The sequence below is a fragment of the Syngnathus leptorhynchus genome, chromosome 2 (assembly GCF_054491065.1).
Source record: "Syngnathus leptorhynchus isolate UIUO chromosome 2, UIUO_Slep, whole genome shotgun sequence".
In the NCBI taxonomy this organism is placed as follows: Eukaryota; Metazoa; Chordata; class Actinopteri; order Syngnathiformes; family Syngnathidae; genus Syngnathus; species Syngnathus leptorhynchus.
The window spans coordinates 23675702-23747790 of NC_141196.1; the positions used below are offsets into that span (position 1 = coordinate 23675702).

The 72089-nt window shown below is 42.5% G+C and overlaps 1 protein-coding gene across 5 annotated transcripts; it reads left to right on the forward strand.

Annotated features, from left to right (window-relative positions):
* Positions 1-986: 986 nt before the first annotated feature.
* On the forward strand, positions 987-20360 carry LOC147061319 (protocadherin-10-like). Of its 5 annotated transcripts, none has more exons than XM_085902574.1 (6): positions 987-3829; positions 4498-4556; positions 5953-6059; positions 17631-17762; positions 17846-17966; positions 18162-20360. In XM_085902574.1, the coding sequence occupies exons 1-5, from the start codon at positions 1316-1318 to the stop codon at positions 17938-17940; spliced, it is 2907 nt and encodes a 968-aa protein (XP_085758700.1). In that variant the 5' UTR covers positions 987-1315; the 3' UTR covers positions 17941-17966; positions 18162-20360. The 5 variants fall into 5 exon arrangements, with proteins under 5 accessions (XP_085758700.1, XP_085758692.1, XP_085758707.1 ...); XM_085902566.1 differs by having other exon boundaries at positions 20175-20360; XM_085902581.1 differs by having other exon boundaries at positions 20209-20360.
* Positions 20361-72089: the final 51729 nt, after the last annotated feature.

The window sequence follows — 72089 nt, forward strand, 5'->3', positions numbered from 1 at the left end:
ACACACACACACACACACACACACACACACACATACATACACGCTTAATATACGTTGCTTAAACTCATTCCATTTTGTCTTCTGCTGCTGCTAGGTTATTATTATTATTAGCCATCTATTCATTATCCGACCTGCTTATTCTCATGAAAGTCACGGCCATGCTGAAGCCGATCTCAGCTGATGTTATTATCCATCCATCCACTATCCATTTTCCGAACCGCTTTTCCTCACAAGGGTTGTGGGCGTGCTGGAGCCTATCCCTGTTGACTCTGGGAAATCGCCGGGGGACACCCTGAACTGGTCACCAGCCAATCACAGGTTATATATAGACAAAAAAAACATCCACGCGCACAATCACACCAACAGACAATTTGGAGTAGTCAATCGGCCTACCATGCATGCCTTTGTAATGTAGTGAAACCGGAGTAATCAGAGAAAACATACGCAGGCAAACTCCACATAGGAAGGCTGGAGCCAGAATCGAACCCACAAACTCTACACTGCTAACTATGCAGTCAACCACTGTGCTGTCACTAATATTATTATTATTATTATTAGTTATTTACAAACATTAATGTCCAAGGATTTTTAACAATATAAATAATTTGAAGTCGTACTGGAGATATATTCGTAATTTTGAAGGAATTATTTGTGTTCCTCTGATACTTGAAAGCGTTCCACAGTTGGATCAAGCGAGATGGGGGATAAATAAGTGGGCGGAATCATTATGGTCGATCAATACAAGCCAACAAATCGGGAGAATTCTCCGGGTGATTTACAACCGCAGTGGCCAGGGGGAGGCGCGACTGATGCGTGAGTGTTTGCTAGTGCATTAAGTGGGGGGGGGGGGGGATAGTTTAGTAAACGGCATCCGTAGCCTACAGAGCTGGCTGTAAAAGAACGCATTGAGGGAGCAGAATGCCAAGAAGAGACATGGAGCCAGAATACTAAAAGGACAAGTGAGCGACACACCACGCACGCATTGCGCCATTGTAGGAAATAACTCACTTTTTTTCTCGAGTGGATTCTTGATGTATGTATTTTTAACCCAGCCAATTTCCTGCCATCGCTCATCAGCCCCTGCGTTTTACTGGAATGCGCATTGTTTTTTCCGTTAAGATGCCTCAATTTTAAGAGAAACTCTTGGGATTTGCAAACATTTATCCGGCCGGCCCTATACATTTTTAGAAAGTGTGGTGCACCTTTTCCTCTGGGATGAAACGGGACATGGAAATGAACATTTTATCAACCTAAAGGTGGTAATAAGGTTTGCTATATTTTCCTGAAGTGCATTTTATTCTAACTCCTCCCGGCGATGATTGTGCTTTTTATTGCCCTGTGCATCGCCGATGGAGTGCTCGCCCAAATACGCTACTCTTTGCCCGAGGAGGCAGATCACGGCACCTTGGTGGGAAATATCGCCGAGGACTTGGGACTGGACCTTACCAAACTAACAACACGCCGTTTCCAAGTTGTGCCCAGCTCTCGAACACCTTACTTGGAAGTAAACGTAGAGAATGGCGTCCTGTTTGTTAACAAGAAAATAGACAGGGAGCAAATATGCAAGCAGAGCGCAAGCTGTCAGCTCAACATGGAGGTGTTCCTGGAGAACCCTTTGGAGCTTTTCCGAGTTGAGATAGAGGTGGTGGACATTAACGACCACCCACCCAGCTTCCCTGAAACGGACATAACGGTGGAAATCTCCGAAAGCGCTACTCCGGGTACGCGCTTCCCGTTGGAGAGCGCGTTCGACCAGGATGTGGGCACCAATTCTTTACGCACGTATGATATCACCACTAACAACTACTTTTACCTGGATGTGCAGACCCAAACAGATGGCAACAAATTCGCCGAGCTTGTGCTGGAGAAGCCGCTGGACAGAGAGCAGCAGGCGGCTCACAGGTACGTGCTGACAGCAGTGGACGGTGGCCAGCCACCCCGGACAGGCACCGCGCTGCTGGTGGTTAAAGTTCTGGACTCAAACGATAACGTGCCTGTATTTGAGCAGCCCGTTTACACCGTAACACTTTCAGAGAACGCGCCCTCGGGTACGCTAGTCATCCAACTGAATGCCACTGACATGGACGAGGGACTTAATGGCGAGATTGCCTATTCTTTTAGTAACCACAACTCCAACCACATAAAAGAACTTTTCAGCATCGACCAGCGTGCAGGGCGCATTGAGGTGCGCGGCGAGGTGGATTTTGAGGAAAGCAGTCTATATCAGATTTTTGTCCAAGCCAAGGATATGGGGCCAAACGCCGTGCCTGCGCATTGCAAGGTCCTCGTCACAGTCACAGACGTGAACGACAATGCACCAGAGATCACCTTCAGTACAGTCACGGAGTCTGTCAGCGAGAACGCAGCCCCCGGCACCGTCATTGCTTTGCTGAGCGTGACAGACTTGGACGCTGGGGAGAACGGACAAATTAACGTGGAAATCCTAGGCGAGGTGCCCTTCAACTTGAAATCATCATTTAGGAATTATTACACCATTGTGACTGATGGTTTGTTGAACAGGGAGCTTGCAGATTTCTATTCAGTGACTGTGGTTGCACGGGATAAAGGCTCGCCTTCTCTTGCCACCAGCAAACCCATTAAAGTCCAAGTGGCAGATGAGAATGATAATGCCCCCACATTCAAACAAGCCATATATGATGTATATGTGACAGAAAATAACGTGCCAGGAGCGTATATACACGCAGTGACTGCTTTGGATCCTGACATCGGGCAGAATGCACTCATCAGTTATTCCATATTAGAGTGTGAGATTCAGGGCATGTCAGTCAAAACCTATGTGTCAATAAATGAGGAGACAGGGTACTTATACGCGCTGAGGTCCTTTGATTACGAGCAACTAAACGATTTTACATTTGTGGTACAGGCAAAAGATGCAGGCACCCCAGAGCTTGTCACTAATGCCACTGTCAACGTTATCATTGTGGATCAGAATGACAATGCCCCCCTATGGTTAGCTCCTATGGGGAAGAACGGCACAGCAAAGGAGCCTCTACCTCGCTCGGCCGAGCCTGGTTACTTGGTGACACGCATCGTGGCAATGGATGCGGACGATGGGGAGAATGCCAGGCTTTCCTACAGCATCCAGAGGGGGAATGAGAACGGAATTTTCCGAATGGATTGGAGGACAGGTGAACTCCGGACAGCGCGGCGGGTGTCAGCTAAACGACACCATCATCAGTTATACGACCTGGTGATTGAGGTGAGAGACCATGGTCAGCCTCCGCTGTCCTGCAGTGCCAGCATATTTGTGATGCTGGTGGACAGTGTGGCTGAGGGTCGCGGCACCGGAGACGGAAGAGGCACCTCTAGAGCCAAAGAGAGCAGTCTGGACCTCAGGCGCATCCTCATCATCGCCTTGGTCTCTGTCTCCTTTATATTCCTTCTCGTCATGATTGTGCTGGCTGTGCGTTGCCAAAAGGAAAAAAAGCTCACCATTTACACCTGCCTGACCAGCAACTGCTGCCTGGGCTGCAGCTTCTGTTGCGCACGGCAAGGCCGTGTCCATAAAAAAAAGCTCAGCAAATCTGATATCATGCTGGTTCAAAGTGCTGTGAATATCACTAGGACAGGTATAGCTCAAGTCCCTGTGGAGGAGTCAGGCAGCTTTGGCTCACACCATCAAAATCAGAATTATTGTTACCAGGTATGTCTGCCTCCTGAGTCTGCCAAAACCGACCTCATGTTCCTAAAGCTGTGTAGTCCGTCGAGGAGCACGGAGAGCAACCAATACCCATGTGGAGCCATAGTCACAGGGTACACAGACCAGCAGCCTGACATCATCTCAAATGGCAGTATATTATCAAATGAGGTAAGAAACCCTCACACCCTTGTTGTGAGATCCCCGACCCATTAATAGAATGCCACCCTCTATGTCTCTGTTTGACATCATCTTAACTGATCATCATCTTATGCACCATAAGCTAACTACTTTCCTTCAACTCAGCGTTATGACAGTGTGTCAACAGGGCCTCATATACAGCTGCTCTTGTGTTAATACATACTACACTGTAATGTGTACAAATTCAAATTAATTTTCTGTAAACCGTTATTCATTTTGTGCTCATGCTGTGCTCGCTATTGTGAAAATTCCACAAGAACATACCATTAATGACTGTGCACACCGAGGCTATTGTGAAAATTTCATGAACAAAGCATTAATGACTGGCACACCAATGTACAACATAACTTACACTCTTGTTCCATATTCCAGTCACAATGTTATTGACTTATTCTGGCCCAATTTTTGTCTCGCCGTGTTTGTATGATACTTTATACTGGCAAAAATGAAAAACATTAATTACAACAAAAAAGTACACTCGCTTTTTGAGTCACAAATATCTTGGCTGCATGTAGTTCATTTCATAGCATAAGCTCAACATGGAGCTATTATGTCAGTTGAAGGTGTCACGTTCTACCCATTGTTTGTCATTTGATGCAATTTTACAATGCTACATGCAACATTTACCTTTGTTTCAGACCAAACAGCAACGAGCAGAGCTAAGCTACATGGTGGACAGACCAAGACACGTCAACAGGTAAATATAGAGAAAGACCTCCTGTACAGTATGTAGCTTTTCTTTTGTTCACTCTATGACATCCACCTGTAATGAAGTGCTCATGTACCGTAATTTTCGGACTATAAGTCGCCTTTTTTTTTTCATAGTTGACTTATACTCAGGAGCGACTTATATGTGATTTTTTTTCACAAATTTTCAAAATTCCAAAATCTGCGATGTAGTGAAACCGCGATAAACGAACTGCGATGTAGCAAGGGATTACTGTCATTTGAACTGCAAGTGACGTCACCGGTGCCGCGCGGCGGTTGTTTTCATAAAGGACAAAGGATTTGATCACAGGATGATGAAGATGACGAAGGGCCCCACGTTTGAAGGATTTAATGATTTGGAGTGACACAAGGTTTGAAAAACTTATTTATGTTATAGTTATTTGATATATTTTATTTCGTGTAGCAACTTGTATATGTTTTTATCGTTACAGTTCAGTAGTTGTTAGCTCGTTGAACTCTTGTTTTGTTAAATAAAGAGCCGTTTACCATACCCACGTCTTTCCTGGTACTTTGTTAACTCTACAATATAGTTATATCCTAGATCTGTGCGGTGCGCGCGCGGCGTTGTTGACATAAAGGACGAGGAATTTGATTGATGGATTTAATGATTAGGAATGACAGATGGTTTGATAATATTGTTGTTATATGATAGTTATTTGAAATAAACTTTATATATTGTTACATGGGTCTGTGGAATAATTAGAAATGCAACTTACAACGAGTCCGATGTCAGCGGCGCGGCGCATACGCGCCGCATACGCGCCGCATACGCGCCGCATACGCGCCGCATACGCGCCGCATACGCGCCGCATACGCGCCGCATACGCGCCGCATACGCGCCGCATACGCGCCGCATACGCGCCGCATACGCGCCGCATACATGGCATTGTTTACATAAAGGACGATCGATGGATTTAATGAATTGGAGTGACACAGATGGTTTGATAAACGTGTTATTTATGTAATACTTATTTGAATAACTCTGAATGTTACGTCAGGCCCATTCTCAGCTTCTCGTTTGTGTATATGTCACGTTACCATACCATATCGTTTAGCCTGTTGTTGCTGGTTCATGTCTGTTCTTGGTGTTGGATTTTGACAAATAAATTTGCCCCAAAAGTGCAATTTATACTCCGGTGCGACTTATATATGTTTTTTTTCACTTTATTGTGCGTTTTATGGCTGGTGCGACTTATACTCCGGAGCTTATAGTTCGAAAATTACGGTACTTGCCTTCAATTGCTGATAACTCTCATTACTACAATGGCACTCTGGATGATGAGATGGGATCAGATAGATTGCTGTTTAGAAACATTATGTTAATGGGACACCACAAAGTGAATTAACCTTCAGTCTGCCTACAGCTCGGCATTCCAGGAGGTGGATCTGGTCAGCTCCAAAGACAGCGGCCATGGAGACAGTGAGCAGGGAGACAGCGACCACGATGCCATGAATAGAGGCCTTTCCTCTGGTAGGAAAATATTTCTTCCTCCCTAATTTGATGTGTCACAAAAATTCACTGCTGTCATTTGCAAAATAGAGATTTTGCTAGCTTGGTGTAGACCGCACTTGATATTTTGCTGAGAAGCACGTGGCTTCTATTCATAGCGGGTCTAGCGACATATTGTGTTCGGAGCTGGTTAGAAAGGCAGTAATCAGGGCCAACAGCATCTCAGTTTAACCAACAATATTTTTTTAGTTCCTCACATGTAGACATTTGCAATTGCGATCGTGGCTAATGATTTTTGTCTAATTTGTCTCCTGTAAAAAGCAAGAAGTAACAGTGTCGCTCGAATGTGACTTTGCATATACACTAAAATGGGGAAATGGATTGTATTGTTCAGCGGTTATGTTTTGTTCTTATTTTTTTAACACCTTGCAAATAAATGTTTATGGGGAGGTGAGTCATGGGGCAGAGGAGAAAGACAATCTTGGTGCATATTAAAATAATGAAGCACATGACGCTGCAGTGCTTTTCCCAATTCAGTTTAGGACTATATAACCTTTGGTGTAAGCTACCTTTTTTCTGAAGGCATGTTGATTTAGGTTACAAACTGGTTGTTTGTAAATACGCAGCAAAGTTAATGATGCGCCTGCTCCCTGTGAGCTGGTGACTACTCGACTGAATGTGACGTGCCTTTTAATGAGGCTGCGTCAAATGCACACAGTAGTGAGCCTTCGCAAACAAAACAGTTGCTTCATTTGTTCATGAAGTTAATAATGCGGTCACCCTCCAAATGCTCTCAGTGGATACTTTCTACCAATTCTTTCTGACTCAATGGCCAGCTTTTTCATGTTTAAGAAGGAACCATTGGAGCCTCCTTTTTTTATTGGAATATTGCTGCTGTGACAATTTAATTTTCATCATGAGATGAATAAAGTCCAACCATAATTTCTCTCAGGATCAATAATGTATCTGTTGTAAAAGACAGAGATAAAACGTGAAATTAGGGAGAAATAAGAATAAGTTGGAGAGTTAGACAATGGGTGATGAAAGCAGAGCAGAAGAGGTGTGCTTTAAAACATGATTTAAATCAGAATCAGCTTTATTGGCCAAGTTTGTGTTGTGGAATTTGACTCCTGTTGATCTCAGCCTCTGTACATTTAAGTGACTTACAACATTCAGGTGACTAACAACATTTATTTGGCATGAACAGGATATTGTTGCCCAGTGATGTCTCTGAGACTCTATGAGTGGTGTGAGTTCATCAGAGCGACAGCCTGCGGAAATAAGCTATGTCTGTGTCTGCTAGTTTTGGCGTGCAGCGCTCTGTAACGCAGTCCAGAGAGGAGTAGTTCGAACAGACTGTGACCTGGGTGAGAAGGGTCTGTAGCGATGTTACTTGCACGTTTCCTAGTCCTGGACAGGTTCAAGTCTTGGTTAGATGGGAGGTTGGTAAATGATGATCTCTGTCTGTCTGCAAAAAAGCCCCTTAGTTATGTATGCTGATTTCCGATGTCTTCATTCAGCGGTAGGCTTTCTTTGGTTGTGACCCCCTTGCAGATAGAGCATATCACCATGTCTGGACCACACCATGTCATTGGGGTGCCAAAGTGCAGCTTTCTTGCTTTTCTCTCTCTCTCTCTCTCTCTCTCTCTCTCTCTCTCTCTCTCTCTCTCTCTCTCTCTCTCGCACACACAACACCATGCTATTTATGTTTTATTTAAGCAGCTTGTCGTCCTGTTTCCTGAGAATTAGCATTTTGAATGCCAGCCCATTCTGTTTAACAAAAGAGGAGCTCGCCACTCCATGTTTGTAAACTTGTACATCGAAACAGGACCCTGTTTCAAAAGACTAAATTTAGCAGTTTATTACAAATCAGTAACTCTTTGATCAAACATTATGACCCCAGACAATCCCTTCACACTAACCATTTTTAATTTGGTGTTCTATTGGTTATAAAGCATGACTGTCTAATAAGAAATGATTAATCATTTAAGCACTGCTGGTCATTATTGCAAAAAAAGTACCTATCATCACACAAAAGCCCCATACTGTATACAACATCCTCATCCTCATCATTACTTTCATTGAGCAAATACATTTCACAATAGTCAGACTATACAACTGAAAACTTTTATACTAATAAGAATGTTCAAAAAGAGTTGGCTGAATCGTAAAGTTTGTAAACGCCCGTGCGTGCGTATGTATACATCAAGAAAGTTGTATGAACAAAAAATTGTAGTGAAACACAATTTTGTTGACTTTTTGTCTTCTCTTTTAACATATTGCTTTAACTATACATTTATAGGAGAAGTGGGCAGCTCAGTGGCGCACTGGTTAGCACGTCCACCTCACAGTTAGGAGGGTGCGGGTTCGATTCCACCTCCGGCCCTCCCTGTGTGGAGTTTGCATGGTCTCCCCGAGCCCGTGTGGGTTTCCTCCGAGCACTCCGGTTTCCTCCCACATCCCAAAAACATGCATGGTAGGCCGATTGAAAACTCTAAATTGTCCCTAGTGCGAGTGCGGGTGGTTGTTCGTCTCTGTGTGCCCTGCGATTGGCTGGCAACCGGTTCAGGGTGTCCCACTGCCCGATGACCGCTGGGATAGGCTCCAGCATGTGCGCGACCCCCGTGGGGACAAAGCGGTACGGAAAATGGATGGATGGATTTATAGTGAATTGCAAATCAGTTTAAACAGCAACATTGTGCACTACACTTTCCCTGTGCACACTTAATTTAGTTTTTTTTTTTACATCATTGACACAATAAAGGAATCACATATTTTATGTGCAAATAACATTTGTTTTCATCTGGTGTACATGAAAAAGAAACATTTATTTGTATATGCATCGAAATAATTTATGACAAGATACGTCTGTGTTTTACTTGATACTGGAAACAAATACAAAGATCAATTGCCAGTGTTGGAGAGAGGCCAAAAACAATTACATTATGTTCATGCATAATGAAAACATAATGCAGAGATTTAGAAGGATGCAGAGATGGTTACTGAGTTCTAAGTCCATGCTTAACAAATGTATTAACCCAGCACTCAGGTTAAAGCAATGTTATTGAAGCAATATTTGAAACGATACAGAATTGGAGTTGTGAGTATTCATAATTTGAAGATGATTGAATCTCCTGCATACAGTATATTGTTGTAAATACTGAAATTGATCTTCTGAGTGAAAGGGCAAAGGTCTGCTGCAATTATTTGCCAACTTCCATTCTTGCATTACGGATAGGTATATCAATGTAGCCAATGTGAATTTCAGAAAAGCGCTTATCTACATTTTACAACCACTGACACGACCCCTCTTAACTTCATCGCCATCTCTCCTTGCTGCTAATACAAATTCTTCTCTCACGCTGCAGCCCACCTTATCACTGGGGTAGCAGCTCACTAATCAGTAATTCATTTTTCCAACCTCTGCATACCAATTACCAAATGAAGGTTATTATCAGGCCTTTGCTTTTCCGCCACAATGGGTACCATGTGGCATACTAAGATACTGTATTTGGAAAAATGAGGGTCAGCATGTCTCTTTTTTGCAGTCTTTGAATTGGACTCTGCTTGTACTGTGTGGGGAAACATGTTGACAATTCATACTCATTCCCTCACATAATAAATTCTTTTGTTGGCAACCAGTGCTTCCTAGCTTCTTCTGCCCTGAGAAAATAGTTGCAAAACTATTTAATTCTGAGATAAGGGCATCACCCTAAAGTTATATTCATCTTTCAAGTGCTGCAGCAATAATGGTTTCATCTTCCTGATTCGTTTCAAACTGCCTTTTCCATTTCTACCAAAATGTCAAGAAATATCAGCAAGGCTTTATCTAGCTAAGTGTCTGTGTGTGTGTGTGTGTGGGGGGGGGCATGCGCTTGCGTGTGTGTTTGTGTGACTACGTGTCATTCTTTGAGTATAAATGAAACAGAGCCAGCTCCCTACGCAGTGATCTATAAATCTATCGAATTCTATCTACCCAATTCTCTCTCTGTATGCATTCCATACACATATACATATACTATATACCTACACACACACACACACACACACACGCACACACACACACACGCAAACACACACACACATACACACACATACACTTATTGAGCAACATAGTTTCCTCCATTTGTCTCTGCCATATTAAACTGTAATGTGATGTTGTGATGGTAAGAGATTAATATTTAATAAGAAACCCTTCTTATTAGGAGCCTGGGCACTTTTCCAAGCTGTTACTGACGGCAAGCCAAATTAATCTGCTTTGTAACAAAGCAAATTCCCCCTTTGCTCACGACTCCTAACACACATACGACAACACTCACACATACACATGCACACTTACTGGGATGGCAGCGGTTTTAGTCTAATCAGACTGTATTTGAGGGGGATTAGCTGCAAATAGCTTGAACTGTACAGTTCAGATTTTTGCCACAAACAGGGACTCAGACACAAATACAAGCCAAGCGGATTTAGACTCAGAAAATAAAATGCATACACGGCCTGAAAACATATGGAGCAATGAAAACAATTCTGTATATACCGTATCGGCCCGAATATAAGACGACCCTGATTATATGACGACCCCCTCTTTTTCAAGACTCAAATTTGAAAAAAATACTTTTTGAACACATTTAAATTTTATACAGAAAATAATTACAGTACATCTGAAACAAATGATTATAACAATATATTTGAGAGAAAAAGTATGTTATTTTGACAAATTGTTACAAATGATCAGTGTATCTTGAAAATTAAATATGAATGGGGAACAATGATCGGCCGTCATTTATGCAGCGTCATTTAGGCACGGTAGACACCAAAAAATGATCAGCGTTCACTTCACAAAATATATAGCAGAATTGTGCGCAGTTCAAATGCTGTCAACTCACCCAAAAATTCGTCCGTGCAACTCGGGTGAAATGATTTATTTTGTTGTATGTTCGTTACAGATATAAAATATGTCACACTTGACACACAGTTTTAAAAAGTGTTTTAAAACATGTTGACTTTGTTTTTTGCAGCAATCAAATTGAACTTATTTACATTCGACTTGAGCAAAGTACCCTCTCCCCAACAGTCTCAGAGCGGACCTCACAGTGACTACCAAGTCACAGAAAAATGTAAAATATATTGTTCTTTTATTTGGAAAGTTTTGCTTTTTATGTGCACGTGCTGACAATACTACAAGCAAGGGCTTCCACTTGTGCCTGAAGAATTGCTATTAGTTATATATTCAGCTATATTTAATGACCCTCTCGCAACAAAAAAGAGAATAGCAATATTCACATTTTGTGTACGGTTATCAGGTCTGATTTGGCCTGATAATATTGAATAGAAATCTACCGTTTCATATTCTGTAGTATCTATTGGGTGTATGAAAGTTAGGGTTAGTCTTCACTGCATCATTTTACATCACTGTCAATGTTATACTTCCCACTTATATTTCTGGGAATTCTAACCAGTCATGGCTAAAATGAGCTCCCAGTGGGTACACAAAATAAATTTTACCTTCACAGCAATTAATCAAAATAGGACAATATGCTTTCTTTGATTTCATTACATATACGATGGTCAATGTTGAGGTTACCATGTTGGCTTGCCCCTCTGCAAGTGTTCCCATTTTTCATGTGGCTCATTTGCAAAATTAATACCCCACCCCTAGTACCGTATTTTTCGGACTGAGTCGCGTTTTTTTCATAGTTTGGGGTGGGGGGGGGCAACTTATATGTGAAATTATTCACACATTTTTACTTGATCATTAACACATTACTTACTAGTGTAGTTGATCACTTCACATGTTATTTTCACATTAAACCGTGAGGGCGCACTATGTCTGTGGAAACTCCTGGGGGTTTAAGATCAGGGGATGTTTGGTGGTTCTCATTATCAAAATCCATAATATTTGTATATATATATCTCCATATACACTGCTCAAAAAAATTAAAGGAACACTTTGAAAACACATCAGATTTCAATGGTGAAAAAAAAGTTGGATATCTATACTGATATGGACAGTTTAATGTCTCAGGAACAAAAGGATGCCACATCTTTTGATGGAAATAAAAGTTTTCAGCCTACAGAGGGCTCAGTATATAGACACCCCAAAAATCAAAGTGAAAAAATGATGTGGCAGGCTCGTCCATTTTGCCTAAATTCAATTTCTGCAATTCAAAACTCTTTTCAATATCTTGTGTAGCTCCCACATGCTTGTATGCATGCTTGACAACTTCGCGGCATGCTCCTAATGAGACGACGGATGGTGTCTTGTGGGATGTCCTCCCAGATCTAAGGGCATCGGTGAGCTCCTGCAAAGTCTAACGAGCAACCTGGCGGCGTCTGATGGACCGAAACATGATGTCCCAAAGGTGTTCTATCAGGTTTAGATCAGCTGATCGTGAGGGCCCTTCAATTGTGTCAATTCCTTCATGCTCCAGATACTGTCTGCATACTCTTGCCACATGAGGCCAGGAATGACGTGGATCAGGAGGAACCCAGGACCTACTGCACCAGCGTAGGGTCTGACCATGGGTGCAAGGATTTCATCCCAATACCTTATGGCAGTCAAACTGCCGTTCTCTAGCCTGTAGAGGTCTGTTCGTCCCTCCATGGAAATGCCTCTCCAGACCATCACTGACCCACCACCGAACCGGTCATGCTGAATGATGTTGCAGGCAGCATAGCGCTCTCCTTGGCTTCTCCAGACCCTTTCACGTCTATCACAGGTGCTCAGGGTAAACCTGCTCTCATCTGTGAAAAGCACAGGGCGCCAGTGGCGGACTTGCCAATTCTGGTGTTCTATGGCAAATGCCAATCGAGCTCCACGGTGCTGAGTAGTGAGCACAGGGCACACTACAGGACGTCGTGCCGAGGCCACCCTCGTGAAGTCTGTTTCGGACTGTTTGGGCAAAAGCATTCACACCAGTAGCCTGCTGAAGGTCATTCTGTAGGGCTCGGGCAGTGCTCAACCTGTTCCTCCTTGCACAAAGCAGCGGATATCGGTCCTGCTGATGGGATGAGGACCGTCTACGGCCCTGTGCAGCTCTCCTAGAGTAACTGCCTGTCTCCTGGAATCTCCTCCATGCTCTGGAGATTGTACTGGGAGACACATCAAATGTTCTTGCAACAGCACGCATGGATGTGTCATTCTGGAGGAGTTGGACAATCTGCGCAACTTCAGGAGGGTTAAGAAATCGCCTCATGCTTCCAGTCGTGATAATGACTCTTGCAAAAGCCAACACTTGTGGAAAAACTGTTAAAAAAAAGATCAAGAGGGAGGAGCTTGAAATGGCCTCCACCTGCAAAACCAGTCCTGTTTTGGGGACCATCTCGTTGTTGGCCCTTTAGTGTACCTGTTGTTCATTCCATCAACACCAATGCAGCTGAAAGTGATTAACAACCCCCTTCTGCCACGTGACTGACCAGAACCTTATCAGAAAAGTGTAATTGAATTCATGCCATACCCTGATAAAAAAATGGTTCCTTTATTTTTTTTTAGCGGTGTAGTTTATATCTTGTTATATGGGGCTGCGGAATAATTTGAACTGCAACTCACGATGAGTCAGACGTCAGCGGCGCGCCGCACACACGGCGTTGTTTACAGAAAGGATGAAGAATTCGATCGACAGGCCCGTTCTCAGCTCCTCGTTTGTGTTTATGTCACATTAGCATACCGTATCGTTTAGCCTGTTGTTGCTGGTTCATGTCTGTTCTTGGTGTTGGATACATTTCTCCCAAAATGCGACTAAAACTCCGGTGCCACTTATATACGTTTTTCTTCCTCTTTATTGTGCATTTTATAGCTGCTGCGACTTGTACTCCGGAGCGACTTTTAGTCCGAAAAATATGGTACATGCGAAATGTGTGCGTCTGTGTGTGATAATACACATGCAAGTGTGATGTGTGTGTGTGTGTGTGTGTGTGTGTGTGTGTGTGTGTGTGTGTGTGTGTGTGAGTCTGTGTGTGCATGAATTTGTGTGTGGGAAGGGGGGTGTTGAACTACATTCTATTTTTATGGACAAAAGTTAAACATGTGGCATAGAGAATTTAAGTTACTTTTGTAAATCCTTCATGTGAATATGAATACACTGATTTGAGACAATTTTGTGAATCCTCAATTTTGTAATTTTTGTAGTACATTTGGTCTTTCATCGTAAGTCAAAATATATATATGTTTTTTAAACAAAAATGGTACTTTCCACGGGTTTTAATTATATTTGAACATTAAAACATGTTTTTTTTTTTTTAAATGCATATTTGAACGAACAAAGGTTTCCAAGCCTGGCTCCACCATGCTGCGAATACAAGTGTTGAAACTGTCTGATTGCTGTCACCTCCCCCTGCTTGCTTGCTTGCCAGGGTTTTATGTTATCATAACAATCTATGAAAGAAAAGGAAATACTCAGTTGAACCTGATTATTTGAGCTACTATCAAGTACATCTAACGTGCACACAGTTCTTTTTCAGATTAATGTGCGGGTGTAGTCTCTGAAGGTCTCAAATTTCTTCTGCGGGTGGGTTTGACCACAATAATGGAGAAATAGAAAGCTCTAATGTGAGGAATCAAAGAGCATGATGTATCAGCACACCTTGTGAAACCCTTGTGGAAAACTACCATTTCTGATACGTTTAATTCTTTGTTAACACTCCTTATAACCCACACTCCTTAGGGGTGTCCAAACGTTTTTTAGTGAGTTTTTTCTAGTTTTTTTTCTCAGCCACTGTCACCGACCTGGGTGTGATACTGGACTCTCAACTCAACCTAGAGTCACACATAAAACACATCTGCAAAACCTCCTTCTTCCACCTCAGGAACATTTCCAAACTCCGCCCCACACTTACCCTGACAGATGCTGAGAAACTTGTCCACGCCTTTGTCTCCTCCAGGCTAGACTACTGTAACGCACTCCTCATCGGGATCCCTAGCAAGAGCCTCCAGAGGCTCCAGTACATCCAAAACTGCGCTGCTAGGATCCTGATGAGTGTGCAGAAAAGCGACCACATCACACCCATCCTCCGTTCTCTGCGCTGGCTCCCCATCAAATTTCGAATAAATTATAAGATCGCCCTCCTCACTACCAGTGCATCCTCGGACATGCTCCCCCATACTTCAAAGAACTCCTTGCCCCCAAATCTGCCACCCGAAACCTCTGCTCATCCAATTCTCACCTTCTCCATGTCCCCAACACCAAGCTGCGCACCATGGGCGACCGGGCCTTCTGCCATGCAGCCCCCACACTGTGGAACTCCCTCCCCGACCACCTAAGAGCACCTCTTTCAAAACCGGACTTAAAACTCACCTCTTTACTTTGGCATTTCTGTAATTCCTGTTTTTATATCCTGGTTGTCGTCCAGTTGTTTTATACTTGTCCTTGCTTTTTATTCTTGTTTTTACTTGCCATGTAGCACTTTGAGATTCCTCCGAATATAAAGTGCGTTATAAATATAATTTATTATTATTATTAGTGAGGGCCAAATAAAGAAAAATAAGCAAAGGGCACTTGAGATGACATACTGACACATGAATACTGTGTATTTCTAACTCACATATAATGTAGAATATAATGTAAGAACATGCTGTCCATTGGATTGAAGGATGGCTGACATGTCAGGAGAAAATTTGGTGGTTGAGTCACAAAGGACTTCACAGAGATGGCTATCAGTCATTCTGGTTCTCAGTCTGCTTTTGTTCTGATTTAACAGAGAAAATGTTTGTTCACATATGTATGTCGAGCCAAAAAGGCTCATCATTCTTTTTGCGTGGCGTCTCATCAGAGGAAGCTTGGCATTGTCCAAACTCTGATAGAATTCGGGGAGGGGGAGAAGCTGATGCGGACTCTTCAGAGAATCATCACATTGAATTTCAATCAGCTCTACCTGCAGACTCTCTTCCACTTCTTCTGCATTCACCAGGAAGGGGGTTGAGAACAGCTTGATTTGATTTTCAATGGCAGAAAATTCTTGGAAACGCTGGTTGAATGAGAGAGGCAATCACAGACACATATTTCTCCTTTTTAGCAGAAAGGTCGGCGTTTTGAAAAGCAGACTTGATTTCAGACAGCGCAGGGAAGTGTACAGCATTAAAGCCTCGTAGTTGTGTCTCAAACAGGTGGAGCTTTACGCAGAAGGCTTTCATGTGCGCATGCAGGTGTGGCGCCAGCTCTTCTTTGCCTTGTAGGTTCTTGTTCAGTGTATTCAGATGATGCGTAAGATCAACTAAAAATGCCAGGTCGGCCAGCCACAGAGGGTCACTTACCTCATGAAGAGGTCGGCCCTTCTCTTTTAAAAACTGGTCGATTTCTGATCTCAGCGAAAAAAAAACCCGCTGCAGCACAGAGCCGCGGCTGAGCCAGCGCACATCAGAGTGGTAGAGTACATCCCTGTATTCAGCATCCACATCAGATAAGAAAGCCTGAAATTCTCTGTGGTACAGTCATCACATCGCCCAGCTGGACAGTCTTGGCACACAGTGCCTCTTGGTGGATTATACAGTGCATCCTAACAGCCTCACCTCCGCTCTCTTTTACCTTGGCGCAGACCAACGATGCCATTCCTTCGCGCTCGCCAGTCATGGCCGGAGCTCCGTCCATTGTTACTTCACAGAGCTTGTCCCATTTAAGCCCCATCTTTTCATTTGCCTCTGACACAGCTTCAAAAATATCTTTTCCCGTCATTGTGCCTTTTAGGCTCATCATATCAAGTAGCTCCTCCGTAAACCAAAAATTATCATCTACTCCCCGCAAAAACATTAACGGTTGCTGTGGCATCTGTGCTCTCATTGCATGCTATTGACTAAAAATCGAAAGCACAAGCCTTGTCTCTCAGCTGAAGTTTCACGTTAGCTGACAAGTCCTCGATACTCCGCACCACTGTGTTTCTGGATAAGCTCACATTGTTGAAATCCGGCACTTTTTCAGGGCACATTTCTTCTGTGACTTTGATGAGGCACTGCTTTATGAAATCACCGTCTGAAAACGGTTTGCCGTGCTGAGCAATAAGTTTAGCGACTTCATAACTTGCTCTTGTTGAGTTTTCCTGTGTTTTGTTGGCATGAAAATAAACTGCTGTTGAGCTTGCAGGCTAGCTGCCATTTGCTTAACTTTCTGTGCTCGTTCAGCACCGGTGTACGATGTGTAGCTCTGACGTTTGGTCTCATAGTGCCGACGGACATTACACTCTTTCATCACAGCAACATCTTCATTACAAATCAAACAGACACACTTTCCGTTGATTTCTTTGAAGAAATACTCATTTTCCCACCGTGTTTGAAATTTTCTACACTCACTTGCCATTTGGCGTTTCTTCGGTGCAGCCATTTCTGGGGACTCGCGGTAAAAGTTTTTCTTCGCTTGATTTCGTTTGTGTGGCGGGCTCCATCTAATGTTGAAACTGAGAAGTGCAACAGAGTGTAGCTCAAGCTTCTTGTGCGGGCCATATCAATTATGTTTCCAGAATTTGCTGCGGGCCAATAAAAACTGGACCGCGGGCCGCAATTTGCCCATTGCCCACAATATGGCCATAGTTTGGACACCACTGTTATAACCCATGACCTAATTCACATATTTGTATTCCTATTCCACACACTCTCCTTCTATACAGGCACGGATCTGTTCTCTAACTGCACAGAGGAGTGCAAGTCTCTGGGCCACTCTGATCGGTGCTGGATGCCAAGCTTCATGCCCACTGATAGGCGGCAGGGTCCAGACTACCGCAGTAATCTCCATGTGCCCGGTATGGACTCAGTTCCCGACACAGAGGTACTTCAAAGCTCTGAGCAAATTGCCAATAAGTCATTCTCCACATTTGGCAAACAGACACCTGTCAGTCACCAATACAAATATCTTTACCATCACCACCATCATGGCACTCTAGAGAGAAAAGTGTTGGAGTAATTTCTGCCTATCTCTAAATCACCTAATACCTCAGGATATACAAGTAAGTAAGTTTTCTGTGGCCTGCCTTATACTTTCTGATCTGGCCATCTAATTAGGGGGAAAATTCTCATTCAATTTTCTCCCAGAATTGGCTGGTGGAAAGGAGCGTGAAATTAATTTCAGATCTGACCCATGTTCTTGCTTACTGTCAAAATGATTAACTAACTCTTTCCTCCTTCAAAACTCTCTCTGTTAGCTCCCATTGTAATGATGTCGTCCTCTTTCACCTTTCGAATCCATCCTACAAAACGTACTGTAAGGCTGCTCTTTTCTACTGTCTCCTACGAGAAAATGGCTGCAGTAAGACATTCAGAAAGCTCAGAAAGCCATATGGGGGAAAAAAATCCTGTTTAAAAATTGTTGAAGAATCTCATTGTCATTCAGTGATCGTCTCTGGAGCTAAGATTAAAAAAAAACATATGATGACTGAAGGGAGGGAAAAAAAGCTAGGCAACTGCCACGTTTCCTATGGAATTGCTGTTTCTAAACTATTATTCAAAGGCCACAAAGAAATACAGCCTCAATCACTAGAATTGATGATAAAGCATAATTATAGTTTTGTCTAGCAGCGACTGAAGAGCAGCCCCCCTCTCTCATCAGCAGTCACAGCTAGCTGGAATTATCAAACTGTCTGAACCTTTACTGCTTTCCCAGTACTATCATTTAAAAACAACAGCATGCTGTTAAGAACACCAGGGAAATGTGTTCTTGTTTCCTTTTAATTAACGCTGCAGCCACGATCGATACCTTCCCTACTGTTTTTCAGTCATGATCAAACATGTAAATAAATAAATAAATAAATAAATAAATAAATAAATAAACAAACAAACAAACAAACAGACAACATTCTTTTTTCCCAGCTGTATAAGTACATGCAGTAAAATCTCACCTATTCCCGGCTCTCTTTTTATCTATTCCTATTGTTTTGTATCGAACCTATCCTCAGCTATTCACATGCTCTCCATAACATCCTAAAATGGTACAAGATGGTAAAAAAATCCTGGCTAATGGTGTTAATGATTGAGTTTTGCAATGATACATCTTGGCCTCCTCTGTGAGCCATTAGTTTTAAGAGTAATGTTGTTTGATTTGATGCCACGGATGCTTTTGTGTCATAACTTGACCTTAAGTAAAGTTAGAAGCAAACTATACCATAATTTAAGTACAATCTTGGACATCACGTGTTTTATCCACACCATCTACTGCAAAAAAAACATAACAATTCCTAGAAAAAGATGTATTGAACGACTTTGGCACTATGTTATCAAAAGACTAGAATAAAATGCCATTCGCTGGAAATAAAAATATTATTTTGGCAATTATTAGAAAGAGGTTTTTGTAAGAATATAACAGAATATACAGTAGCAAGACACTAAAACAGTGTTGTGTGCTTCAATTTAATGCCTTATAATTTTATGTACATTTCTCCTCAATTATGTACATATATGTACATTTTATATAGGAAACATGCCGCTACTCATTTCCCTCTCAAACTAGATCACGGGAGCCCTTATGCAAATGAATGCGACGATGGCAAAGTGGGTGGTTGGCGTGGTTAAGAGGCAACACCAGTCGCTGAGTGGGGAGGGGGTAGGGAAAAAGAGGAGTGGAGGAAGGGATAGAATGATGATAACAAGAGAATGAATCCCGCTAATCTGATCAAGTCAGTAATACACAAACTCCTTTGTCCTGGGATATGCAGGCCTAGGCCTGGTTTTGGCCAAGGGTGGGGTAAGCAGGCTCAAAGTGGGATGATAGCCAGAGCATGGAGATTACCATCATGAAACTCAGACATGGAGACGGGGGTTGGAAGAAGGGAAGGGGACTTTTTTAACTTTGAGTCGAGTCGCATTCTTTTGTTGATGTCCTAAATAAAGTGGCCATGCAATTCTAACCAGTCACTCAACTCTAAACGGAGACCCCCACCCCACTCCCTTGCCCACACCATTCACATGGCATATTATCCATGAACCATTTCACTAGAATTGAAATAGCCCAGCTGAGGATCAAGAATGTGAGACGTCCTATCACTTATTCCGCAAAAGGGCTGTGTGAACGAGGCCATAACTAAGTATTATATTCCTTTTTTTGTTGTACTGAAGGAATGGGGTTAAGAAACAAAAAATCCCAACCCCCACCCCACGCCGCACACACTCAAAAAGCACAAAGCTCACCAGAACTTGTTTTTTTTTTTTTTTGCTTCTTCTAGAGAGGAAAATGTTTCCCTATTTCATTTCGAATAGACATGCCGGAGACTGCATGAATTTGCACAATCATCCCCTCAACAATGAAGACTGTCCTGTTCAAGAAGAAAAATAACCGAAATGCATACACACACACACACACACACACACACACACACACACACACACACACACACACACATGCACGCAGATTCATACATGGTTGACTAAACAAGCGTCTCATCCTCTGCGACCACTGGAATTCATTGAATAAAAGGCCTGAGGTGAAGGAACTCCACCCTTTTGCTTTAGAAGACGTGAAGGAGGGGAGACATGTGGAATGAATGGCTGCAGGTAGGTAGACGAATGGCCCGAGTGGGAGGACCTCATTGTCTCAGCAGGACTGAGAAATTGAAAATAAACAAAGGATGGACTGATGACTACAGTGAAGGGATGAAAATTAAACTTAAGCATTGATGAATATCTTTGAGGAAACTCAAATCAGACATTAACAGACTCAAGGACAGCCACCAATGAGCCCTTTAGGCAATTCTACTCAGAGACGCCAAACTGTACAGGAGATTGCTTGTGTGTTTCCAAATGTAAAGCCATTGTTTTCTAATTTTCTATTCCGTTTTTGTGGTCAGCCGTTTCTTTTCTAATTTGTTTAAACTTTGTTTGCGAGACAAAATGACAATGTTTTTCATGTTTTTATCAAGTTCTTGAATTTTTTTGTATCTCTTAAGGTTTGTTTTTGCAAGAGCTGACTTTCAGCGAGGACCTGAAAGTCATAGAAATTGGATGTATGTTTTTCACCACCACATTTGGGCTTGGACAGTGTTCTTGAAGTAGTTTCTATCACATGTGAGAAGTATTTGCTGTACTCTTTTAAAAACTTCCGAACTCAATATAAAACTATGTATAAATCTGAATTTACTTGTTATGGAGGCGTGTTATCTGTTTCCTGGGTTCTGAATTAAACTTTGCATTTTTTTTTTAATGACCATGCTAAAGGCTTGTACATCCCATAAAGTAACAATGAGTGACTGAATGGCTTTAGCAAATGTAAAACTTCTTTGAGCTGTTTCATAACTTATTTTCCACTTTCAGATATGATTAAAAACCATTTACAAAACTGTGGTAATAATTTAAATTAAAATTCATGGTAATTCGGTGTAATTGTAATCCAAACTTTTTTAGGTATTTTATTAAGTAAAAGAAGACTGGAAAGTGTTTTCTACATAATGCAGCTTGAGTCATTATACACACTTCTCTTTTTACTACATGGGTCACAACTACAAGAACACCATTATGCCAACAATAAACTGAAAAATGATCAAAAAAAGAGTTTATGGATTAATATTTTTTTACATGTTTATTACAGGCGGCAGTGGTTAGCACGTCCGTCTCACAATTAGGAGGGTGCCGGTCCGATTCCACCTCTGACCCTCTCTGTGGAGTTTGCATGTTCTCCCCTTGGCCGCGTGGGCTCTCCAAAACATGCTTGGTAGGCCAATTGAGCACTCAAAATTGCCCCTAGGTGTGAGTGTGAGTGCAAGTGCGGATGGTTGTGTGCCCTGCGATCAGCTGGCAACCGGTTCAGAGTGTCCCCCGCCTACTGCTAGATTACTGCTGGAATAGGCTCCAGCACGCCCGCGACCCCTGGGGGGACAAGCGGTATAGAAAACGGATGAATGGATGTTACAAGAGCTAAGACCAAAATCATGATTTCAATACTTATTTGACAGGTTCTGCATAATGAAACAATTCATGTGTAGTTTCCCATATTTTTTTTTATTTGTGTGGACTTAAAATCTGCTCTAGATTCTATAATTTATATAACACTTTAACTACAATTTTGTATTATGTTCTAATCCGCCTTTTTTAAAGGATGTTACCACAGTCATATTAGTGCCTAAGGCCACCAGGCCCAGTGGTATATATTTTGATCCAGATCCCTGATGGCATCCCTGGATAGTCACAAGATCACAATATTACCGTATTGGCCCAAATATAAGACGACCCTGATTATAAGACGACCCCCTCTTTTTCAAGATTCAAATTTGAAAAAAGACTTTTTGAACACCAAATTTAATTTTTATAATTACAGTACATCTGACGCAAATAATTATAACAACATATTCGAGAGAAAAAGCACAATATTTTGCCTCATTCAAATCATGCAAAATCTGTCTATCACATCTTAATATCTGAACATTTAAATATGTAAACTAAAGCGCAATCACATTTGAAAATGAATGTCTTCTGGTTTTTGAAATGTAAATAAACCAATCTACTGTGATAAAACAAAAAAATTGCAATAAGTGCATTAACCATCAAAGTGAAGTCTAACTATAACTGTAGTCTTGAAACAAATCTGAATAAGGAAAAACATTGCAATAAAATAATGCAAACTGCCACCGCTATTGTTGGGGAGCCTAAGGACTGTATAGGCCCTATACTATAGTCAAGTCAAGTCAAGTTTATTTGTATAGCCCTAAATCACAAGCAGTCTCAAAGGGCTTCACATAGACAATCAATTGACAATTATTCTCAAAGCATCCCCTGATCTTGGGCTCCCAAAAGGGCAAGGAAAAACTCAAAAACCCCTACCAGGGGAAAAATGAGAAACCTTGAGAAGGGACCACAGATGGAAGGATCCCCCTTTCAGGATCACCTGGATGCAAAGAGGGCACATAAAATACATAATATGGAAATCAAAAAGTGGATGTCCAGGCCAAAGCGAAGAGCTGCCGGAGTTGCCTTCGATTGTCCTGGCAGTGTCCTCTAGGAGGGTATTCCGCTGCAGTTCCCTCATGCTGAATTGGTCCACGAGAATCTAGATAGCCGTCGTCAGCTTGGGTGTCACCTAACCACCTCCCCAGCCGGGGATGGGTGGGGGGAGTGGGGTCGGGGAGAGGAAGCAAAAACAAACTCCAGCCGAATCGGCTACTACAGGTTAATTAAAGGCCATATCATAGAAATACGTCTTTAAACGTGTCTTAAATGTTTCTACTGAGGTAGCAGTTCTAATATCCATTGGCAGGGCATTCCAGAGCTCTGGAGCCCGAATAGAAAATGCTCTAGCCCCTGCAGACATTTTCTTGGCCCTCGGTGTCACTAAAAGACTAGCGTTTTGCGAACGAAGGTTACGAGACGGAACATAAGGAAAAACTAAGTCGACGAGATATGAAGGCGCTAAGCCATGCAATGATTTATAGGTTAATAGAAGAACCTTGAAGTCACATCTTAAATGGACCGAGAGCCAGTGTAAATTGGCTAATATTGGGGTAATGTGATCAAATTTTCTTGTCCGTGAGAGCAGCCTTGCAGCAGCATTTTGTACTAACTGTAGACGTTTGATGCTGGACTTGGGAAGACCAGAGAATAATGCATTACAGTAGTCCAGGCGCGACGTGATAAATGCATGTATAATAATTTCGGCATCACCGGTCGAGAGGATTGGGCGAATCTTAGCAATATTACGAAGGTGAAAAAATGCTATTCTGGTTATATTGTTAATGTGCTTTTGAACGGAGAGCGTTTGGTCAAATATTACCCCGAGGTTAGTTACAGTATCACTCTGAGTGATAGTACGGTTATCTAGAGTTATAGCGGTTTCCTGAAATAAATGTTGATAACGAGCTGGACCAATTATCAACATCTCAGTTTTATCTGGGTTCAGACGAAGGGAGTTGAGAGACATCCATTGCTTGATCTCCGCAAGGCATGCCTCAAGATTACAACAGTCCCGCGGATCTGTCATTGATAATGGCATATATAATTGGGTGTCATCCGCGTAACATTGAAAACGAATATTATATTTACGTATTATGTTCCCAAGCGGAGTCATATAAATATTAAATAGAATTGGTCCTAGTACCGATCCCTGTGGGACACCACACGTAACTTTATAGAGCTCAGAGGACGCATTGCCATGGACCACTCGGTGCGTCCTGTCTGATAGATACGAATGAAACCAGCCTAGTGCTGACCCCAAAATACCAACACAACCTTTAAGACGCTCTAATAAAATATTGAAGTCAACAGTGTCGAAGGCAGCACTAAGATCGAGTAGTAACAATACCGATGAAGTATTTGAATCCATAGCTAAGAGGAGATCATTAGTCACTTTAGCAAGTGCTGTCTCAGTGGAATGATTAGCTCTAAACCCAGACTGAAAAGATTCATATCGATTATTAGCGACCATGTAATCAATAAGCTGCTGCGCTACTACTTTTTCAAGCAGTTTTGCTATGAATGGGCGATTTGAAACTGGCCTATAGTTACTGAGACAGTCCGGGTCAAGATTTGGTCGCTTACGTAGCGGTTTAATGATAGCGGTTTTAAAGGCTGTTGGCACTATCCCAGAGGAGATAGACAGATTAATTATATTTAGAACGGACGGTCCTAAGATTTGAAATAATTCTTTAAATAGTTTGGTTGGAAGCGGGTCAAGTAAACATGTTGTTTGTTTAGCCGCACTAACTAATTGTGTAAGCCTTTCGAGGGACACGCTTTTAAAATTTGAGAGGGTTATTGCATGATCGTCGGCGCTGGTAATCGGCGGTCCCGACTGAGTGATCGGAATGGTCATCTTGATCTCATCCCTAATGGATTCAATCTTTCGAGCAAAGAATTTCATGAACTCGTCAGCCGAGTGAAAGGAGCTATCGGGGGTTGGCTGGCGTAGTGTTAGCTTTGCCACCGTATCAAATAGGTATTTAGGATTGTTCTTATTGAGATTAATGACCTGCGAAAAATGACGAGTTTTTGCTAAGATAAGCGCATCTTTATATTTCAGGAGGCTGTCGCGCCATGCCTGATTCAAACCTCAAGTTTGGTTAAACGCCATTTGCGCTCATGCTTTCTACTTAATTGTTTAAGCGAACGCGTTTCATCTGTGAACCACGGAGTAGGCAGTCTACGGCGAGTTTTTAGACGTAGCAGCGCCACAGAATCAATGGCATTTAACAATGTAGCATTGAATTCATTTGTAAGATTATCAATAGAGCCGGTATATGAGGGCAATACGGCAGTTGCTGGTGGCAGTAGCCCAGATAGCGCAGTCGCAGTCATGGAGTTAATATTACGGCTGCTATAATTCTGATTGCTCTCTTGTCTTTGACTAAGAACTAAAATTTCAAATTTTATTAAGTATTGATCAGACAAAACAGTAGTGTATGGCAGTACTGTTATATTAGAGGTTGTCAGTCCTCGGGATAATACCAAATCTAAGGTATTACCATTCTTATGCATTGCTACCTGTACGGCTTGCGTAAAACCAAACGTATCAATTAGAGTCTGAAACGCCGAAGTAAGTGGCTCTGACGGTAAATTCATGTGGACGTCAAAATCGCCCATGATTATTATATTATCCGCGTTTGTCACTAGATCAGCCACGAATTCTGAAAATTCATCCAGGAAGCTAGCGTAAGCCCCAGGTGGATGATAAATAACAGCAAGATAAAATGACGGTAAAGCGGTGGATCGGACAGTGACAATTTCAAATGTTTTAAATATGTTAATCGAACGAGGCGTAAATCTAAGCTCAGAATTTGAGATGAGGGCAACACCCCACCCTTTTTTCGAGGACGCGCCACATGCGAGCTCACAAAATTTGGAGGCGAGGCCTCATTAAGCAGTTCATTAGGTTTTAACCAGGTCTCGCAAAGACCAAATATATTTAGATTATGTTCCGTGATGAGGTCATTAACGAGAACCGCTTTTGTATGAAGCGATCTAATATTCATAAAACCAACTTTAAGTGTAATCGGTTGGTCAGGGTTTGTATTTATCAGAGGAGTTTTGAACGAAATGAAAGTAAGGTGGTGTTCTCTAGGCCTGACATCACCTCTCAATTGTTTATTCGCGCGGTGGGACGATACGACCGTAGGAATTTGATTGTAAATATTTGGTACACACGTAATATTATCTGAAACAGGCACCATATCATCAGCTATACCGGTCGGGGTGGAGCGTTTGGATTTGTCTGCCACCTCAGTAGAAAGTGTGTTCATGTGTACTGTAGCACTATTCAAACTGTGACGCTCTAGTCTACACAAGGAGCTATGTGCATGCTGGAAGTCTAGCCTAGCGCTAGTTAACTTTAACTTAACTGACTCCAAACCCATCCTGACAGGTGGTCTAGTCACCTGTGCTCCGGCCGGCTCTAAGGTGACCTGTCATGAGTGGGTCAAACAGTAATCTATATTTCTAGAAAGAGTGAAGGCGCCTACACGGTTAGGATGAAGGCCCTTCCTCAGCAGGTCGGGGCGGCCCCAGAAGGAGGACCAGTTATCTATGAAATACAGTCCCTGCTTTTTACAGAACCCAGCCATCCATCGATTAAGGGAGACTAATCTACTAAACCTCTCATCAGAGCCTCTCCCAGGCAGGGGACCAGAGACAAATACTCGATGCCGACTCATCTTTCTGGCGAGATCACAAGTCCTCGCTATGTTTCTCTTTGTAATCTCAGATTGCCTCATCCTAACATCATTGGCGCCAATGTGTATCACTATATCAGAGTAGCTAGTGTTGTTGGAACTACGCTGTTGACTAGTCCTATTGCGAATCAGCTCCCTAAGATTAGCTTCTATGTCGGGTGCTCTGCCCCAGGAATACACATTACCGTAGCTGGATTTTTAAGCGTGATATTTCGGGTAATGGAGTCACCTATGACCAAGGTGCGAGGGCCAGTAGACAGAGACTTTGGACGGCTATGCGTCTTACCTGGCTCATCGCGATTAGCAAGCCGTTTGGGGCTAATGCTAATGGGGCTAGCGGGCTGACTACAGTCCGCGACTGTCCGCCACATCTACTGTTATCGCACTATTCTGCTCTAACTGGCGGACACGTCCCTCTAGCAGGGACAACCTCTCTAACAGAAGGGTGCAGTTGGTGCACGAAGCAGTACAAACCTCTTGTTCCGCAGCCATACTTACGTGTCAGATGATCAACGGTAGACAAACGGCCACCACAGTAGCACAGTAGCAACCCAGAAGTCCATACTATAGGGGGTTGGCTCGGATGGTTGTGCTCTTTTCGCTCCCGGGTGTCGGTCCGAACACAGGAGGGAAGACATGGTTCAGTTTTGATTGCTTTACTGAATTATTGTCAAGAAATAAAAATAAATAACCATAAATGAAATACTCTCTGCAACACACCAAACATAAGTCATCGATCGAGACAACAAAATACATTTGCTGGTGTTGGAGTAACCTCGGGAAAGCCTTGGCCTGCCAGACCAGGAGGCCTTATATTTTACGAGTTTACGACTCTCCTTTAAACTAAATACTTTGTATTTAGTTTAAAGAAAGTCTATTGATCCCCGTCAGCTTTATGGTTCCTTCCTGTCCTTTTGTGTTTGTTTTGTAAGAAGTCTTCAATGACAATGAGCAGGTCTTCTTTGCTTGCGAGATGTTCTTTGTTTAGGGACTTCATTCCTTTTAGTTAACTGTAGCTTTGATTCATAGATTGTAGATGATAGAAACTGGATATATACAGTTTGAAGTAGTCACATTAAAGTTATCCCATATTTACTCAATGTTCGTTTAAGGAACTGTATACCAGTTACCTTACATTTACTTAATATGTGTTGAAATGTTTAAGTAGGGCTAGATATTATTATTATTATTATGTGTTGTGTTAGTTTACTAAGAAGATAAACTAAGCAAGGGTTTAGTTGCATTGTTCCACAGGTAAGCGACATTCAACGTGCTTCAAGTTATCTGATCACAGTCGAGGAGGAGTCGGCCACTCATGGAGAGGACAACTGGTTGGGGGAAGAAAGCAGACTCTGCAGTCCCAATGTGGGGGTCGAGGGCCGACAAGTGCTAGATCACACTACACTACATTCCTTAGCTAATCAGCGTTGCTACAACCACTATCTCCCCTCCCTTTAGTGTAGCAACGCCTCTGTAACCAGGGCAACCAAGACATTAAAAAGAGGAGCACGTGGAGGAGGAACTCAGAATTGGTGGAGATTGTAACTGAGCTTCCTTTCTCTATCGTTCTCCTCGCGAGTAAACTCATCCTGGTTGTCTTCTCCTCTTTGTTCTAGCATGAAATGTTGTCTGATGATATTTAGACCCAACATTTATTTGGTCCTTTCAAGCCGGATGCCGATATACCTGTGGATTCCGGCGGGCGACAGCAGAGATCCAGAAGGACCGCGCGCGGCAGGGATTCCCTAGGTGGACTCCTAAAATCCTTTTCAAAGGCTGGCTGTCTGCTCGTCAGCCGGGATCTGAAGGTTGAAGGCAGTCCGAGGCGCAGAAGTGAAGAGAACCAGTGGGTGAGTTGTTTTTTTTTTTTAAAGAATGGTGCGGCCGAGGGTTTGTCATGCCCTAAAAAGTCCTAGGTTAGAACGGAAAGGTCCGTCTAAAGGTAACAGAAAGGACAGAGAGGTCCAAGAAAAGTTACACACGGAGACGTCCGTATAAAAGTAACAAAACGGAGAGGTCCGTTAAAAAGGGTTGGCGGAGTGCCCGGGAAACCGTAATACTGAATGATTGAGAGTGTGAATGGGAATACGTATCACTAGATATAGTATTCCATATTAAAGCAGTGGGGAACACATAACGTGGTTCTGTGGACGCAATAGGCAAGGATTCTCCACCAGTACGCTGGTAGAAGTGAGAATCACCACAGGATCTTTTTGTTATCCCACTGGAAACACCCGACTTTAGAAACCCCTATGGTTTTACAGGTGGGACCAAATTGATTAAAATGGGGAACGGAAAGAGCAAAATTAATATCCGAGATAATCTAAAATGTAAAGATTGGAAAATATTTGAAAGGCAGGATCCTGATCGAATTAATAATCTAGATAAACGGATCAAAAAATACAAATTTGAGGGAGAGCCAAAAGAAATACAAGAGCGGGAGGAAAAAACACAGGCTACAAATTCGAAACAAAAGATCTTAGTAAAAGTAAAATAGAGAATAAATTAGACAAGATGAGCAAAAAGGTGTTCTTAGTGTGCTCTTTGTGGTCTTTCATGTGTGCCAAACGTGTGTGCTAGCGTGTGTGTGTGCGTGTGCGTGTGCGCGCAGAGGATCCTCATGAATGAGTGTGTGGGGGTATGTGTGTGTGTGTGTGAGTGAGATGTGTGTCCTATGGAAGAAATTAGTCATGGAGAATGTTCAGGAGCCTGTTGAGCGATAATAGGGAAGTTGAGAAGTAGACGATGTAAGTTGGTTGGAGAAACTAAGATGATCGAGGTGTGGCAGTAGAGAAAATAAAGTGTGTGACAGAAAGTGACTAGAAAGGTGGCTTGATAGGATGAGAATAAGAGAGAACAAATGTTGTGTCGAAGACAGTGAAAGATGTTGAATGTGAACATGATGAAGGGGGAACAGTAAAGTAGGCCTGCCCTTTGAGAGGGTGAGATTGAGGAGCGTGCCTGCGCTTGCGCGTAGTCGTGGGTCTGTGCTATGCTCGTGTGGGTGGTGGGCCGGCATCATGATTGTTGCAGGAAATGGCCAGCCTGTGAGCAATCAACATTGATGCCGCGTCCCCCCCCCCTCACACGGGGTGTGCTATGGCTGGGTGAGGCAGAGAAAGTGTGAGTTTTTCAGAGAATGTTTGAAGAACAGTGATGCTTAAGGAAGTGGTGACAATTTGCATGAAGGATAAAAGGCACTGATGAGAAAAAAAGTATAACCAAAACGTCATCCTCTATGACGTTTGCGCAGCGTTGTTTGTTGGTATTGTTTGTGAGCTGTGTCTTTGCTGTTTTTTGTGTTGTCGGTGTGCTGTCAGTGTTATGTGTTAAAAGGATGAAATTGGCTAAAATAGGTGCAAAAATTTTTTGTTAGACTGTAGTCTATCTGATTTGCACCGCAAAACAAAAGCAATTTTGAAAGATGTGTCAAATTAAATGATAATGGAATCGTATGTAGTAATACAACACCTTACTACATATGGGTTCTCTAAGTTATAAAAATATACATTTTGATTTTTATTCAAATGTCTAAGATTCTTGTGATAAATGATGAAAAGATGATTGCAAAGTAACTAAAGAAGGTACAAGAAAGTGAAAATGTCTAATCATTTGATAGCTGGATCGCTCCCCATGCGGGGAAGCCATCCATTTATTTGCTAAGCTAGTTGTGGAAGCAATCCAATTGCCTCAAAAAGTAGCTATATGCACGTGTGCAGGGCACACGTACGAGACTGATAAGGTGTCAAGAGGTAACGGGCTTGCTGACAGAACCGCATAGCTGCAACGCAAAAGTCACTTCAAACTTTTATACACACAGGAAGCAGATTAAATTACTGAAACATTTTTAAAGATGTGCAGCGACAAAATCCATAGACTGAAATTCAATTATGGACGAAAAGAGGGGCAAGAGTCGAGAATGGCATCTATAGATGACCAGAAGACTGACCTATCCTACCAAAATAAAAAAAAACATGATAAAATGGGCAGTAATATTGAGCCATGGTGTGTGTCACATGGCTCAAGAGGAGGGATAGTGGGGCAAGTCAGCTTTATACAACATATGGATTTGATTCATATTCAAAACGTTTATAAAAACCAAACAAAAAAAAATAAATAGAAATTTGTAGAGCTTGTTTGACATGTGCTAAAATGGATTGAATTGATTATGCTGCATTGTGTTGATTTAAAAAAAGATAAATTTGGCCTTTGCAGTGTGATCCGCTGTGTTGCATCTGGCCATGGAGAAAGTATGATGTTTATTTGTGTACTTTGTCAACAACCGATGTAGATGTTAAAGAATGAAATTAATAGCTTTATGTTGTACCGTTGCCATTGACCAAAGATTGTGTGAAATCTGTCACGTCTACTGATTGTGAAATGTGCGACGGAGATATAATATCTGTTGAGAGAAAAAAAAAGAAAGAAACCATTGCTTTCAGAGAATGTAGTCAAGCGAAATTGTATATGTATCGACATGTCAAGATCTGGGGAAAAGCTGGTAAAAACTAAAATGCCTTTAAATTTGAGTGACGACGATGATCTGACTGAAATTGATGCAATTGGAGTCCCAAGAGGAGTTCCTGATTAATAAGAATTAATTGACCAAATTGCAGTAGGATGGGAGTCCTCCATTTGCTGCTGGTGAACGATGAACAAGAACGTTGACAGGATAAATTACATCCATTGCAACATGCTGAAATTGGGCAAACGGACACAAGCGGGATTTGAGGCAGGGCATGAACAGCTAGCCTTCCCTAATGGACTTCCAGAATCGCATTGCTCTTGATATGTTGTTGTCTGAGAAAGGGGGGGTCTGCGCCATGTTCGGAGAACAATGCTGTACCTTCATCCCCAACAACACTGCCCCTGATGGGAGCCTGACGAAGGCCATTGCAGGCCTGCGGTCCCTCAACATGAGGACGAAAGAGCACTCTGGTGTGGACACATCAATGTGGGACAACTGGATGGATGCCTTTGGGAAGTATAAACCCCTTGTGTCCTCAATTATAATATCAATTGCAGTATTTGCTGCTATACTCACCTTGTGTGGATGTTGTTGTATTCCATGTCTGCGTGCTCTGTTTAATCGTCTCATCACTACAGCAGTATCGCCCTATGGAAGACAAGATGGCCCGGGTATGCCTAATGTCTGAACGCCAGCATGTTGATGATAACGATGATGATAACGATGATGATGACGGAATTCTTGCATTTGAGTTCGCAGACTCTTTCCCAGATCTGTGAGTTCCTAAATGACGGTGTCGCAACGGTTATCCTTTTGGTGTAAACATATTTGTGCTCATACTTGTGATCCGACAACTGAAAATCGAGAGAAGTGGTTGTGTTTGGTGATGTATTGATTGAGCAAATATGTGATAAACAGGAGGGAAATGTTGGAGTAACCTCGGGAAAGCCTTGGCCTGCCAGACCAGGAGGCCTTATATTTTACGAGTTTACGACTCTCCTTTAAACTAAATACTTTGTATTTAGTTTAAAGAAAGTCTATTGATCCCCGTCAGCTTTATGGTTCCTTCCTGTCCTTTTGTGTTTGTTTTGTAAGAAGTCTTCAATGACAATGAGCAGGTGTTCTTTGCTTGCGAGATGTTCTTTGTTTAGGGACTTCATTCCTTTTAGTTGACTGTAGCTTTGATTCATAGATTGTAGATAGAAACTGGATATATACAGTTTGAAGTAGTCACATTAAAGTTATCCCATATTTACTCAATGTTCGTTTAAGGAACTGTATACCAGTTACCTTACATTTACTTAATATGTGTTGAAATGTTTAAGTAGGGCTAGATATTATTATTATTATGTGTTGTGTTAGTTTACTAAGAAGATAAACTTAGCAAGGGTTTAGTTGCATTGTTCCACAGGTAAGCGACATTCAACGTGCTTCAAGTTATCTGATCACAGTCGAGGAGGAGTCGGCCACTCATGGAGAGGACAACTGGTTGGGGGAAGAAAGCAGACTCTGCAGTCCCAATGCGGGGGTCGAGGGCCGACAAGTGCTAGATCACACTACACTACATTCCTTAGCTAATCAGCGTTGCTACAACCACTATCTCCCCTCCCTTTAGTGTAGCAACGCCTCTGTAACCAGGGCAACCAAGACATTAAAAAGAGGAGTACGTGGAGGAGGAACTCAGAATTGGTGGAGATTGTAACTGAGCTTCCTTTCTCTATCGTTCTCCTCGCGAGTAAACTCATCCTGGTTGTCTTCTCCTCTTTGTTCTAGCATGAAATGTTGTCTGATGATATTTAGACCCAACAGCTGGCGACCGTTAGTCGCTGTGCCGCTGCGTAACAAGGATGCGAGGCAAATTTAAAGGAGCACACCGGAGCTGTCAATCTAACGGTGCGCATACAAAGCAAACCGTGATCGGACAAATGTCACAACAGTGGACCGTTGTAACAATGAAATGTATATACAGTCATCCCTCCTACTTCGCGGCTTCAACTATCGCGGCTTCGCTGTATCGCGGGTTTTCAAAAATAAATTAATGATTTTATCGCAGAAATTTCATCATTTCACGAGGTTTCGCGGCCACTTGAGTTTCTTCATTTTCCTTTAATAATGATAGCTTATGTTTAAAAGTCGTTTTCTTGTTTTGAAATGAATAAATTAAAGAGTCAGTACAGTATACTTTATCGTCACATGTGACTTCAGGGCGTTCTCTCTGTTGTATATTTAGATGTTGTATATTTTGGACTAACTCATGTTCCGTAGTGGGAAAACCCCGGATGTGGGAGGGGGAGCTTCGGGGACGTTCAGTGTTCTGATGTACGGCCAGTGAACTGACTGTGATGAAAGGAATAAAGCAGTATCCATCACGTCGTTGTCCGAACCATGCTTGCTACATCAGAACCTGGAAAATAGTAAAGATATAACACTCTCCACCGGCGGTGGCCTTCATCTGGACATAGCAATACACTGTTAGTCTCGTCGCTAAGGCATGAATGCGGAGCGCACAGTCCATTGATATGAAAGTCCCCTAGCAGCGAGCTGGTTGATGTCAGCGATAAAAATAGAATATCTTCCAAGAATAGCTAAAAAAAATCTAGTTTCTATTTCGCGGAAATTCCCATTTCGCGGGTGGGTCTGGAACGTAACCCCCGCGAAGTAGGAGGGATTACTGTACTCACTTTGTGTCAAAGACGCACACGATCACAGCAACATACTCAGTCGATTATGAGCGCGCCGGAGCTGTGAATCAAAGGGCGCGCACACGAAGCAAACCGCGATCGGACAAACGGCACAACAGTGGACAGTAGTAACAATGAAATGTATATACTCACTTTGTGGTAAAGACGCACACGATCACAGCAACAAACTCAATTGATATCAACAACCTTTAACTTACCGCTGCGCACAAGTGAAAATGGGAATAATATCTAGACCCCGAATATAAGACGACCCTCAATTTTTCAGTCTTATTTCAATGCAAAAAACATCGTCTTATATTCGGGCCAAAACGGTACATTTGCTGGCAACAGTTAGTCGCCGTGCCGCTGAGTAACGGCTACTCGTACGATGTGAGGCAAACTTAAAGGAGCGCGCCGGAGCTGTCAATCAAACGGCACGCACACAAAGCAAACCGCAATCGGACAAACGGCACAACAGTGGACAGTAGAAACAATGAAATGTATATACTCACTTTGTGTCAAAGACGCACACGATCACAGTAACATAGTCAATACCAGCAACCTTTAACTCAAGTGAAAATGGGTATAATGTTGAGACCCCGAATATAAGTTTTATTTCAAGGCAAAAAACATCTTCTTATATTCGGGCCAATACGATAGATTGGGTTTTTGCTATTTTTCACTTTATCACGATACATTCAAATTGCGATACGTGGAAGTAAATAATATGAATTGTGTCACTCGCTGGGGCATTTAAAACCCTTTTGATGATTATCATCCTTCTTCTCACTACTCTATGAAGATTCTAGGCCTGGATGAGGCATTTGTTGTACTTACATTATCAGTTAACTAAACTCCCCTCCGTGAGTCATCACCTTATTGTGGTGGAGGGGTTTGCGTGCCCCTATGATCCTAGGAGCCATGTTGTCTGGGGCTTCATGCCCCTGGTAGGGTCACCCATGGCAAAAGGGTCCTAGGTGAAGGGTCAGACAAAGCACAGCTCAGACCCCTCATGATGAAAAAGACGGACCTAGTTTTCCCTCGCCCGGAAGCGGGTCACCAGGACCCCCCTCTGGAGCCAGGCCTGGAGGTGGGGCTCGAAGGCTAACCCTAACCCTTCGCCCATGAGGCCCGGCTGGGCATAGCCCAAACAGAAAACGTGGGTCCCCCTTCCCATGGGCTCACCACCTGTAGGAGGGGCCAAAGGGGTCGGGTGCAAAGTGAGCTGGGCGGCAACCAAAGGCGGGGAGAACCTTGGCGGTCCGATCCTCGGCTGCAGAGGCTGGCTCTAGAGACATGGAATGTCACCTCTCTGGCTGGAAAGGAGCCCGAGCTGGTGTGTGAGGCAGAAAAGTTCTGACTTGCCTCCACACATAGTTTGGGCTCTGGTACAAGCCCTCTCGAGAGGGAGGACTCTCTTCCACTCTGGAGTTGCCCGTGGTGAGAGGCGTCAAGCAGGTGTGGGCATACTTTTTGCCCCCCGGCTGGGCGCCTGTACATTGAGGTTCACGCCGGTGAACGAGAGGGTAGCCTCCCTCCGCCTTTGGGTAGGGGTATGGGTCCTGACTGTTGTTTGTGTCTATGCACCAAATGGCAGCTCAGAGTACCCACCCTTCTTGGAGTCCCTGGAGGAGGTGCTGGAGAACGCTCCTTCTGGGGACTCCATCGTTCTACTGGGTGACTTCAATGCTCACGTGGGCAATGACAGTGAGACCTGGAAGGGTGTGATTGGGAGGAACGGCCCCCCCTATCTGAACCCGAGCGGTGTTCTATTGTTGGACTTCTGTGCTCGACATGGATTTTCTATAATTAACAACATGTTCAAACATAAGGGTGTCCATGTGTGCACCAGGACACCCTAGGCCGCAGTTCGATGATCGACTTTGTAGTCGTGTCATCGGACTTGCGGCCACATGTTATGGACACTGGGGTGAAGAGAGCCTGGAGACTCTGAGGCGAGCTCTCCAATCTCTGGGGTCGAAGTCACCGAGGTAGTGATCTCATCCACCTCCGTGGCAGGGCCCCGGGGGTGGATGAGATCCGCCCGGAGTTCTTAAAGGCTCTGGATGTTGTGGGGCTGTCATGGCTGACATGCCTCTACAGCATTGCGTGGATATCGGGGACGGTGCCTCTGGATTGGCAGACTGGGGTGGTGGTTACCCTCTTTAAGAAGGGGGACTGGAGGGTTTGTTCCAAAACAGAGGAATCACACTCCTCGGCCTCCTTGGTAAGGTCTATTCAGGGGTGTTGGAGAGGAGGGTCCGTCGGGAGGTCGAACCTCGGATTCAGGAGGAGCAGTGTGGCTTTCGTCCTGGCCATGGAACAGTGGACCAGCTCTACACCCTTTGGCAGGATCTTCAAGGGTGCATGGGAGTTCGCCCAACCAGTCCACATGTATTTTGTGGACTCGGAGAAGGCTTTGGACCGTGTCCCAACTGATAAGGGCGGTTCGGTCCCTGTATCACTGATGCCAGAGTTTGGTCCGCATTTCCGGCAGTAAGTCGGATTAGTTCCCATTGAGGGTTGGACTCCGCCAAAGCTGCCCTTTGTCACCGATTGTTCATAATTTTTCTGGACAGAATTTCCGCCGTTATTCTACCGCTTTGATAGTGTGTCACTGTTTAGCTCAGTAAGTCGAGAATGGCACTTTCAACACTTGCCGCTTTGACGAATGAGTTCGAATCCGACTTGGCCGTTATTTTTTATTCATTCATTTTTCATTCATTCAATTTTAACACATCACTTTAATAATTATTTTATGCAACATCATCATCATAATTAATTTACCATTTTTATTTCTCATTTAAAAGCATTATTCCACCGCACAAACAGTTAGTAATTTTAACACATTTTAATAATTTATTTCATTTAACATCATCATAATTAACCCGCTTTACTCAATTTATTTCTTTGGATTTAGCATTATTTTACCGCTTTGACAGTATATCACTGTTTAGCTCAGTAAGTTGAGAATGCGACATTCAACGCTTGCCACTTTGCTGAGTGAGTTCGAATCTAAAGGCAAGTTGTCAGTTTTTATTCATTCATTTATTTATTCTTCATTCTTCTTCAGTCATTCCATTCAACATCATCATCATTAATGTACTATTTTTATTTTATTTAATCATCATTATTAATTTACATTTTTATTTCCTTTAATCATTATTTCGAGTCCCACAATAGTGTGAAGTGCCTTCGCCTTCACACGCAATTTCTCCAGAAATTGCCAATTCTTGTTTTTCTTCTTATTAGTGTGAAGGCGAAGGCCTTCACACTATTGTTATTCTACTTTATTTTTCTTCTTCTTATTATTATTAGTGTGAAGGCGAAGGCCTTCACACTATTGTTATTCTACTTTATTTTTCTTCTTATTATTAGTGTGAAGGCGAAGGCCTTCACACTATTGTTATTCTACTTTATTTTTCTTCTTATTATTATTAAACAATTTATTCCTCCCACTTTTTTGACACCTAACTACTCCCACATGCTTTAACCGATTCACCCCATTCCAACTTTCACACGTTCCAAAAATTCACGGCATGACTGCTAGTATTTCATTTGTTCATAACATTTACCGTTTTTGCATAATTAGCAAATTTGTGCCTTAAAATCCCCCATTCATTCTTAATGGCGCATTAGACACGAGCGACGTTCAGGAGTGAGTTCAAATTTTGACATCTGACAACTTTTTTCATGATTTATTTCCTTAACTCTTTTATTTTTTATTTATTTATTTTCCATTCATTCATTTAGTTATTCATTTAATTTTAAGTTAAAAACATAATTTTACCGTTTTAACGGCATTTACCTTTTTTATTTCTTGTTTAATATCATCATTCCACCACAGCAACACTAAGCCGCTGTTTAGCTCAGTAAGAAGAGACTGGAATTTAGAGCACGAGCGCTGTTCCCGTGCGAGTTCGAATCCCGGTTGACCAATATTTTTTTTTCATTCATTCAATTTTAACACATCACTTTAATAATTATTTTCATCATCATCATTAATTCATTTAGTTATTCATTTAATTTTAAGTTAAAAACATCATTTTACCGTTTTAACGGAATTCACCATTTTTATTTCTTGTTTAATAGCATCATTCCACCGCAGGAACATTAAGTCGCTGTTTAGCTCAGTAAGAATACAATGGTCCTCTGACCACGAGCCACTTCCGCGAGCGAGTTCGAATCCCGGTTGGCTCTAATTTTTTTATTCATTAATTTTTCATTCATTCAATTTTAACACATTTTAATAATTATTTTCATCATCATCATTAAATTACCATTTTTATTTAATCAGCATTATCAATTTACCATTTTTATGTCATTTAATCATCATTTCGAGTCCCACAATAGTGTGAAGTGCCTTCGCCTTCACACGCAATTTCTCCAGAAATTGCCAATTCTAGTTATCCTACTTTATTCCTCCCACTTTTTTGACACTTAACTACTCCCACATGCTTTAACCGATTCACCCCATTCCAACTTTCACACGTTCCAAAAATTCACGGCATGACTGCTAGTATTTCATTTGTTCATAACATTTACCGTTTTTGCATAATTAGCAAATTTGTGCCTTAAAATCCCCCATTCATTCTTAATGGCGCATTAGACACGAGCGACGTTCAGGAGTAAGTTCAAATTTTGACATCTGACAACTTTTTTCATGATTTCTTTCCTTAACTCGTTTATTTAACTCTTTTATTTTTTATTTGGTTATTTTAAATTCATTCATTTAGTTATTCATTTAATTTTAAGTTAAAAACATCATTTTACCGTTTTGGCATTTACCATTTCTTGTTTAATATCATCATTCCACCACAGCAACACTAAGCCGCTGTTTAGCTCAGTAAGAAGAGACTGGAATTTAGAGCACGAGCGCTGTTCCCGTGCGAGTTCGAATCCCGGTTGACCAATATTTTTTTTTCATTCATTCAATTTTAACACATCACTTTAATAATTATTTTCATCATCATCATTAATTCATTTAGTTATTCATTTAATTTTAAGTTAAAAACATCATTTTACCGTTTTAACGGAATTCACCATTTTTATTTCTTGTTTAATAGCATCATTCCACCGCAGGAACATTAAGTCGCTGTTTAGCTCAGTAAGAATACAATGGTCCTCTGACCACGAGCCACTTCCGCGAGCGAGTTCGAATCCCGGTTGGCTCTAATTTTTTTATTCATTAATTTTTCATTCATTCAATTTTAACACATTTTAATAATTATTTTCATCATCATCATTAAATTACCATTTTTATTTAATCAGCATTATCAATTTACCATTTTTATGTCATTTAATCATCATTTCGAGTCCCACAATAGTGTGAAGTGCCTTCGCCTTCACACGCAATTTCTCCAGAAATTGCCAATTCTAGTTATTAAACAATTTATTCCTCCCACTTTTTTGACACCTAACTACTCCCACATGCTTTAACCGATTCACCCCATTCCAACTTTCACACGTTCCAAAAATTCACGGCATAATTGCTAGTATTTTATTTGTTCATAACATTTACCGTTTTTGCATAATTAGCAAATTTGTGCCTTAAAATCCCCCATTCATTCTTAATGGCGCATTAGACACGAGCGACGTTCAGGAGTGAGTTCAAATTTTGACATCTGACAACTTTTTTCATGTTTTCTTTCCTTAACTCGTTTATTTAACTCTTTTATTTTTTATTTATTTATTTTCCATTCATTCATTTAGTTATTCATTTAATTTTAAGTTAAAAACATCATTTTACCGTTTTAACGGAATTTACCGTTTTTATTTCTTGTTTAATATCATCATTCCACCGCAGCAACACTAAGCCGCTGTTTAGCTCAGTAAGAAGACAATGGTCCTATGAACACGAGCCACGTCCGCGAGCGAGTTCGAGTCCCGCTTGGCCATAATTTTTTTATTCATTAATTTTTCATTCATTCAATTTTAACACATTTTAATAATTATTTTCATCATTCATTTAGTTATTCATTTAATTTTAAGTTAAAAACATCATTTTACCGTTTTAACGGCATGTACCATTTTTATTTCTCGTTTAATAGCATCATTCCACCAGTGCAGCACTAAGTCGCTGTTTAGCTCAGTAAGAAGATAATGGCGCTTTGAACACGAGCCACTTCCAGGAGGGCGTTCGAATCCCGCTTGGTCATAATTTTTTTATTCATTAATTTTTCATTCATTCAATTTTAACACATTTTAATAATTATTTTTATCATCATCATTAATTTACCATTTTTATTTTATTTAATCATCATTAATTTACCATTTTTATTTCATTTAATCATTATTTCGAGTCCCACAATAGTGTGAAGTGCCTTCGCCTTCACACGCAATTTCTCCAGAAATTGCCAATTCTAGTTAGTGTGAAGGCGAAGGCCTTCACACTATTGTTATTCTACTTTATTTTTCTTCTTCTTATTATTATTAAACAATTTATTCCTCCCACTTTTTTGACACCTAACTACTCCCACATGCTTTAACCGATTCACCCCATTCCAACTTTCACACGTTCCAAAAATTCACGGCATAATTGCTAGTATTTTATTTGTTCATAACATTTACCGTTTTTGCATAATTAGCAAATTTGTGCCTTAAAATCCCCCATTCATTCTTAATGGCGCATTAGATACGAGCGACGTTCAGGAGTGAGTTCAAATTTTGACATCTGACAACTTTTTTCATGATTTCTTTCCTTAACTCGTTTATTTAACTCTTTTATTTTTTTATTTTTTTATTTTCCATTCATTCATTTAGTTATTCATTTAATTTTAAGTTAAAAACATCATTTTACCGTTTTAACGGCATTTACCATTTTTATTCCTCGGTTAATAGCATCATTCCACCACAGCTACACAAAGCCGCTGTTTAGCTCAGTAAGAAGAGAATGGAGCGTTAAACACGAGCGCTGTTCCCGTGCGAGTTCGAATCCCGCTTGGCCAATATTTTTTTTCATTCATTCAATTTTAACACATCACTTTAATAATTATTTTCATCATCATCATTAATTTACCATTTTTATTTTATTTAATCATCATTATTAATTTACCATTTTTATGTCATTTAATCATCATTTCGAGTCCCACAATAGTGTGAAGTGCCTTCGCCTTCACACGCAATTTCTCCAGAAATTGCCAATTCTAGTTTTTCTTATTAGTGTGAAGGCGAAGGCCTTCACACTATTGTTATTCTACTTTATTTTTCTTCTTCTTATTATTATTAAACAATTTATTCCTCCCACTTTTTTGACACCTAACTACTCCCACATGCTTTAACCGATTCACCCCATTCCAACTTTCACACGTTCCAAAAATTCACGGCATAATTGCTAGTATTTTATTTGTTCATAACATTTACCGTTTTTGCATAATTAGCAAATTTGTGCCTTAAAATCCCCCATTCATTCTTAATGGCGCATTAGACACGAGCGACGTTCAGGAGTGAGTTCAAATTTTGACATCTGACAACTTTTTTCATGATTTCTTTCCTTAACTCGTTTATTTAACTCTTTTATTTTTTATTTATTTATTTTCCATTCATTCATTTAGTTATTCATTTAATTTTAAGTTAAAAACATCATTTTACCGTTTTAACGGCATTTACCGTTTTTATTTCTTGTTTAATATCAACATTCCACCGCAGCAACACTAAGCCGCTGTTTAGCTCAGTAAGAAGACAATGGTCCTTTGAATACGAGCCACGTGCGCGAGCGAGTTCGAGTCCCGCTTGGCCATAATTTTTTTATTCATTAATTTTTCATTCATTCAATTTTAACACATTTTAATAATTATTTTCATCATTCATTTAGTTATTCATTTAATTTTAAGTTAAAAACATCATTTTACCGTTTTAACGGCATGTACCATTTTTATTTCTCGTTTAATAGCATCATTCCACCAGTGCAGCACTAAGTCGCTGTTTAGCTCAGTAAGAAGACAATGGCGCTTTGAACACGAGCCACTTCCGCGAGCGAGTTCGATCCCGGTTGGCGATAATTTTTTTATTCATTAATTTTTCATTCATTCAATTTTAACACATTTTAATAATTATTTTCATCATCATCAATGCCGTGCCATTTTTATTTTATTTAATCATCAATTTACCATTTGTATGTCATTTAATCATCATTTTGAGTCCCACAATAGTGTGAAGTGCCTTCGCCTTCACACGCAATTTCTCCAGAAATTGCCAATTCTAGTTATTATTATTAAACAATTTATTCCTCCCACTTTTTTGACACCTAACTACTCCCACATGCTTTAACCGATTCACCCCATTCCAACTTTCACACGTTCCAAAAATTCACGGCATGATTGCTAGTATTTTATTTGTTCATAACATTTACCGTTTTTGCATAATTAGCAAATTTGTGCCTTAAAATCCCCCATTCATTCTTAATGGCACATTCAACACGAGCCATGTTCCCGAGTGAGTTCGAATCTAACATTGGCTTTTTTATTCATTCATTTATTCAATCAATTTTAATCATTTATTTTATTCAACATCATCATCATAATTAATTAATTTTTTTATTTCTTATGTTTAATCATTACTCTACCACAACAATTGAAAGTCACTGTTTAACTCAGTAGGTAGAGCATCAGACCTCCACCCTCAACTTCGTAAGTTCGAATCCCTTAATAAATTACAATTTCTAATTTTACTTTATTATTTTATTTTTTCTTATTATTAAACTTATTCCTCCAACTTTTTTATTTTATTCAACATCATAATTTACCATTTTTATTTCTCATTTAATAGCATCATTCCACCATCATCACAGTAAGTCACTGTTTAGCTCAGTAAGTAGAGCATCAGATTTCCAACCTAATCGTCATTTTTATTTCATTTAGTCATTGTTTCGAGTCCCACAATAGTGTGAAGTGCCTTCGCCTTCACACGCAATTTCTCCAGAAATTGCCAATTCTAGTTCTTATTAATAACATAAATAAAGGATGTGATACCGTGGGGTCCATTCCAGGGTATATCTTAGCACATGCCAAATGAGGATAAACGTTATACAAAACGAATGGATGCCTCTAACCAAAGTTAATTCGATGAACTTGTGAATTCAGGTCATTTTATATAAATCGCTCCAGAGTATAAGTCGCACTTTTAGGGCGAATGTATTTGTCAAAATCCAACACCGAAAACAGACATGAACCAGCAACAACAGGCTAAACGATACGGTATGCTAACGTAACATATACACAAACGAGGAGCTGAGAACGGGCCTGACGTAACATTCAGAGTTATTCAAGTAAGTATTACATAAATAACACGTTTATCAAACCATCTGTGTCACTCCAATTCATTAAATCCATCGATGTGCTTTATGTAAACAATGCTCCAGTACGCGTATGTGCCGCATATGCTGACGTCGGACTATTTGTTTATTTGTTTGCATTTCTAATTATACCACTGAAGAGGGTGCAACAGCAATGTGGACATGTTCTATTATGGTGGACAATCTCTGTACAATATGATGCTCATATGTACGATTCTTTTATTATTTTAAACATAATTTAACATATTTTTAAAACATAACTGCACATACACACATACAAACTAACAGACGCACACACTGGGGGGTGCCGCCCCCCACACTCAAGTACGAAATGGTCATGTAAAAAGTTCCCGCCTCAGGGACGAAATGGTCACGTGACAAGTTCCCGCCTTTCTGGACAGTATAAAACAAGCTGACCTGGAGACAGAAGTTGTTGTTTCATCTGTTGCCGTGCCGTGTGTATTGGCCGCCATTAAACAACCCAAGATCTTGCCAATAAAGAACCAACTCTAAACTCCACACCTTTGCTTTCCTGGCTCAACAACGGACATCCCGCACAACACGCAACACCACAGATCCATATAACGATATATAAAGTATATTTCGAATAACAATCATATTACAACAACATTATCAAACCATATGTGTCACTCCATATCATTATGTCGTCAATGCATTTGTGGGTTGTATTCCCTTGGATGTAGCACGTGTAGTTCACCCCAGGTGGCATCTCTCTGTAGACCACTTGCGGCAATGTTCGTCCTTTAACAGTCACATTGAGATTTGTCCAGAAAAGCCAATCACAGGTACCTTCTTCAAGTCCAGGGCGTAAAGGGTCGGCATCACTGACAGTGACAACACGGTGTTGATATCCAACTCCTCCCATGGATGCCATACATTCCGCTTCAGTGACATTCATTGCTCTGGCCTCCAAGTGAACTTGTGTGGAGGAAGGGGGGAGTTTGGAACACACATAGCATCCTTCCTGTGTGTGAGCTCTCACCGTGAACTTTACATACCGGTACCAAGTGTTGGTTTCGTATGGGTTTCCAGGGTCCCATGACCAATCCTCAAAGTTCTCATCGTGAGCATCTTTGTCCTCGGTCTATTCAGATGAGCCCATATAGCATAGCACGCTCCAACCACAGCGCAGCAGAAAATCCATCTGGCATATGGAGCCCCGTTGCTACTAGGATGGCAGAGACACCGGGACATCCGCTCGCCTAGCGGAGTGGGGATCGATGGATTCTTCACCAACATTGAGACGCCCCACCTTAAACAATGAAGCCCCTTTGAAGTCAGTCTTCCCCACCACTCCGAATTAGGGGTCCAGCACTCTCTGCAACTTGCAGTGGCTGAGGTGAATACAGCTGGGCCGTTCAGCAATCTTTACTGCAGTGGGGTGGTCAGCAAGACTTGGAATGGTCCCTTCCACCGTGGGCTGGCCCAGTTCTTTCTTTTGATGACTTTGATGTAGACCCAGTCTCCTGGCTTGATGGGGTTCTCACCCTGTGGAGAAGAAAGATCAGGCGGCAGCAAATTTGCATTTAACACCTCATTTAGTTTGAGCATCCTGATCATGTAATCTGTCAAGAACTGTTCTTCATCTGCCTTTTGTAAATCCGCAGGGAACACAGGTAGTCTATATGGTCTCCCATGGATAATTTCAAAAGGTGTTAGCCCTTCTAAAGTGGGGGTGATTCTCATATAGAGTTTCACCAAGTCTAGGCACTCCGGCCAGGCTCTGTCTGTTGATTCCATGCATTTTTTTAACCTGCTTTTGATCGTGGCGTTTGCTCGTTCAACCAGGCCTGCAATTGGATGAGTGCCAAGTGCAGTGGTTATTCTAACGTTATCCCAAGGTGTACAGCCATGTTCTGTACAACTTGGTTCACCAAGTGTGGACCATTGTCACTGTAAACGATCTGCGGGATGCCATGAGCCGGTATGATGGCTTTGCAAATGGCTTTTGCCACTGTTAAGGCATCTGCTCGTTTAGATGGAACTATTTCCACCCATTTGGAAACTGCATCAATTATCACTAGGCAGTATTTGTGAGGTCAACTTTGTGTGAGTTCGATAAAATCCATGTGCATGATTTGAAATGGGTAAGACGGTTTCAGAAATGAGCCTCTCTTAGGTCTCATGTTTCCTTCTGGATTATGTTTCACACAAACAGGACATGCTTTACAATTTTTTTTTAAATAAGCATCTAAACCAAAGGTAGTGAATTGTTGATGTATGATGGACCTTATCCCTCCTGTCGACACATGGCAAGGCCCATGTGTCGCAATTGCTGCTGCCTTAAAAAGTGTTTAGAAGCGTGTGTGGGTCAGGCACATTAGGTGTTCCTGTCTGTACTGCTTCATTTACCGCTCGGAAATCTTGTATCATTCGCCCAAAAAATTTATTGGCCCTTTGGACTGGAAAAACGGGAGTGTTGCAAGGAGAATCCAAGCACTTCCTAATGATTCCTCCTGACAAAAGACAATTTATGACAGGGGCTACCCCATTTATTGCCTCCTGTTTTAAAGGAGATTCTCTGATATCGGTTGGATTTGGATCTTAAGTCCTGTAGCAAATGGTTCCTTTGATCAGTCAAACATGTTGATTTGCCAGGGAATCGCATAAGCGCGTGCCCTTCGAAACACCCACACCACTTCCTCATAGCTTCGTTAGCAATTAGCAATCCAAAAGCAACTTTTTCTTTGGTTATTTTTTCTTTTTTTTCTTAGCATGTAACTTGCACAGAATCACTCTTTCGTCAAAGTTGCTCCACTAATTTTCCATGGTAGTCTCCAACAACTTCAACCATTCAACCTATATTTTCCTTTCATTCAGGAAATCATTCGTCCCTGCTCATTTGCATCTCATGCAGTCACCAAAGAGGAGTCTTTTCATCAAATTGGTCTCAATTTATCCAAGTCCTCCACACAACATTCATATACCATTGTCAACACAATCCCTATCCTAATTATTCCTAATGTTCCCGATAGAACAATTCACCAATCCAAAAAAAAAACAATACAAAAAAAACAGCTGGTGAATTAATCAGAATTTTTTTTTCTTTTTTAAATTCACCAACTCAATCTCTCGGATTTAACTAAAATATAGAAGTCTGTAGACTCTTACAACACAACTAATCAATTATTTTTCTCAAATTTAGTTTTGCAATGTGTGAAATGCACAATTTTGCTTCATCCAATTCCAGAAAACATGTTTTCTCTGTCTTTCGAATTTGTCATCAGGGTGAGACACTAATGAGCGCTAGTGTAAACCAGTTTCTGCCTACAAACAGATTTCTATCATTTCTTGTCTTTTTTTATTATTTTTTTATTTTTTCAAAATGTTTCTGTTTTGCGGTGCAAATTGGATCGACCACATTCTAAAAAAAATCTTTGCACACAGGTTTAGCCAATTTTATCACACATGCACAGCTCTCGGGTGCAAGGGGAAGAGACCCGGCATCAATGATTCGTCACAAGCTGGCCATTTCTTGCAGTCGATCATGAACCTGGTCCCACCCACGCACGTGAGGACAGCACATTCTAATTTTTCTATTTATCTTTTAGAAACAAGTTGTATTTCTTTACCACTTGATTTGCAAATTTTAACTTTAGTGTGCACACATAACTTGATCCCTGGTCATTTGTCGTTTGGCATACAATCAGCATTGTCATACGCCTTGTATGTACAGGAGTTCTAATAACATAAAAAATGTTCTAAACCAAAAGTAAGAGCATGAGAGGTCAAAAGGGAGGAAGCCCGTCATGCAGAAAATTTGGCTTTCCCTCTGCTTTGTCCTCCATCTTTTGATTGGTTTAGTTTTTTACGATGACACTCTCTTGCAAAGTGTCCTCGTCTCCCACAGTACCAACAGTTGTCAGAATCTGGGGGGGTTTTGAACCATATGGTGGCCTGCGACCTTGTTGGCCATGACCTCTTCCTCTGCCCCATTGGGAACTTTGGAAGAAGACTGTTGCATCTTCATCTAGATGATTATCATCATCATCTAGATAAAATACATCAGAGCCTTTGCCTTTCTTGATTACTTTGTCAGCGTCTCTGGCCCACTGCATGGTTGTTGTAACACAAGCAGTGTTCACTTCCACCAAGTGTTTCTACACCCAGTTGTCTAATTCAAGGGGGAAACCAGCGAGGAGCGCATTTTTAAGCTGTTGTTGATAAGCACTCTCAGCTGCATCATTGAATGGGGTGGCATTGTGCACCCTGAATTCATTTTCAAATCTTAATGGAATGGCGGCCTCATCACTTTTTATTTTTCCATTTTTTGTCTTATGAATTTGTTCTCTTCGCTCTTGTGAAGCTTTCAACCACACTCTAGCACATTGCAATTCTCTCTCTCTTCTTTCCTTTCTTAATCCCCTTGGCTTCCTAGCCACACTCTCCTCCAAAATTTCTACCACTACGTTCCACATTTCAACTTTCAACTTCCCTTCTACTCCATACTTTTTCTTCCACTTTGGCATGTATCGCATACAATTAAGAAATCTACTCGCCATGTACTTGTCATCTCCTTCAAGAGCTAGAGATTTACCGTTTTTATTTCCCATCTTAATTTGGTATTTCAGGATTTTTCATTTCATTCAATTTATTTTCAAAAAAAAAAAGTTTTTGTTTTTCTTTAAGGATCCTCAATGCAGATTTAAATTGACCTTTCAACAAAATTGTCTCTTAGTCAAGTTATCCGACCAGTCACACACACAACCACACAAACTAGTGCTTTTTTACTTTCAGGCCTATCCAGGATGGGTGTAAAACCCTTCCAAACAGCTTGGAAAAACGGACAAAAAAGAATCTACGCCCTTCTCCAATTAGGAAAAAGAAGCTCTGTTTTTTTCTAACCCGTTCCTTCCACTGGGTCTTGGACACAAGCTGTTCTTTGGCTCGTAAAAATAAAGAAAAATCTACACTCTTCTTTGAATCACAAAAAAGAAGCTCTGTGATTCTTAGCACGTTCCTTCCACTGGGACTCGAACCCAAGCCAGATCCCGTAGTTTGAAAGAACAGACAAAGAAGAATCTATGCACATCTTCGATGAACGAAAAGGAAGCTGTTTTTCTTAGCCTGTTCCTTCCACTGGGACTTGAACCCAAGCTATATTTTGTGCACTTTCCACTCTTGTGCGTTTCACAACAACACAATCACACAATTTAAGGGCTTTAACTTACTTGTCCCCTGGTTCGTTGCACTGCCGGATCCCGTCAATCCACTGTTGTCAGATGAAGGCAGACCTAAGATGCTGGCCCAGTGAAGAATTTTCTTGCCAGGTCTTTCTTTACCAGGTCCTCCTAATGGACGCTGGCTTGTCGACAGTGCAGCACGTTGTCCTCCGTCGATCAGCAGTGGGTATGTTGGAATTCGTGGCACGGCACCAAAATGTTAGACATGTTCTCACTCTAACTTATTTTGCAAGAACCACACGGGAGACAGTATGCCCTTTAAGCACTTGCAAGTGGAGAATTTGTTTGTTACTGTAGGTACAGCAATGTTCGAACAAAATCTGACCTTCGATTCATGCAAGAGAGTATTTATTGAGAGAAATGGATGGGGGTGAGAGTGGCCAAGGTGGGGGTGAACCCCTGGCCTCTCAAGGGGTCACAGCAGGGGGTGTTTTACGATGTTGTGTAAACAGAACACCTCTGATTGTTGGTCAATTAGTTCAAAGGATCTTAGCACTTTGTTCTACTATTTTGTTAAGACAGGACAAGCTATGTTAATTATTACAGGTTACATTCCAACATAAGCATAGGATCAAACTAATCTTTCAACCCTAACTGGGCGTGCGTAAAAGCCAAGTCCGAGCCCCATCCACAGTCCCCGGACAGCCACCCGGCCGAGCGCCGGCCCCCAACTTCCATCCACAGGGGTGAAAGAAAGCTCTGTAGAGTATGACCGGGCGTGCGTAAAAGCCATGTCCGAGCCCCATCCACCGTCCCTGGACAGCCACCCGGCCGAGCGCCAGCCCCCGACTTCCATCTACGGAGGCGAAAGGGAGCTCCCGTCGAGAAGGACCGGGCGTGCGTAAAAGCTATAATAGTATTTCAAACCTTCTGTGTCACTCCAAATCATCAAATCCTTCAAACTCTTCGTCCTCCGTGTCACTTACAAACAAAGCCGCTAATGATGCCGGTAGTACGTGGGGCCCTTCGTCATCTTCGTCATCCTGTGATCGAATCCTTTGTCCTTTATGTAAACAACCGCCGCGTGGCACGGGTGATGTCACTTGCAGTTCAAATGACAGTAATCCCTTGCTACATCGCGGTTTCCCTACATCGCAGATTTTTGAATTTTGAAAATTTGTGAAAAAAACTGACATATAAGTCGCTCCTGAGTATAAGTCGCCCCCCCACCCAAACTATGACAAAAAACGCGATTTATAGTCTGAAAATTACGGTATATATATATATATATATATATATATATATATATATATATATATATATATATATATATATATATATATATATATATATATAGGGTGGCTCGGTGGGGCAGTGGGTAGCACGTCTGCCTCACAGTTAGGGTGCGGGTTCGATTCCACCTCCGGCCCTCCCTGTGTGGAGTTTGCATGTTCTTCCCGTGTCCGCGTGGGTTTTCTCCGGGCACTCCGGTTTCCTCCCACATCCCCAAAACATGCTTGATAGGCCGATTGAGCACACCAAATTGTCCCTAGGTGTGAGTGCGAGTGGGAATGGTTGTTCGTCTCTGTGTGCCCTGCGATTGGTTGGCAACCGGTTCAGGGTGTGCCCCGCCTACTGCCCGATGACGGCTAGGATAGGCTCCAGCACGCCCGCGACCCCCGTGGGGACTAAGCGGTTCAGAAAATGGATGGATATATATATATTTTTTTTTTTTTTTTTGGGGGGGGGGGTATTTATTTATTTATTTATTTATTTATTTATTTATGTATTTATTTTTCAAGCATAACAAAATGTATGACACGGAAAGACTCTTTACAATGTATATGTATATATATGTATCTGTTACAGTGCTCTGTACGCCAAAACCAGCAGACACAGAGACAGCTTCTTCCCCCAGGCTGTTGCTCTGATGAACTCACACCACTCTTAGAGTCTCAGAGTCATTGCTGTGCAATAACATCCTCTCCACACCTTTTTGGATTGTCTACACTGTTTACACTGTGTCTTCTCTGCATCCATTGCAGCCTGGTCATCCTGGAAGAGGGACCCTCCCATCTGTGGTCTCTTCTCAAGGTTTCTCACTTCCCCTAGTCGGAGATTTGAGTTTTTCCTTGCCCTCATGGGAGTTTAAGATCAGAGGATGGCTGAGAATATTGTCATTTTCACATATCCTGAGCGTTGTTAGTCACCTAAATGTTGAACAGAGACTGTGATGTAACGAAGTCAAATGGCGAATAAATTATTCTTGAATCTTGAATATATATATATATATATTCTTCACTGGGCCAGCATATATATGCTGGCCCAGTGATACATTAAGTATCAATGATACATTAATGATACATTGTGTATATATGATACATTAAGTATATATATACATATATATATATATATATATATATATATATATATATATATATATATATATATATATATATATATATATATATATATATATAAATAAAACGCAGGAAAGTGTATCTCCAAAAGGATACATATGTATATATATATATATATATGATACATTAAGTATATATATACATATATACATTATATATATATATATATATATATATAAATAAAACGCAGGAAAGTGTATCTCCAAAAGGCAAAATCAGCAAGTTAATCACCAAATTTTGTGAAATGGATACTACATAGTATCCATAATAATAGACAATAGAGATTGCTTAGATGACACTCATCAGAGAAAGAAGATTTCTAAGATTTATTGTTAAGGATTTTGATAATGAGAACCACCAACAGTTCATCGTCACACTCTATCTTTATTGCCCACAGTCTAAGACTCATTCATCCACATCTGAATAGCCCATAATCAACCTTCATGCTCGCAATTCTCACTCTTGCCTGCAGTTATTTCCACAGCTACTGATCAGTAGGGAATTCAAGCACTAAATCTTTTTTATGGTGGGATGTCCAGCAGCTTTGGCAGAGGAACAATCTGACATGAAAGTAACTTCCTTTAATCTGCTTCGTCTGTGTAGAAAGTGACTTTGAAACTGAGTATCACAAGAACCCGCTGCCCCTCATATTGTAGCGTTAACAAAGTACCAGGAAAGACGTGGGTTTGGTAAACGGCTTTTTATTTAACAAAACAAGAGTTCAACGAGCCAACAACTACTGAACTGTAACGATAAAAACATATACAAGTTACTACACAAAATAAAATATGTCAAATAACTATAACATAATTAAGTCTTTCATCATTAAACCCTTCAAACGTGGGGCCCTTCGTCATCTGCTACATCGCGGTTCGTTTATTGCGGTTTCACTACATCGCGGATTTTTAATTTTGGAAACTTGTGAAAAAAATTCACATAAGTCGCTCCTGAGTATAAGTATAAGTTGCCCCCCCACCCAAACTTCGAAAAAATTGCGACCTACTGTCCAAAAATTACGTTACGTTATTATATATATATATATATATATATATATATATATATATATATATATATATATATATATATATATATATATATATATATATATGCGGCCATCGAATTAGCCCCAAAAATATGCAAAATATAGAGATACTTGTAAAATGTATTAGAATGGTGTTAGAATAACATAATGTAATCAAAACTAATGATTCAAGGAACAGTAAAGCGAGCCTAATATTGACACTAATATGATAGGTCGAGAAAGCAACATTTGCTACCTTTGCCACTTAGGGCCTTAAAGTGGTCTTCAGTCTAGTGGGAGCCATTCTAAATTGTAATCAGTTGGTCTACGTCCATTATTGTATAATGCATGTTCAAATGTATGTTTATCAATACATGTTGTAGTTTGACAACAACAAAAAATCCGCAAACATATTGTTGTTTCACTGGTGTTTTTTTCCCCTTGTATCACCTTTTTTTAATTTACAGAGTTATGTTACTACTGATACTTTACTCGGGCAGCTGTGGTCTCTTTCCTCTTTTGGTTTTATCATAAACGGCAGAAATGTCCACATTTAAAAAGTGGAAAAAACGTGCATGCATCAGAACCTTGTGAAAAAGAACTGGCAGCCAGCCTTCCTTCCATCTTTTGGTCCTTTTTCTACAAATCATTACAGGCTTTCTTTCTTATTTGCAGTTTGATCTTCCACCTCCTGCTGGATATCTGAGGTTAAAGATCATTGCCTCAGGGGAAGGGTTGTACATTGATGTGTTACTAATAGGTAAAGCTAAAAATGTAGCCTTATGTATCCCATCAGTTCCTGCCTAAGGGCCCTTCACGTGTGGGGGTAGTAGGGTGGGTGGCTATTAAAGGATGGACTTTTTGCCCTGAAACTTAAAAGAAACTGAGTATCACTTTCTTCTTGTATGTCTTAAATAGGAATCATTTTTAAATGTGGGTTTGTGGATGCCAATTTTTATGCGCCTCCTGTTGAGCTGGCAATGTTTTGATGCTCGCTCTGTTGCTACCACTGGTCCAGTCAGTTCGAACTGAAGCACCATCAAGCTTCCCATGAGGCTTCTACATCCTCAGTTTTATACATCAAGTATGTGCTAAAAATCCTTGGGTGCCAACTCTCTGCCTCTGATGTAAGGTACTGAAATCAAGGACCGGTTTTCTTTAAAGTATGCTGTTGATATTTGAGGGCAACCTGTGTCATTAATGGCTGCCTTAAATTCACAGGGCATTGACCAACACAGCCTAGTCGACATGAGCAAGGTCGACTGCACATTAAATCAACACCATGACTGAAGAAGTGGATGTGTTAGAATTGTAGGCTTCATCTTATTCTGTGTGATCCTGATATTTTTCAGAAATATGTCCCAACAGAAGGCATAGGAAAAAAAAAATGCCAACCACAAAGCAGGATTGATTGTTCATCTCAAGTCAGAAATATTGATTGTGAATTCAAGGGGACTTGCATGCACCATCAACAGCTGGAAAGCATCATGTGCCTGTATACATGTTAAATACTGTTTATTTATATTATTAGTAGACTGTTTAATCACTGATTACACCATGAATATGGAATGCACGTAATAATTCTGGTTGTCTCAAGGGAATGTAAAGCAATATGCTTACATCGTGACATACAATAAAAATTGAATGAGCAACAAACTGAACCAAATGTTTAAACATACTGCTGCATCCCTCTCCTGAAAGATGTGTCTTATGAATACAATATATCTCAAGCTTTTAGTAGGAACAGCTAACTCACTGCCCACACATAAGTTAAAATGTGAAACAAAGTCAATTTAAAACATTATCATTTTTGACTTGTCACACAAAATAATAATCACATGCAATATTTCAAAAGTGAATAGATTTTCCCTTTATATAGTCATTAGATTCGATGACAATGCCAGAATAGCTTTTATCAAATTTTGCTGGTCTGTCGCAACCTGAGCACCCTTTGGTCCTCGTCCCTTCGTCCCTATTCATAAAACAATCGCCCCTCCTTATGTCATTCCTTATTTTAAAAGGGCCTCGGTAAAAAAAAGATCATAGTCCATGAGATGAGAAACCCAATTTAGTTAAAATGGTGGCGTGCATGTATGAGAGTATCTATTAAGAGCTGAACCATGAGTCAGACTTGGTAGGACATCTAAGATTTGGAATAGCGTGTGTGTGTGTGTGTGTGTGTGTGTGTGTGTGTGCGTGCGTGCGTGCGTGCGTGTGTGTGTGGTTTTTATGTATATACAACTGTCCATACTTTTAATCTGGAGAAATGTCAACATCGAAATCGATGGACTGCATATATATACATATATAAAACATATATATATGTTATATATATGTTATATATATATATATATATATATATTACCAATATATAATATATATAATATATTATATTATCAATATATAATAATATATATTACCAATATATATATATATATATATATATATATATATATATATATATATATATATATATATATATATATATATAGGTAACAAGTGGAATTTGATGGAGATGATGGCCCAGAAATTTGAGATGGAGAGGTCCCATGTGCACGGTGACAGAGACCGAACTTTTTTTTTTCCCCTGCAGTGTGGCGAGGTCCCGAATACTGACCAGTAAGCGGTGACAGTGATTTGTGGTCTCATCAGTTTTGTAATATACAGTCTTCCCTTGTTTATTGCGGATAATTGGTTCCAAAAACCACCCACGATAAGTGAAATCCGCGAAGTACGGTCATCCGCTTATCTGGAATTTTTTTGTGTGTCAATAAATGTACATGAAACCATTTTAGTGCATTTTTTTATTATTAGAACATTAAATAATTGTTTCAAACATGCAAATAATACATTAATAGTGTAAATAATATAAAATGTTGTATGAATATTGAAAATATAAATATTATACGAGTGTGCGTGTAACATGTTAACAAGAAGTACTGGGCAGGCTAACGAGTTAGCGGAATGATGCTAATTTGCGATCGTGCTAAGACGCGAAAACGGACCTCTAAAGTAATATGTCCAAAGTCCGGCCCGCAGGCCAAATCCAGCCCCCGTTCTGATTTCATATGGCCCACAGCTTCGGTCTTATCATGTATTTATGGCCCGCCTGCACTGTCAAACTGAATTAAAAACAATAATAATCATGAAACTTGAAACTGTAATTCGTCCTCTTACCAAAAGGTGGAAGCACCACCCCTCTCCGCTCATCTCTGCTATGGCGACTGCAAAGAAAACGAGGAAAGTTGACATTGAGGGCCGTTGCTTTCAAGAGAAATGGGAATTACAATACTTCTTCACCTTCATCTTCTTCCGCTTATCCGGGGTCGGGTCGCGGGGGCAGCAGCTTTAGGAGGGACTCCCAGACCTCTCTCTCCCCAGCCACTGCCTCCAGCTCATCCCCGGGGATCCCAAGGCGTTCCCAGGCCAGCTGAGCGACATAGTCTCTCCAGCGCATCCTGGGTCGTCCACGAGTTCTCCTGCCGATGGGAAATGCCCCCGGAACACCTCCCCGGGGAGGCGTCCAGGAGGCATCCTGATGAGATGCCCGAGCCACCTCATCTGGCTCCTCTCAACGTGGAGGAGCAGCGGCTCTACTCCGAGTCTCTCCCGGATGACCGAGCTTCTCACCCTATCTCTAAGGGAGAGCCCGGACATCCTGCGGAGGAAACTCATTTCAGCGGCTTGTATCCTGGACCTCATTCTTTCAGTCACGACCCATAGCTCGTGACCATAGGTGAGGGTAGGAGTGTAGATCGACCGGTAAATCGAGAGCTTTGCCATTTGGCTCAGCTCTCTCTTCACCACGACGGACCGGTACAGAGTCCGCATTACTGCCGACGCTGCACCGATCCGCCTGTCGATCTCACGCTCCATCCTGCCCTCACTCGTGAACAAGACCCCAAGATACTTGAACTCCTCCACTTGGGGCAGGATCTCATCCCCGATCCGGAGAGGGCATTTCACCCTTTTCTGGACCATGGACTTGGATTTGGAGGTGCTTACCCTCATCCCGACCGCTTCACACTCGGCTGCGAACCGCTCCAGTGAGAGCTGGAGATCACGGACTGAAGAAGCCAACAGCACCACGTCATCTGCAAAAAGCAGTGACGCGATGCTGAGGTCCCCAAACCGGACCCCCTCAACGCCTCGACTGCGCCTAGAAATTCTGTCCATAAAAATTATGAACAGAATCGGTTACAAAGGGCAGCAAACTCCAAAGGGAGTCCAACCCTCACTGGGAACGAATCTGACTTACTGCCCGAAATGCGGACCAAACTCTGGCATCGATGATACAGGGACCGAACCGCCCTTATCAGTTGGCTCGGCACCCCGTACTCCCGAAGCACCCTCCAGAGAACCTCCCGAGGGACACGGTCGAACGCCTTCTCCAAGTCCACAAAGCACATGTGGACTGGTTGGGCGAATTCCCATGCACCCTCGAGGATCCTGCCGAGGGTGTAGAGCTGGTCCACTGTTCCACGGCCAGGACGAAAGCCACACTGCTCCTCCTGAATCCGAGGTTCGACCTCCCGACGGATCCTCCTCTCCAGCACCCCTGAATAGACCTTACCAGGGAGGCTGAGGAGTGTGATTCCCCTGTAATTGGAACACACCCTCCGGTCCCCCTTCTTAAAGAGGGGAAACACCACCCCAGTCTGCCAATCCAGAGGCACCGTCCCCGATGTCCACGCAATGCTGTAGAGGCGTGTCAGCCAAGACAGCCCCACAACATCCAGAGCCTTTAGGAACTCCGGGCGGATCTCATCCACCCCCGGGGCCTTGCCAACAAGGAGTTTTTTAACTACCTCAGTGACTTCGACCTCCGAGATTGGAGAGTCCGCCTCAGAGTCCTCAGGCCCTGCTTTCACAAAGGAAGGCATGTTGGTGGAATTGAGGAGGTCTTCGAAGTATTCCCCCCACCGACTCACGACATCCCGAGTCGAGGTCAGCAGCACACCATCTCCACTGTAAACAGTGTTGACCGTGAACTGCTTCCCCCTCCTGAGACGCCGGAGAATTTCCTCGAAGCCGTCCGGAAGTCATTCTCCATGGCCTCGCCAAACTCCTCCCACGCCCGAGTTTTTGCCTCAGCAACCGCCGAAGCCGCGTTCCGCTTGGCCATCCGATACCTGTCAGCTGCCTCCGGAGTCCCGCAGGCCAAAAAGGCCCTATAGGACTCCTTCAACTTGACAGCATCCCTTACCGCCGGTGTCCACCAGCAGGTTTGGGGATTGTCGCCACGACAGGCACAAACAACCTTACGGCCACAGCTCCGGTCGGCTGCCTCAACAATGGAGGCGCGGAACAAGGTCCACTCGGACTCAATGTCCCCCGCCTCCCCCGGGACGTGGGAAAAGCTCTGCCGGAGGTGGGAGTTGAAGCTCTTCCTGACAGGGGATTCTGCCAGACGTTCCCAGCAGACCCTCACAGAGCGTTTGGGTCTGCCCGGTCGGACCGGCATCTTTCCCCACCATCGGAGCCAACCCACCACCAGGTGGTGATCAGTTGACAGCTCCGCCCCTCTCTTTACCCGAGTGTCCAAAACATGCGGCCGCAAATCCGATGACACGACTACAAGGTCGATCAACGAACTGCGGCCTAGGGTGTCCTGGTGCCAAGTGCACACATGGACACCCTTATGCTTGAACATGGTGTTCATTATAGAAAATCCGTGTCGAGCACAGAAGTCCAATAATAGAACACCGCTCGGGTTCAGATCGGGGGGGCCGTTCCTCCCAATCACGCCCTTCCAGGTCTCACTGTCATTGCCCAAGTGAGCATTGAAGTCACCCAGTACAACAATGGAGTCCCCAGAAGGAGCGCTCTCCAGCACTTCCTCCAGGGACTCTAAGAAGGGTGGGTACTTTGAGCTGCCGTTCGATGCATAGACACAAAACACAGTCAGGACCCGTCCCCCCACCCGAAAGCGGAGGGGGGCTACCCTCTCGCTCACCGGGGTGAACCCCAATGTGCAGGCGCCCAGCCGGGGGGCAATAAGTATGCCAACACCTGCTCGACGCCTCTCACCACGGGCAACTCCAGAGAGGAAGAGAGTCCTCCCTCTCGAGAGGGCTTGTACCAGAGCCCAAACTATGTGTGGAGGCAAGTCAGAACTTTTCTGCCTCACACACCAGCTCGGGCTCCTTTCCAGCCAGAGAGGTGACATTCCATGTCCCTAGAGCCAGCCTCTGCAGCCGGGGATCGGACCGCCAAGGTCCCCGCCCAGCTCACTATGCACCCGACCCCTTTGGCCCCTCCTATAGGTGGTGAGCCCATTGGAAGGGGGACCCACGTCTTCTTTTCGGGCTATGCCCAACTGGACCCCATGAGCGAAGGCCCGGCCACCAGGCGCTCGCCTTTGAGCCCCACCTCCAGGCCGGGCTCCAGAGAGGGGCCCCGGTGACCCGCGTCCATATATCTTTTTCATCATAAGGGGTCTTCTGAGCCACACTTTGTCTGGCCCCTCACCTAGGACCCTTTTGCCATGGGTGACCCTACCAGGGGCATGAAGCCCCAGACAACATGGCTCCTAGGATCATAGGGGCACGCAAACCCCTCCACCACGATAAGGTGATGACTCACGGAGGGGAATTACAATACTTCTTCACTGAAAATCAAAGCAATTATGTTTGACTCATTTCTAAAGAGACGGTTGCCTTGTTTAAGGATTTCAACCTAAAAAGACACTATCAAACACATACGACAAGCTAACAGTGAGTGACCCCGCTGATAAGGTGAAGCAGTTGCAAGCTGAACTGGCATCACAAAAGCGATTCTTCACGCGAGGCTGAGTCAAAATAAATCAAAAGTAAATATTGCTTAATATTAAACAATACAAACTATTACTTTCTGAAAGATATTGTCAATGACAAGAGCAAAATTCACTTGTTTTAACTTTTTATAATAACAGACAACTTTGCATTACTTATAACTCCTGTTTAAAATATTCATGAGGCAAAAATAATTTTAAACTCATGTAAATTTAAGGTATTTCATACAGTTTGTTCAATGTTATCTGATTTCAGATATGAATGAAAGGCAAAATTTGTGTTTTTTGAGTTGTTCACATCTGCCTGATTTTTCAAGATGGCGTGCACACGCAGCGCCCTCTCTCTGTCCCAACCGATCTGTGTTTTGTTCATTTAATAAGTGTTTGTCCCGCAGTTTTACGTGTTTGTCTGATCTTACCACGTCGTGCTACAAGTACAGCAGGCAGGTTCTGCTCGACATCGGCAAAAGCGAGTTTTGCGGCGGTCTGAACTTTGATATGGAGACATCAAAGGCACTGGGACTACTCCAGCCTGGATCAATGCCGGACTCGTCTGCTACTCCTTCCCCAGATAGACAGCGTCGGAAGCGATGTGCGAGGACGCAGAAGAGGGGCAAGCGCGGAGGCGTCCGGGCCAGGCTAATGGCGAACCCAACTCGCCCGGCCGTGCCTTCCATTCTTCTGGCGAACGTTCGGTCGCTGGACAACAAACTGAAATACATTCGACTGCTGAGCTCCACGAATCGGACAGTGAGTAACTGCTGTGTGCTCGTGTTCACTGAGACTTGGCTGAATGTCAACGTTCCGGACTCAGCTGTGCAACTGGAGCGGCTAGCGTGCTATCGAGCGGACAGGGCCATTGAAAAATGGGGAAAATCACGTGGAGGAGGTATCTGTGTCTACGTCCGTGATGAATGGTGCCGGGACTCTGTAGTTGTATGCAGACAGTGCTCACCATGTCAGGATTGAGGAATGGAGCAGGGCGACCAAGTGCAGCTTGGACCAGGGTTTATTTGAGGAACTCAAAACAGACTCGGCAAAACTGACATGACTTAACAAACTAACATGACTTCCTAACCAAAATCAACAAGATGACTGACCGACAGGGACGTGAGACAAAAGATGTGAAGACATTACGACAACAAGACAACAGCAACAAAAAGACAGAAAGACAATGATCCGACAGGGCATGGGGGGGCAGACAGGACTTATATACATGACATGGTAACAAGAGGCAGGTGAGCATAATCAAACTAATCAGGGGCACACAGGAGGGGAGGGGCGAGCACACGGGCGAAACCATGACAACAGACAACATGGAGGAACGGCTGGGTACGAGGCGTGACACACCACTGGCGGAGTTTGTGATCATTAAGTGCCGTCCTTTCTACCTGCCAAGGGAATTTACTGCGATTCTGCTTGTTGCGGTCTACATCCCGCCTTCCAACGTTGGGAGTGACAGGATCAAGGCCCTTAGTGAACTGTACCAGTCTGTCAGTGATCAGCAGACGGCGCACGCTGATGGTTTCATTATCTCTATCTTTCATTATGCTTGGCACTTAGCATTAAGGGTTGGAATTGTGGGGTTAGATCACCAAATGATTCCCGAGCGCGGCACCCCTGCTGTCACTGCTCCCCTCTCCCCCAGGGGATGGATCAAAATCACATGGGGACGGGTTCAATGCAGAGGACAAATTTCACCAGACCCAGATGTGTGTGTGACGATGATCATTGGGACTTTAACTTTAACTAATAAGACCACTACATCCTCCTTCATGTTCAGCACCAACTCCTCACTGCCACCGCTCGGATCATCCAGTCCTTCAGTTACCCTTCTCTCTGATCACAATCATCATCACTGTTGTTGCTGCCGCTAATAATAATATATATATCTATATCTATATCTATATATATATATATATATATATATATATATATATATATATATATATATGTGTGTATGTATGTATGCTCGCACACACACAAAGGCACATACACACAGAGGCAACACGCACGCACACACGCACACACACAGAGGCATCCATCCACCCCACACACAGAGGCTTTCTTGTATCACAATCAAATTCATTTTTTTATGTACTTTTTTCATTTAATTCATAATGTCCATCTATCTATCTTCTTCCGCTTATCTGGGGTCGGGTCGCGGGGGCAGCAATTTTAGGAGAAACTCCCAGACTTCCCTCTCCCCAGCCACTACGCCCAGCTCATCCCGGGGGATCCCAAGGCGTTCCCAGGCCAGCTGAGCGACATAGTCTCTCCAGCGCATCCTGGGTCGTCCACGGGTTCTCTTGCCGATGGGAAATGCCCTCGGAACACCTCCCCTGGGAGGCCTTCAGGAGGCATCCTGATGAGATCCATCTCATCTGGCTCCTCTCCTCTGCTATGTAGAAGAGGTGTAACGTCATGAGATGGTGTCCCGAATGGCCGCTTTGGTGACTCGCTCTCTGCTGTTTTTTGCGTCTTCTGCTGCCCATCCTGGATCACTTTTATCAGAGAAGAACTATTAACATCGGTACTTTCTCTCCGGTTTTCACTGACCCACGCTGTTTGACGGAGATTTTAGCTGGAGCAGCGGCGCTCTACAAGCTATGCAGAAGACGGCGGCATGGCAACCGCTACGGAGCCCTCGTGAAGTTGAGGCAGAGAGGGTTCCATGCTCCCCTACCGGCAATCTTCAACCATTCCCTGTAGCTGTGTGAGGCGCCCTCGTGCTTCAAAAGCTCCACCATCGTACCGGTGGCCAAGAAGCCTGCCATCACAGGTTTGAATGATTGTTGACCTGTTGCCCTGACATCTGTGGTCATAAAACCCTTTGAGAGGCTCGTGTTGAGCCACCTGAAGGACATCACGGGCCCCCTGCTCGACCCCCTGCAGTTTGCCTACCGGGCAAACAGATCGGTGGATAATGTGGTCAACATGGGACTGCACTACATCCTGCGCCACCTAGACACCCCAGGAATGTACGCCAGGATCCTGTTTGTGGACTTCAGCTTGGCTATCAACACCATCGCTCCCGATATCCACCGCCAGAAGCTCATCCAGCTTGCGGTGCCTGCCTCCACCTGTCAGTGGATCACCAGCTTCCTGACCAACAGGAGACAGCAGGTGAGGCTGGGGACCATCACATCCGACACTTGGACCACCAGCACTGGCGACCCCCAACTGAACCCGCTCAAGACTATGGAGATGACAGTGGACTTCAGGAGAGAGCCTTTGCCACTTCCACCCTTCACCATCTTCAATAATGCTATTCCCACCACAGACACCTTCAAGTTCCTGAGATTCAAAATCTCCCAGGACCTGAAATGAACCGGTCACATAGACTCTGTCCGGAAGAAGGCCCAGCAGAGGTTGTACTTTCTGAGACAGCTCAGGAAGTCCAACCTGCCACAGGAGCTGCTGATAACCTTCTACACTGCCATCATCCAGTCTATCCTCTGCACCTCCATCACATTCTGGTTTGGATCAGCCACCAAACAGGACAAGCACAGACAATCAGGACTGTGGAAAAAATAATCAGGACCAACCTCCCATCTATCCAAGACTTGCTCCTCTCCAGGACCAGGAAACGCGCAAGTATCTCTACAGACCCTCATCACCCAAGCAACAGTACGTTCAAACTAATCACCTCCAGATGGGGTTACAGAGCTCTACTTAACTTGCCATTTAGATGTTGTTAGTCACCTGAATGTTTTTAGTCACTTACATTTTGTACAGGGGCTGAGATCAACCGGAGTGTAATTCCTTGTTTGGCATGCACAAACCCGGCCAATAAAGCTGACTCTGATTCAAATTCAACATGTAGGAGCAGCGGCTCTACTCCGAGTCCCTCCTGGATGACCGAGCTTCCCACCCTGTCTCTAAGGAAGAGCCCGGACACCCTGCGGAGGAAACTCATTTCGGCCGATTGTATCCGGGATCTCGTTCTTTCCGTCACGACCTATAGCTCGTGACCATAGGTGAGGGTAGGAGTGTAGATCGACCGGTAAATTGAGAGCTTTGCCTCTTGGCTCAGCTCTCTTTTCACCACGACGGACCGGTACAGAGTCCGCATTTCTGCCTACGCTGCACCGATCCGCCTGTCGATCTCACACTCCATCCTGTCATCACTCATGAACAAGACCCCAAGATACTTGAACTCCACTTGGGGCAGGATCTCATCCCCAATCCGGAGTGGGCATTGTTAGGGTTGAATAGATTAGGTTGATCATATTATGTTGGAATGTAATCAGTAATAATTAACCTAAGCTTGTCCTGTCTTAACAAAGGAGTAGAACAAAGTGCTAAGATCTTTTGCACTGATTGACCAATTGTAGAAGACGCAATCAAAGTTGTTCTGTCTACTCAACATCGTAAAACATCCCCCGCTATGATGTGATCAGAGGCCAGGTGTTTCACCCCCACCTTGGCCACCACACATGTAAATTGTCACCCCCACCCTTCTTCTCTCAATAAATACTGTCTTGCATGAATGCAACGGCAGACTTTGTTCGGACAGTGCTGTGTCAACAGCAACGAACAAATTCTCCACTTGCAGAATTTGTTCGGACATTGTTGTATCTACAATGACGAACAAATTCTCCACGTGCAAGTGTTCAAAGGGCATACTGTCTCCTGTGTTGTTCTTGCACAGTAAGTTAGAGTCGGAACATCTCTAACAGGCATTCCACCCTTTTCTGACCGAGGACCATGGACTCGGATTTGGAGGTGCTGACCCTAATCCTGACCGCTTCACACTCGGCTGCAAAATGGTCCAATGAGAGCTGGAGATCACGGCTTGAAGAAGCCAACAGCACCACGTCGTCTGCAAAAAGCAGAGACGCGATGCTGAGTCAAAGTCAATGTCCGCTTTATTGTCAATTTCTTCACGTCAAGGCACACTAAGAGATCGAAATTACGTTTCCCACCGTCCCTCAGTGACTAGACACAGTACACAACACTCACAATCAAATAGCACAAAGAGTAAAAACGAACAGACAAGAGCAACGAATAAGTAATAAGCAAATAACCCAAATAAATAAAAAATGAATAAATAAATAGACAAATAAGAGCAAGAAAATGGAGCAAGCGCGCTAATAGCAGACAGCCAGATCAAAGCGCAAAAGAACAGGACGTCATGCAGCAGAGGTTGGAGGGGGGAGGGAATTCAGGATCCGGACAGCTTGGAGTACGAAGCTGTCTCTGAGTCTGGTGGTGCGGGAGCGCAGGCATCTGTACCTCTTCCTAGAGGGCAGAAGTACAAACAAAGAGTGAGCGGGGTGACTCACATCACACACAATCGCGGCCGCTTTGCGGGTGAGACGGGAGGCGTAAACTTCCTTCAGGGAGGGGAGTCGAGCCCCAATGATTATACTTGCAGTGGTCACTATGCGCTGCAGGGCCTTCATGTTGTACCCAGAGCAGCCACCACCCCACACAGCGATACAACTGGAGAGGACGCTCTCAATGGTGCCACGGTAGAATGTGGTCATGACGGCGGGAGGACCACTTGCTCGCCTGAGTTTCCGCAGAAAGTACAGGCGGCGCTGAGCTTTCTTCACCAGCGACGCAGCGTTGGTGGTCCAGGAGAGGTCCTCACTGATGTGCACCCCCAGGAATCTGGTGCTGCTCACTCTCTCCACCACAGCACCGTTGATGGTCAGCGGCAGGTGGTGGGTGTGACCCTTCCGGAAGTCAATGATAATCTCCTTGGTCTTGTTGACGTTCAGCAGAAGGTTGTTGTCCCTGCACCACGCGGCCAAAAGGTCGACCTCCAATCTGTAGTGAGTCTCGTCGCCACCGGTGATCAGACCCAGCACAGTCGTGTCGTCGGCATATTTCAGCACGCGGTTGCTGCTGTAGGTCGCAGTGCAGTCATGCGTCAACAGGGTGAAGAGTAGCGGACTTAGCATGCAGCCTTGAGGGGCCGCCGTGCTCAGCGTGATGCACGCAATACTTGAGGCCTCTGGCAGAGAAAGTCCAGTAGCCAGTTGCAAAGGGAGGTACTGAGGCCCAGCTTGTCGAGTTTGCAAATGAGATGCTGTGGAACCATGGTGTTGAATGCAGAACTGAAGTCCACAAACAGCAATCTCACATACGAGTCCCTGTTCTTCAGGTGGGTGAGGGCAGAGTGGAGGGCAGAGCAGATGGCATCCTCAGAGGACCGATTGGGTCGGAAGGCAAACTGGAAGGGTTCCACGGTGGGGGGTAGAACAGATCTGACATGCGCCAAGACAAGCCTCTCAAAGCACTTCATGACAATGGGGGTCAATGCCACAGGGCAGTAGTCATTGAAGCAGGAAGGAGCAGGATTTTCCGGCACAGGTATGATGGTGGCAGCCTTGAAGCATGATGGGACGACGGCCTGCTGCAGGGAAATGTTAAAGATGTCCGTGAAGACATCCATCAGCTCCACAGCGCAGTCCTTCAGCGCCCGTCCCGGGATGTTGTCCGGGCCCGCCGCCTTACGGGTGTTGATAGCAGCAAGCGTCCTCCTCACGCTAACGGCAGAGAGGCACAGGGGCTGCTCGTCCGAATGGGGAGGGGTCTTCAGCGGGCAGGTGTCGTTCTGTGCGTCGAAGCGAGCAAAGAAGCGGTTCAGTTCGTTGAGCAGAGGGACGTCGCCCTCACAGCTCTGCCGCGCCGGACACCCTCAACGCCTCGGTTGCGCCTAGAAATTCTGTCCATAAAAGTCGGAGGAGGAGGTGGCCTGGCTGTAATTCACCACAGCACCATTGAGCTTAGCCCTCTTTCTACCCCTGATTTCTGTTGATTTGAACATTTGGTTTTAAAATGTAAAAAGAGGGGACCATAGCTCTTATTTACCAGCCCCCAAAACCACAACTAACATTATTTCAGAAATACGGACAAGTTTCTTATCAAACTTCGCACATCCTACAAGAACATTCAGGTACTTGGCGACATTCACATCCACTTTGACTATACATCATCCAAACTGTCAATTGAATTCAAACATGTTCCACGCTATCAGTTTCGCTTTTTTCGGGGTCTGGGTGTTTAGGCTGAAGCTCCGTAACACTTCCAGCGGCTCGGGCTTTCACACTCGCTGCCCGGGCAGTTCCACGCTATCGGCTTCGCTTTTATCGCCGTCCTGGTGCTTATGCAGGAGTGCCGCAAGACTTCCAGTGGCCCAGGCTTTTACGCCCGCTGCCCAGACAGACTTCCACGCTCTCGGATTAGATTTTTTCGGCATCTGGGTGTCTCGGCTGGAGCTCCGCTCTGAGAATTCCGCCCTCTGCCCTCCCTCTGTCTGTAAATGAATGTGGTTTGACAGTACATCGCTTGCTCAAGGGGGGTGTCCTGTGGCCCTAGACCAGGGGTGGGCAAACTTTTTGACTTGCGGGCCGAGTTGGGTTCTAAATTTTGATCAGGGGGCCAGACCAGGAGCAGATGGATGTAGTGTTTGTGTGAAGAAATATAAACGACATGTAAAGGTCATTGCATAAAAGGTTATGGCCTTTAGTATGTAGTAAAGCATAGATATTCAAAATAAGGTTTTTGAAAACAAATGCATTTATTAACAGCATGAAAAAAAATCACCAAAAAACTGCTATCAGTGATTCTCATTAAATACGGCACTGTTATTATGAACTAGAAAATGCAATTTCTGGAGAAATTGCTTGTGAAGGCGAAGACTTTGACTAACTTCTTGGGAAATGCTGCCGAATGATTTGAAACGAGTTGAATTACTTGAGAAATGTAGAAATGTGTAAAACAAAATTTTGGAGAATTTGTGGTGAATTTTAAAATGGAAAATGTTCAATTTTTTTTTAAGTGGGAAGTTGTGGAATAGGTAGGAAAATGATGAACAGTTGAAAGTTGGAACAGGATTAATCGGTTGAAAAACGTAGAAATTAGAGTTGAAAAATGAAATTTTTGAGAATTTGGCAAGAATTTCAAAATTGAAAATTTAGAATTTTTGCTAAGTGGAAAGTTGTAGAATAAGTAGGAAAAAGATGAACAGTTGAAAGTTGGAACGAGTTGAATCGGTTAAAAAATGTAGAGGTTAGAGCAAATGTTGAATCCCCATAGAGAATGAATGGGAATTTAGAAAATCAAAACTGTGCCCAAAATTTTAGAAATTTGGAACGAAACAAAATATACGGGTTCCAACAAAATATACGTGTTCAGGAGGTTCACTTTTGAGGTTAAAATGTTGAAACGGGTTCAATCGAACAGAAATGGTAGAAATTAGAGCAAATGTTGAATCCCCGTAGAGAATGAATGGGAATTTAGAAAACAAAAACTGTGCCAAATATTTTGGAAATTTGGAATTAAACAAAATATACGGGTTCCGACAAAATATACGTGTTCAGTAGGTTCACTTTTGAGATTAAAATGTTGAAATGGGTTCAATCGGACAAAAATTGCAAACGTTGCAAATGTAGCTATTTAGGGCAGTTCTTGTTGAAATAAGGTCACTTCCAGTTTATTTGGGGCACTTCCAGTGTAATTTAGGGCACTTTTGATTTATTATGGGTCACCTTCGGTATGAAAAGGTCATTTCCGGTTCATTTGGGTCACTTCCGGTTTGTTTTGGGCATTTCCGGTTTACCTGAGGTCACTTCTAGTTTATTTGGGGTCACTTCCGGTTTTATTTGGTGCACTTCCGGTTCACTTTATGTTCATTTTGGGGCCCTTCTGGGTTAATCCAAGATGGCCACCACACTGTGGAAGTGGGGGTAGAGGGGTGAATTGGGTAAGCATAGTGGAAGTGGGGGTGAAGGGGGTGAATATGGCAAGCATAAGGTGAACAAAGTGAATAAAGTTGGAATAGGTTGAATCAGTTGAAAAATGTTGAAATTAGAAGGAAAAAACCAAATTTTGGAGAATTTGGCAAGAATTTCAAATTTGACAATTTTGAATTTTTAAGAAGTGCCAAGTTTTGGAATTGGTAGGCAAAAGATGAACGGTTGAAAGTTGGAATGGGTTGAATCGGTTGTAAAATGTGGAAATTAGAGGTGAAAAACAACATTTTGTGAAATTTTGCAGAAATTTTAAACGTAAAAACGTGAATTTTTTTAATTTGGCAATTTTGGGAACATTGAGAATCTTTCTGAATGTGATTTGAATCTGCTGAATGATGTGAATATCAAAATGGAACTAGAATTGGCAATTTCTGGAGAAATTGCGCGTGAAGGCGAAGGCACTTCACACTATTGTGGGACTCGAAATAATGATTAAATTAAATAAAAATGACGATGAGGTTGGAAATCTGATGCTCTACTTACTGAGCTAAACAGTGACTTACTGTTGTAACGGTGGAATGATGCTATTAAATGAGAAATAAAAAGGTGTGTGGGAGGAATAAGTTGTTTAATAATAGGAAAAAATAAAATAATAATAAAGAAAAATTAGAAAATGCAATTTATAACGGGATTCGAGCTTACAAAGTTAAGGGTGGAAGTCTGATGCTCTACCTACTGAGCTAAACAGGGACTTATTGTTGAAGCGGTGGAATAATGCTAAATCCTAAAAAATAAAATGATAAAAGTTAATTATGATGATGATGTTGAATGAATAATTGAATGTGTGTTAAAATTGAATGAATAAAATATAAAGGCCAAGTGGGATTCGAACTCACTCGGCAAAGTGGCAAATGTGCTATTCTCTACTTACTGAGCTAAACAGTGACTTACTATTGAAGCGGTGGAATAATGCTAAATCCTGAGAAATAAAATGATTAAAAATAAAATGGTAAATTAATTATGATGATGATGTTGAATGAAATGAATTATTAAAATGTGTTAAAATTAATTGAATAAATGAATTAAAACGAAATAATGATTAAATGAAATAAAAATGGTAAATTAATTATGATGATTAAATAAAATAAAAATGGTAAATTAATTATGATGATGATGTTGAATGAAATAAATTATTAAAATGCTATTTTTAAATTAAAATTAAATGAATAACTAAATGAATGAATAAATAAAAAATAACGATCAATGTTAGATTCGAATCCACTCGAGGAAATGACTCGTGTTGAATGTGCCATTCTCTACTAACTGAGCTAAACACGAAATAATGATTTTGAAATAAAAATGGTAAATTAATTATGATGATTAAATAAAATAATGGTAAATTAATTATGATGATTATGTTGAATGAAATAAATTATTAAAATGCTATTTTTAAATTAAAATTAAATGAATGAATGAATAAATGAATGAATAAAAAATAACGGCCAATGTCAGATTCGAATCCACTCGGGAAAATGACTCGTGTTGAATGTGCCTTCACACTAATGACGTAAATGTGAAATGTTGAAAGTGCCATTAAAATGAATGGGGGAATATTTGTCGTAAATTTGCTAATTTTGTGAAAACGGAAAATTTTTGGAATGAGATTAATGCAAGCGCTCATTTTGTGAATATGTGGAATACGTCAAAAGTGGAATGGAGTGGATCGGTTGAATTATGTGGAAGTAGTTGAAGGACAGAAAAATGAGGAGAATAAAATAGAAAAATAATAATAATAGAGAATGGTGTAGAATAACGTGTGAAGGCCATCGCCTTCACACAATAATGAAGTGAATGGTGTAGAATAACATATGTGTGAAGGACATCGCCTTCACACAATAATAATAATAGAGAATGGTGTAGAATAACGTGTGTGGTAAGGCCATCGACTTCACACAAAGAGAATGGTGTAAAATAACATATGTGTGAAGGCCATGGCCTTCACACAATAATAATAACTAGAAAATGCAATTTCGAGAATGCTGACGTCACAGCCCACACTCTAAATTTGGCACTGATTGAAATAGAGCTCAGAGTGCGGCGTGTTCGTACTACTGAGTACATACACGCACTTGTGAATGTGCACCGAGCTTTCTGACATGGCTTCCGGTAATAAATGCGCAGGCGGTTCCCCATCTACTGGGTAAACGCAGTTATTGCAGGCAAAATGATCAAAAAAATTTTAATAATACAATTTATTCAGGGTTTGCAGGCCGGATTAAATGGCCCCGTGGGCCGGATGTGGCCTGCTGGCTGTAGTTTGCCCATGTCTGCCCTAGACTCAAGGCTCTACGGCCCAGAGACTTCCCGGGCGAGGGCTGTCGCCGCCCGGGACACTTGCCTGCCTACACTGAGGCTAAGTGCCACCTCTGGGAGGCCGTGTCCTCCCGCTATCTATCCGGGGTAAGTGCCTCAAAAACATTTTATCCTCATTGCATTACCACTTCAAATCCAATAGGCTCTATGAAAAATTCCTGTCCGGTCTCCGTCCCTCCTACAGCACAGTACGCATCAGAGTGATCTTCTTATGGCCTCTGACTCCGGTTCTATTTACCTCATTTTTCTCAACCTCACTGCTGCATTCGACACCATTGACCAACACATTTTCTTACACCACTTCTAGCACCACATTGGCCTCTCCCACACTGCCTATCACCGGTTTCACTCCTACCTCACTGACCGGGCCAAGCATGTAGTCCTGGGGATGCTCAATCTCACCTCCACACTGTCACCTGTAGGGTTCCCCAGGGCTTTGTGCTCGGCCCCATCCTCTTCACCATCTACATGCTTCGCCTCGGTTGTGTTGTCAGCAGGCATGGAATACACTTCCATTGCTATGCTGACCACAGGCAGCTGTACCTCAAGATCAACCAGGACACGCCTCAAGACCATGGGGGACCCAGCCTTTGAGGCTGCTGCTTTCCGTAGGTGGAACACCCTCCCAGACCATCGTAGGGACCCACAGCTTTTAGGAAAAAAATAAAAACATTTTTATTACAGAAAGCATACTCTTACTAGTTTTTTAATTATATTTTATCTGTTTTATAACGTTATTTTGTTCCTGTAATGTTACCCAATTTTACCACTCCTGTGTTGAGATTTGCCTTCAAATTTAAAGTGCATTATAAATAAAATCCATTATTATTGTCATTATTTTTATCATTTGTGTCGTTCAGCTCATAACTACTTTCTAGGTTTGGTGATTTCAACAGTGTATAGGAAAGAGTGGATGTCACGTACGGAATGGAGCGGGGTGATCAAATGCAGCTTGGACCACGGTTTATTGAAGGGAAAAGGGTGGTGGAGGACAGGATGGGGAAAACAAACAGGCAGGAGAACATAAGGGCAGCAGAAACGGATGGGAACCAGACGTGGGAAGACGCAGGCTGAGTGAACAGGGAAAACGGGGTAAACCGGACAATCCAACAGGGAGTGGCACTCAGGCAGGACTTAAATACAAGCGGGTAACGAGGCGCAGGTCATGGTGATTACAATGATTACGGGTAGAACACAGGTGGGGAGGGTCGAGAGCACAGATGCGGGACAGAGACGCAAACGGGCACCATGACAACAAAACACGCAATGTGACACACCAGGCTAGCAAAGAGAAAGTGTGGACAAGCTCCACTTTGCATGGTGATCGGCGCCACCGAGTAGCAGAGACGTGACAATGGATACATTGCTTTACATCAGGGATGTCAAACTCTTTTTTTTTCGCGGGCCGCATTGTAGTCATAGCTTCTTTCGGAGGGCCATTATGACTGTCAACCCAAATAAATGTATGAGCACCTCATATTATATACAGTACAGTAAAAGCTACAAAACAAACTGACAAATAACTCGTTTTCAAATCAGACGAGTAAAAACTGGTCAAATGTATTTAAAAAAAAAGATATTAAAAGTGAAGACAATTTGCAATTCTAGTCATGACACATGAATTTGATGCACAATTTGTCTTCGTGGGCCACATAAAATGACGTGGCGGGCCATATCTGGCCCCTGGGCCTTGAGTTTGACACAGGTTGTGCTTTACATGAAGAATGGCCATCAATGCATGGTGTATATCCAAAACTTAGCTGCACTCATGCTGCTCATTCATACCATTATTGGAAATGCACACTTGAGCTCACATTTCAAGCTGATCATTTCAATATTTTAATTTGACAGAAAATTCGTATTTTCACTTAATAGCGACGGTGATAACCACTCTTTTCTGTTGTCAATATTGCCACTGCCTGCTCTCAACTGTATTTGGATCCAGACGGTTACTGTAATTGTATCATGTCCCCATACTGCCAATGCAGGTTTATGTGGGGCAGGTGCCCATCTCATGCTCCAGACTGAGAAAGATACATCCGTTCATCATTTCCTCTCAGATTCACATAGATAAGATATGTAGCCCTTCTCACACACATTATCACATCTGATCTTTTCACTTGAAGACTCACTCTTGGCATGGTAGTTTGGTAACCTGATAAATGCAACATTATCACTTCTGAACCTGAGTTTCCCTTTATTTATACTTTCCCTTCTCCTCCCCACACAGAAAACATGCCAAGCAACATCTCCCTTTTCTTGCATAATTACCTTTTAAAATCCCAAAATATGTTTCAAAAGACCATAGAGACCTTGGTTTTGCATCAGCATTTGCAGTTCTTTGCGTCAGCTCAAATATAAACACATTGTGTAGAGGAAGAGAAGGAGCAGGAGGTGGAGGGATTCATTTGGACACATTGTCACAAACATTGTCATGTGGCTTAGCGATCTCATCATACCTTAGGGTGGAGTTACTTATAGTACCTGAGCGCCTTGCTGCAGTTCTAACGTGAACTCATCTGTTAAAATCAAAATAACATTATTACATTTTTATCATGTTCATTGACTTGTTTACTGTTGTTTTAAATACTGTTATTGTGTACAGGAAAAAAA

Excerpts from the sequence above, each read along its gene's own strand:
- LOC147061319 (XM_085902574.1), top strand. The coding sequence starts at position 1,316 with ATGATTGTGCTTTTTATTGCCCTGTGCATCGCCGATGGAGTGCTCGCC. Across the intron at positions 4,557-5,952 it reads AGACCAAGACACGTCAACAG|CTCGGCATTCCAGGAGGTGG; the intron begins GTAAATATAGAG and ends GTCTGCCTACAG. Across the intron at positions 6,060-17,630 it reads GAATAGAGGCCTTTCCTCTG|GCACGGATCTGTTCTCTAAC; the intron begins GTAGGAAAATAT and ends CCTTCTATACAG.